Source organism: Ranitomeya imitator, chromosome 4 (genome assembly GCF_032444005.1).
Source record: "Ranitomeya imitator isolate aRanImi1 chromosome 4, aRanImi1.pri, whole genome shotgun sequence".
NCBI classification, from domain to species: Eukaryota; Metazoa; Chordata; class Amphibia; order Anura; family Dendrobatidae; genus Ranitomeya; species Ranitomeya imitator.
In genome coordinates this window covers 585,548,496-585,601,801 of record NC_091285.1, presented here as the reverse complement: position 1 = coordinate 585,601,801, position 53,306 = coordinate 585,548,496, and the positions used below count along the sequence as shown (strand labels likewise).

Genomic DNA, 53,306 nt, shown 5'->3' with positions numbered 1-53,306 from the left:
ATTGCTGGGTGTATACAGTTAGGGCCAGAAATATTTGGACAGTGACACAAGTTTTGTTATTTTAGCTGTTTACAAAAACATGTTCAGAAATACAATTATATATGTAATATGGGCTGAAAGTGCACACTCCCAGCTGCAATATGATAGTTTCCACATCCAAATCGGAGAAAGGGTTTAGGAATCATAGCTCTGTAATGCATAGCGTCCTCTTTCAAGGGACCAAAAGTAATTGGACAATGGACTCTAAGGGCTGCAATTAACTCTGAAGGCGTCTCCCTCGTTAACCTGTAATCAATGAAGTAGCTAAAAGGTCAGGGGTGGATTCCAGGTGTGTGGTTTTGCATTTGGAAGCTGTTGCTGTGAGCAGACAACATGCGGTCAAAGGAACTCTCAATTGAGGTGAAGCAGAACATCCTGAGGCTGAAAAAAAAGAAAAAATCCATCAGAGAGATAGCAGACATGCTTGGAGTAGCAAAATCAACAGTTGGGTACATTCTGAGAAAAAAGGAATTGACTGGTGAGCTTGGGAACTCAAAAAGGCCTGGGCGTCCACGGATGACAACAGTGGTGGATGATCGCCGCATACTTAATTTGGTGAAGAAGAACCCGTTCACAACATCAACTGAAGTCCAGAACACTCTCAGTGAAGTAGGTGTATCTGTCTCTAAGTCAACAGTAAAGAGAAGACTCCATGACAGTAAATACAAAGGGTTCACATCTAGATGCAAACTATTCATCAATACCAAAAATAGACAGGCCAGAGTTAAATTTGCAGAAAAACACCTCAAGAAGCCAGCTCAGTTCTGGAAAAGTATTCTATGGACAGATGAGACAAAGATCAACCTGTACCAGAATGATGGGAAGAAAAAAGTTTGGAGAAGAAAGGGAACGGCACATGATCCAAGGCACACCACATCCTCTGTAAAACATGGTGGAGGCAACGTGATGGCATGGGCATGCATGGCTTTGAATGGCACTGGGTCACTTGTGTTTATTGATGACATAAGAGCAGACAAGAGTAGCCGGATGAATTCTGAAGTGTACCGGGATATACTTTCAGCCCAGATTCAGCCAAATGCTGCAAAGTTGATTGGACGGCGCTTCATAGTACAGATGGACAATGACCCAAAGCATACAGCCAAAGCTACCCAGGAGTTCATGAGTGCCAAAAAGTGGAACATTCTGCAATGGCCAAGTCAATCTCCAGATCTAAACCCAATTGAGCATGCATTTCACTTGCTCAAATCCAGACTTAAGACGGAAAGACCCACAAACAAGCAAGACCTGAAGGCTGCGGCTGTAAAGGCCTGGCAAAGCATTAAGAAGGAGGAAACCCAGCGTTTGGTGATGTCCATGGGTTCCAGACTTAAGGCAGTGATTTCCTCCAAAGGATTTGCAACAAAATATTGAAAATAAAAATATTTAGTTTGGGTTATGTTTATTTGTCCAATTACTTTTGACCTCCTAAAATGTGGAGTGTTTGTAAAGAAATGTGTACAATTCCTACATTTTCTATCAGATATTTTTGTTCAACCCTTCAAATTAAACGTTACAATCTGCACTTGAATTCTGTTGTAGAGGTTTCATTTCAAATCCAATGTGGTGGCATGCAGAGCCCAACTCGCGAAAATTGTGTCACTGTCCAAATATTTCTGGCCCTAACTGTATATCTCAGTGGTTGCAGAAACTCTGTGCACTCCAGGCTAAAGGTACCATCACATTAAGCGACGCTGCAGCGATATAGACAACGAGCCGATCGCTGCAGCGTCGCTGTTTAGGTCGCTGTAGAGACGTCAAACACGGCAGCACCAGAACGATGGAGGAGCGATCCAGTGACGTAACGGTGACTCACTTATCGTTCTCGCTGGCATCGTTGCTTTTGCTGTCAAACATGACGAATCACGCTGACCTGACGACCAAATAAAGTTCCGGACTTCTAGCTCCGACCAGCTATGGCACAGCAGGATCCAGATCGCTGCTGCGTGTCAAACACAACAAGATCGCTATCCAGGACACTGCAATGTCACGGATCGTTATCGTTCTCGTTGGAAAGTTGCTCGGTGTGAAGGTACCTTTAGGCATAAGCAGAAAAGCCAACAAACATACATTTACATAATAAGATGTACTAAAAGTTAAAAACTGAAGGCTTATTTTTTTTTTTTTTCCCCCTTCTCAGTCTCCTATCCTGGGACTGCGGTGTGCGTGCGCTAACACGAGACACAAGCTTTTATATTTTATTTAAATCAAACGGACATGAACATAAAACCTTTGGTGAGAGGCCGGTATGTGGCTGGCGCTCTCACGTTTGATTATATCTACTATAAAAATGAAACAAAAAGATTTTAAATTTATAATGTTTAACGGCCAGAAGCAAACGGAAGGCCTTTGAAATAATCGCTCGGTCTGGCGGCACCAGCCCCTCTCCATCCACCACCAGTGCCGTCTCCTACAGACATACCATTCTCTGAAGCCCCCTCTGAAGGCTGGGTTTTGACCAAACACATGCAGGACCCACTGGGGAGAGGGTTAAAAAAAAAAACAAAAAAAAGTTTCCAACACTAAAATGGATACACGTTTTCTTCTAGAATTAAAGATTTTCTTTCTTAAATCACCCACTCAATCACACAATATGATGCAGAAGAAAAAAAAATGCTCCTCTGTTGGAAAAAACAAACAAAAAAAGGTCAGAGCTCAAGCACACGATTCAACGCGTCCAATAAAATGTCGATCCGTTTAGTTCTGGGAGAAATTCAACAGGATAAAGAGTCAGGAGTCTGATCATGGAGATGTAACGAGAAGCCACATCCACAGAGTACTTTGCACTCCATCACATCCTCGCTCTCATTAACAGTTGTGCACAGTAGGGAAAAACCTGGAAACAGTTTAGACAGTTTTTAAAGTTTTTTTTTTTTTTCTGTGTGTGTTTTTATCCTTGGTTCAATTGTAAGGATTCAGGAAAAAGCTGTAATAAGAAAACGGGGGGGGGGAAAAAAAAAGTAGTAATGGTGATACAGAAGGAACTGTATCCCTGGATGTAGAGTCAAGATGATATAGGTGGGTTGTCATATCCCACAACAGTCCACACCACAATGCTGGTGACATCCAGGACACAGGGTGAAGATCGCACTCAAATTTTCTGGATCTTCTCCCCGACCACAACAGGGTTTTCTTTCCTGATCTTTTCAGCTGCATCAGCTTTATAGTCATAGGAGCAACTGTGCACGTCGGAGTAACGATGTGTCCCACAGAATATATTTCCACATCGACAGTCAAAGCCTGAAAAACAAGAATCGCATATGACATTTAGATATACCTTTATTTCTTCCCAGAAAAATAATATGGCAACCATCATCTTGTGAAAAACAATGAAGGGTCTAGATACATCATGTGTATGGTGTACATGTTATATCTATATACTGTTCACTGAAGTGCTGGTTACCGAGTGTATGGGGGGGTGCTCGAGTGGCAAGTCCTGAGTCCCCGCAGCTGCTAGGGTATTGCCTGTATTTCACAAGTAATCCCCTCATGTTCTGTGAACATCTTACACGAGCACCCGTGATACTCTGTGCAGACCCCAGCGCCCTCGAGTAACCAGCACTTGCGGTTATCACTACTGCGGTGTCATCGACGATGTTCTCCTACACATAGAGCCTCGGATAACAGGCCTCCTTCAGAGTCAGGAATGTCCTAGTAAGGCGCGATCAATGTCCGTCCTATATGCAATCACGCGGCTGTTTTCACCATGAGTAAAATTGTAAAAACAAGCGACTTTGCAATGTATCTCTTTATATTCTTAAGAATGGAGAGGATTTAATAGCTTACTGCTCGTTGTGTAAGTTACCAGCCCCTTCTGCAGTCTATAACCAGTCTCCTAGGCAAGGGGCGCAGCACTTACAAACTCTGCTCTACAACCTCCGACACTGTCAGGATCCAACCACCGTCAGTCAACCTGTGCCCATCCGATGCTACAGAGGCAGTCTCCGCCTGGTGCATGGCAGGGTGTGCACTATGGACCAGCGCTAAGACCATAATAGTGGGCCAAACTGTCCATTTTCTGGAGCACACCGCCCCACTATTGTGGCAGTGAAAGGAAAAGGCAGAAAAGCTCTCTTCCACCATTAAACTGCTGCTTGCCGCTGAAGTTGTAGAATAAAACGCGACACCGATTGTAACATAACGCGACTGCAGGGACCCCAGTTACCACCCTTGCCATCACAGTATACCCTATGCCTCTCCCAAGCACTATTTTCCTTCAGGTTTATTGCAGGACATTAAGCTTCTTTATTAGCAATTTCTACTCAACCACAATAATGGGACTATTGGACTATGCTCACATGGAGGTTTTTGAAGCCAATCTGCTGCAAACACACTTGGAAAAGCCTTCCTATTCATTACTGTGGGAAATCCATTTTTCTGTTCACAAGAGGAGATTTTATGAAGGGGTTTTTTTTTTCTATCTTGTGGAAAAATGTGTGTCAATTAAGTGAATCCGCCACAACTTAAAAACAATGGCAAATTAAAAGGCTGCAAAAAAAAAAAAAAAAGCTTCCAAGACATCTGAAGAAAAGGCTTCAGGAAAAGAAAAACTGCCCAAAAAATGAGCATTCACTGAAGGGGTTTCCACTTGAAAAAGTTGACTTCTTTCTAGACATTCAAAAGCCACAGTGTGAACATAGGTTAGGAAACCAAGGAGTGGGGGTAACGATTAATAGGCCAGGTATGCGAATATTACAGGACTGGATATCTGTACCCCGTCCATTTAGATTGTTGATCTGACTGAATAACGATGTAATCTGCGTGAAGTCTTGAGGATTTCCGCAGCAATTGCTAATACAATGTGAACATTCACACCTCTGACAAAACATCAGCTATACCATTTCGGGCCATACAGAACATTATGGAAGTCACATACAGACCTGTAAGTCCAACTTTTTTGCGGCACATGTGGCAACGGTTTGTCTTCTTGACTTTGGCCTTTTGCGGAGATCGTTCTTGTTCTTCAGAAGAATTCTGTCCGCTATCTGAAGCCGCAGCTACAGAAAATACAAATTGTGATTACGCAAATTGTCTCCCAACATACCTATGCCCTGTACAAGGATAAAATCCCACCAAAGCAAATGATCACTTACCATCATCACTGTCTAACGTCTGTTCTGTTTCATTATGTTTTCTCTTCCCCTTTCTTGAGCCTTCTCGCCACACACTGCGCTGAACTCCCCCCTTTTCTATGCTGGAATAACTGAAACCCTTCTCTGAGAGTCTGCAATCTGGAATATCCAATAGCAACACCTTCCATAGCTAGTTTTAAGTAAGTCGCCCAGTTTTCTAGCAAATACTACACCCCAGTTTTCATAGAGTTCACACTTCTCAAAGCCATTTGTCCCCAACAAGGACTGACATCTCGTATCCACGAGGGATACTGTTCCCTATGCTCGAGGTCATTGATCCAAGTGTCATAAGACCTCTGCCCTCTCTCCTATGGTTGGAGGCGCCCACTGCTCCTGTGCTTGGGTTACACATCACCACTGAATACATTATACATCAGAATTAAAATACTGTATGTGCTTTATCAGACATTGCAGGTTTATCTGGAACAAGTCATGGCCAAAAGTGTTGCAACCTTGAAATTGTTCAAAAAAAAAAAAAAAAAAAAAAAAAAAAAGGATTTCTCCCAGAAAATTACAGCAGTTAAACATGTTTGGTTATACAAATACTCCAATACACAATGGAAATAAAAACACACAAAAAAGGAGAAAAAAGTCAAATTGGACATCACTTCACACTTAAACCCAAAATCGGCAGGACAAAATTGTTGGCACCTTTCCAAAATTGTGCATAAACAACTTTGTTTCAACTATGTGATGCTTGCTCAAACTCACTCGTGGCAAGTAACAGGTGTGGGCAATATGAAAATCACACCTGAAACCAGATAGAAAGGAAAGAAGTTGACTTACTCTTTGCATTGTGCGTCTGTGTGTGCCACACTAAACACGGAGAACAGAAAGGAGAAGAGAACTATCTGAGGACCGGAGAACCAAATTGTTGATATTTCTCAATAATTTTCAAGGTTACTACTCCATCTCCAGAGATCTTGATGTTCCTTGCCCACAATACGCAACATAATCAAGAAGTTTACAACCCATGGCACTGTACCTAATCTCCCTCAACGTGCAGGCTCAAGGTGCATCAGTGTCAGTGCAAACTATCCATTGACATTTGAATTAAACTAAATGCTATGGCAGGAGACCCAGCAGTACCCCACTGCTGACAGATATAAAAAAGCAAGACTGCAGTTTGCCAAAATATGTGATTAAGCCAAAATCCTTCTAGGAAAGCATGCTGTGGACAGATGGGACCGAGATAAAACTCATCATTCTACCGTTTACTGAAAATGGAATGAGGCCTACAAAGAAAAGAACTCAGTACCTACAGTCAAATATGGTGGAAGTACAAAGATGCTTTGGGAATGTTTTGGTGCCTTGACTGTGAGCAAAGCATCATGCAGGCTAAAGATTACCAGAAAATTTGGGGCCGCAATGTAGTGCCCAGTGTCAGAAAGCTGGGTTTGTGTTCTACGTCATGGGTATTCCAGCAGGACAATGACACCAAACATACTTCAAGAAGCACCCAAACATGGATGGAAACAAAGCACTGGAGAGTTATTAAGTGGCCAGCAATGAGTCCGCATCTAAATCCCACTGATCATCTGTGGAGAGATCTTAAAATTTCTGTTGGGAGAAGTCGCCCTTCAAATATGAGAGACCTGGAGCAATTTGCAAAAGAAGAGTGGTCCAAAATTCCAGATAAGAGGTGTAAGAAGCTGGTTGACGGTTATGGGAAGAGACTGGTTTCAGTTATTTATTCCAAATGATGTGCAACCAAATATTAAGTTGAGGGTGCCAACAATTTGTCCAGCCCATTTTTAGAGTTTTGTGTGAAGTTTTGCCCAGTTTGCATTAATTTTTTTTTCTGCTTTTTTTGTGTTGTTCCAACACACACATAAAGGAAATAAGCATGTGTATAACAAAAGTGTAATTGCAAACATTTTTCAGGGAGAAATACTTCCATTTTCTGGAACAATTTCAAGGGTGCCAACACTTCTGGCCATAACTTTGGCCAAGACAGCGGATTTGGGGCAATGTTAACTCATTTCTTGTCAAAGCACTTTCTTTAGACAATCTAATAGGCTGCCTGCCAGTATGAGGCCAGGTTCACATGAGCGCATAAAGAAATAGTCATAATTTCATCCACAAAACGCAGATTACCTTTTCCTTCCTCATCATCCGTCTACAATCTGTTTTTTCACAGCAAAAGATAATCATTTACAGTTTTCCATGTTAAAGAACTGCAATGAATCCGTAAAAATCGAATGCTGTATCCATTTTTTCATGCACACCCAAAAATGTGAATTGGCAGGTCTGACCTGATAAAGGGAAAACCATAATGCATGCTGCAATTTTTCCCACATGGAGATTGCTCCTAGTGCTGATCATTTTCTCAGAGCACAAAAACACTCAGGTGAACCTAGCCAAACACTGATAGGCTGAGATAATCCACACGACTAAAGGATCGCATGTTCAAGTCCCCTTCTGGGATCAATACTGCACGGTATAACAATTGGCATCACCTTTTTAAATATACATACAAAAAACATGATAGGATAAAATTATATACTAATATATATATGCATACATTGGTGTGCTGCCTTCATTTTTCTTGTTCTATTGGACAGGTTTGGTATATACCTGGAAGGTTTCCACCCCTTTGTGTTTTTTTTTTTGTGCTGCCTTTTGTTTTATATCTATATATCCAATCATTTAATAAAGATTAATGCCCAATAACAGGCATATCCTCCGTAAATAAAAAAAAATCTTACGGTATTTAATCATTTATCCTGCACAACGAATGTTGCAAAAAAAAAAAAAAAAAGTATGCCACCATATTTGTTCAATCAGAAAGTCTTAAATATCCCCAAACCGCATCTATATAAAAAAATATATATATATTTGCTAGACAAAAAACTGTAAACAAATTTTTTTTTTAAATAATGGCCTCAAAAAATGGTGTAAACAAATATGTAGTACACAATTCTATCATTTGTTTCCCTCTATTAACCCCTTAACGACTGCCGATACGCCTTTTAACAGCAGCAGTTAAGGGTACTTAAACCATAACGGCGCTGTGGAGAAAGTGAATAGCACCCCCCAGAGTTGGATTTTCTCTGGGGTCTAGGTTGCCGGGGGTAGCTGAGACCCCAGAAAACATGATTCGAGGGGGGTTTTACCGACCCCCGGGTTGCGATCGCCAGTAATTAACCGTTTACCGGCGGTCGCAAAAAAAAAAACAAAAAAAAAAAAACGCGATTTCCCACTTGATTTATCTGTCCTCCGATGTGAACGCACATCGGAGGATAGAGAAATGGGGACCCCGATACTCACCTGTCTCCCCCGGTGCTCCTCGTGGCTCCCGATGGGCGCCGGCATCTTGTTCCAGCCAAAAAAATGGCGGGCGCATGCGCAGTGCGCTCGCCACCCGGAAAATCTTTGGGGTCTCAGCTGCCAGGGGTAGCCGAGACCCCAAAGAACATGATCGGGGTCGGTTTTTACCGACCCTTGTTTTGCGATCGCCGGTAATTAACTGTTTACCGACAGCCGCAAAAAAAAAAGTCATCTGTCATTCTCTGTCCTCTGATGTGATCGCAGAGGACAGAGAAATAGGGGGATTCGGGGACCCTGCTATACTTACCAGTGTCCCTGGGTCCTCCTGGGTCCTCCTGCGTCCCCTCTTGCCCGCCGGCTTCTTCATCCAGTAATAAAATGGCGGGCGCATGCGAAGTGCGCCCGCCATGATCTGCCGGCCGGCAGCTGGAGGAGTTGGGGCTACATTTAGGGTTGGGGCTAAATTTAGGGTTGGGGCTAAATTTATGGTTAGGGTTGGGGCTAAATTTAGGGTTAGGGTTGGGGCTAAATTTAGGGTTAGGGTTGGGGCTAAATTTAGGGTTAGGGTTGGGGCTAGGGATAGGCTTCTTTCACACTTGCGTCGGTACGGGGCCGTCGCAATGCATCGGCCCGACGTACGTTGTGAAAATTGTGCACAACGTGGGCAGCAGATGCAGTTTTTCAACGCATCCGCTGCCCAGTCTATGTCCTGGGGAGGAGGGGGCGGAGTTACGGCCACGCATGCACGGTCGGAAATGGCGGACGCGACGTACGAAAAAACGTTACATTGAACTTTTTTTGTGACGACAGTCCACCAAAACACAACGGATCCAGTGCACGACGGCCGCGACGTGTGGCCATCCATCGGCAATACAAGTCTATGGGCAAAAAACACATCCTGTGGGCACATTTGCAGGATCCGTTTTTTGTCCAAAACGACGGATTGCGACGGATGCCACACAACGCAAGTGTGAAAGTAGCCTTAGGGCTAGGGTTAAAGTTAGGGCTAGGGTTAGGGCTAAATTTAGGGTTAGGGTTGGGGCTAGAGTTGGGCTAAAGTTAGGGTTAGCGCTAGGGTTGGGGCTAAAGTTAGGGTTAGAGTTGGGATTAGGGTTAGGGTTTGGATTAGGGTTGGCATTAGGGTTACGCTTGGGATTAGGGTTAGGGGTGTATTGGGATTAGGGTTAGGTTTGAGGTTAGTGTTGAGATTAGGATTAGGGGTGTGTTGGATTTAGGGTTTTGATTAGGGTTACGGGTAGGGTTAAGATTAGGGTTATTTTGGGGTTAGGGTTGTGCTTATCGTTAGGGTTGTGATTAGGTTTATGGATCAGGTTGGGACTAGGATTAGGGGTGTGTTGGGGTTAGGGTTGGAGTTAGAATTGGGGGGTTTCCACTGTTTAGGTACATCAGGGGGTCTCCAAACACGACAGCCAATTTTGCGCTCAAAAAGTCAAATAGCTCCCTTCTGAGCTCTGCCGTGCGCCCAAACAGTGGTTTACCCCCACATATGGGGCATCAGCGTACTCGGGATAAATTGGACAACAACTTTTGGGGTCCAATTTCTCCTGTTACCCTTGTGAAAATAAAAACTTGGGGGCTAAAAAAATCTTTTTTGTGTAAAAAAATATATTTTTTATTTTCACGACTCTGCATTATAAAGCACTTGGGCATTCAAAGTTCTCACCACACATCTAGATAAGTTCCTTGGGGGGGGGGGGGGGGGTCTAGTTTCCTAAATGGGGTCACTTGTAGGGGGTTTCTACTGTTTAGGTACATCAAGCGCAACATAACGCCCGCAGACCATTCTATCAAAGTCTGCATTCCAAAACGGCTCGCCTTCCCTTCCGAGCTCTGCCATGCACCCAAACAGTGGTCTCCCCCCCACATATGGGGTATCAGCCTACTCAGCAAAAATTGCACAATAAATTTTGGGGTTTAATTTCTCCTGTTACCCTTGTGAAAGTAAAAATTTGAAAAGATCATTTTTGTGGAAAAAATAAGATTTTTTTTATTTTCATGGCTCTACATTATAAACTTCTGTGAAGCAGTTGGGGGTTCATACTGCTCACCACACATCTAGATATGCTCTTTGGGGGGTCTAGTTCCCAAAATGGGGTCACTTGTGGGGGGTTTCTACTGTTTAGGTACATCAGGAGCTTTGCAAATGCAACATGACGCCCGCAGACCATCCCATCAATGTCTGCATTCCAAGCGGCGCTCCTTCCCTTCCGAGCCCCGATGGGTGCCCAAACAGTGCCCCCCCCACATATGGGGTAACAGCATACTCAGGACAAACTGGTCAACAGATTTTGGGGTCCAATGTCTCCTGTTAACCTTGAGAAAATAAAAAATTGCAGGCTAAAAAAATCATTTTTGAGAAAAAAAAAGGCTTTTATATTTTCACGGCTCTACTTTATAAATTTCTGTGAAGCACTTGGGGGTTTAAAGTGCTCACCACACATCTAGATAAGTTCCTTAACCCCCGAGGGTGGTTTGCATGTTAATGACCGAGCCAATTTTTACAATTCTGACCACTGTCCCTTTATGAGATTATAACTCTGGAACGCTTCAACGGATCTTGGCGATTCTGACATTGTTTTCTCGTGACGTATTGTACTTCATGTTAGTGGAAAAATTTATTCGATATAACTTGCGTTTATTTGAGAAAAAAAATCGGAAATTTGGCGAAAATTTTAAAAATTTCGCAATTTTCCAACTTTGAATTTTTATACCCTTAAATCACAGAGATATGTCATGCAAAATACTTAATAAGTAACATTTCCCACGTCTACTTTACATCAGCACAATTTTGGAACCAAATTTTTTTTTTTGTTAGGGAGTTATAAGGGTTAAAAGTTGACCAGCAATTTCTCATTTTTACACCACCATTTTTTTTTTTAGGGACCACATCTCATTTGAAGTCATTTTGAGGGGTCTATGATAGAAAATACCCAAGTGTGACACCATTCTAAAAACTGCACCCCTCAAGGTGCTCAAAACCACATTCAAGAAGTTTATTAACCCATCAGGTGTTTCACAGGAATTTTTGGAATGTTTAAATAAAAATGAACATTTAACTTTTTTTCACACAAAATTTATTTCAGCTCCAATTTGTTTTATTTTACCAAGGGTAACAGGAGAAAATGGACCCCGAAAGTTGTTGTACAATTTGTCCTGAGTACGTTGATACCCCATATGTGGGGATAAACCACTGTTTGGGCGCATGGCAGAGCTCGGAAGGAAAGGAGCGCCATTTGCCTTTTCAATGCAAAATTGACTGGAATTGAGATGGGACGCCATGTTGCGTTTGGAGAGCCCCTGAGGTGCCTAAACATTGAAACCCCCCACAAGTGACACCATTTTGGAAAGTAGACCCCTTAAGGAACTTATCTAGATGTGTGGTGAGCACTTTGACCCACCAAGTGCTTCATAGAAGTTTATAATGCAGAGCCGTAAAAATAAAAAATCATATTTTTTCACAAAAATTATATTTTTGCCCCCAATTTTTTATTTTCCCAAGGGTAAGAGAAGAAATTAGACCACAAAAGTTGTTGTGCAATTTGTCCTGAGTACGCTGATACCCCATATGTGGGTGTAAACCATTGTTTGGGCACGTGGGAGAGCTCGGAAGGGAAGGAGCGCCATTTGACTTTTCAACGCAAAATTGACTGGAATTGAGATGGGACGCCATGTTGCATTTGGAGAGCCCCTGATGTGCCTAAACATTGAAACCCCCCACAAGTGACACCATTCTGGAAAGTATACCCCCTAAGGAACTTATCTAGATGTGTTTTGAGAGCTTTGAGCTTTTTTTTTTTTTTTCCACAAAAATGATTTTTTAGTCCCCAGTTTTGTATTTTCACAAGGGTAACAGGATAAATTGGACCCCAAAAGTTGTCCAATTTGTCCTGAGTACGCTGATACCCCATATGTGGGGGGGAAGCACTGTTTGGGCGCATGGCAGAGCTCAGAAGGGAAGGAGCGCCATTTGGAATACAGACTTAGATGGATTGGCATCACGTTGCATTTGCAGAGCCCCTGATGTACCCAAACAGTAGAAACCCCCCACAAGTGACCCCATATTGGAAACTAGACCCCCCCAAGGAACTTATCTAGATGTGTTGTGAGAACTTTGAACCCCCAAGTGTTTCACTGCAGTTTACAACGCAGAGCCGCGAAAATAAAAAAAAAATCTTATTTTTCCCACAAAAATGATTTTTAGCCCCCCACATTTTTATTTTTTCAAGGATAACAAGAGAACTTGGACCCCAAAAGTTGTTGTCCAATTTGTCCTGAGTACACTGATACCCCATATGTTGGGGTAAACCCGTTTGGGTGCACCGGAGAGCTCGGAAGGGAAAGAGCACGGTTTTACTTTTTCAACGCAGAATTGGCTGGAATTGAGATCGGACGCCATGTCGCGTTTGGAGAGCCCCTGATGTGCCTGAACAGTGGAAACTCCCCAATTCTACCTGAAACCCTAATCCAACACCACCCCTAACCCTAATCCCAACGGTAACCCTAACCACACCCCTAACTCTGACACACCCCTAACTAATCCCAACCCGTAAATATAATCCAAACCCTAACTTTAGCCCCAACCCTAACCCTAACTTTAGCCCCAACCCTAACCCCAACCCTAGCCCTAACCCTGATGAGAAAATGGAAATACATTTTTTTTAATTTTATTATTTTTCCCTAACTAAGGGGGTGATTTTATATCGGATTTTTATGATTGGCAGCTGTCACACACTAAAAGACGCTTTTTTTATAGCAAAAAAGTTTTTGCGTCTCCACATTCTGAGACCTATAATTTTTCCATATTTTGGTCCACAGAGTCATCTGAGGTCTTGTTTTTTGCGGGACGAGTTGACGTTTTTATTTGTAACATTTTTGGACACGTGACAGTTTTTGATCGCTTTTTATTCCGATTTTTGTGAGGCAGAATGACCAAAAACCAGCTATTCATGAATTTCTTTTGGGGAGGCGTTTATACCGTTCCGCGTTTGGTAAAATTGATAAAGCAGTTTTATTCGTCGGGTCAGTACGATTACAGCGATATCTCATTTATATCATTTTTTTATGTTTTGGCGCTTTTATACGATAAAAACTATTTTATAGAAAAAATTATTATTTTGGCATCGCTTTATTCTCAGGACTATAACTTTTTTATTTTTTTGCTTATTATGCTTTGTGGCGGCTCGTTTTTTGCGGGACAAGATGACGTTTTCAGCGATACCATGGTTATTTACATCCGTCTTTTTGATCGCGTGTTATTCCACTTTTTGTTCGGCGGTATGATAATAAAGCGTTGTTTTTTGGCTCCTTTTTTTTTTTTCTTACGGTGTTCACTGAAGGGGTTAACTAGTGGGAAAGTTTTATAGGATGGGTCGTTACGGACGCGGCGATACTAAATGTGTACTTGTATTGTTTTTTTTTTTTTTAGATAAAGAAATGTATTTATGGGAATAATATTTTTTATTTATTTATTTAGTAATTTTTTTTTTTTTTTTTTTTTTTTACACATGTGGAAATTTTTTTTTTTACTTTTTTACTTTGTCCCGGGGGGACATCACAGATCGCCGATCTCACAGTTTGCACAGCACTCTGTGAGATCGGCGATCTCACTCATCGCTGCAGGCTTACAGAGCTGCAGCTGCAGCCTGCTCCTGACCCGGAAGTACTCCCTGCAGGACCCGGATGCAGCCCTGCGGCCATTTTGGATCCGGGGACTGCAGGGAGAAGATGCTCGGTACAAGGTGAGCACATCACCTTGTACCGATCGTCTCAGGGAAGCACGCAAGGAGCCCCCTCCCTGCGCGATGCTTTCCTGTACCGCCGGCACACCGCGATCATGTTTGATCGCGGTGTGCCGGGGGTTAATGTGCCGGGAGCGGTCCGTGACCGCTCCTGGCACATGGTGCCGCATGTCAGCTGACACCCGGCCGCGCTCCCCCCGTGAGCGCGGCCGATCGCCTATGACGTACTATCCCGTCGGTGGGAATTAAGGCCCACCCCACCTCGACGGGATAGTACGTCATATGGGATTAAGGGGTTAAGGGGTCTAGTTTCCAAAATGGGGTCACTTGTGGGGGGTTTCCACTGTTTATGCACATCAGGGGCTCTCCAAACGCGAGATGGCGTCCGATCTCAATTCAAGCCAATTTTACATTGAAAAAGTAAAACGGCGCTTTTTCTCTTCCAAGCTCTGCAGTGCGCTTAAACAGTGGTTTACCCCCACATGTGGGGTATCAACGTACTCAGGAGAAATTGCACAACAACTTTTGTGGCCTAATTTCTCCTGTTACCCTTTTGAAAATAAGAATTTGTGGGCGAAAAGATCATTTTTGTGTAAACAAATACGATTTGTTATTTGGCTGATATAAGGGTGGTTTCACACTTGCGTTTTTGTCTGCAACGTTTTTTGCACAAAAAAACGCATGCGTTTTTTTCCCTATATTTAACATTGAAAACGCATGCGTTTTTTGTGTACGCGTTTGGTCGCTTTTTCAATCGCATGCGTTTTTTTACTGCATGCGTTCATTTTCAAAAATGCAACTTGTAGTATTTTTGAGAGGCGTTTTTTGGACACAAAAAAACGCATGCGTTTTCATGCGTTTATTTTGGGTCAAAAAACATTTTGGAGTCAATGGGAACGCATGCGTTTTTAAAAAAAAAAAAAAAAACATAAAAACACACTGATAAACCACCCCACACCATAAAATTGATAAAGGGATCCTACCCCTAACCCTAATCCCTTTAAGGGTAGGGGTAGGGTTAGGGTTAGGATCCCTTTAGGGTTAGGATCCCTACCCATAACCCTACCCCTAGCTATTTCTGTTTATAGTGGGTTTTTTACTTTATTTTGATGATTGGCAGCTGTCACACATTTATCTGCATGCGTTTAAAAAACGCAAACGCATGACAAAACGCATGTAAACGCTGTGTTTTTCTCACCACATGCAAAAACGCATGCGTCAAAAAAACACAGCGTTTGCACGTGTTTACATGCGTTTTTTCACCATGCGGTTTTTTTTTAAACGCATGCGTTTTGAAACGCAAGTGTGAAACCAGCCTAAGATGCGGCCACTGCCTCAGATTCGACCTGCAAAATAAGAGAACTATGTTTTATTATACTCACCGGGGGGTCAGGGTCCGGTGCCTCCCATCTTCTTGCGATGCTGCCCTCCTGTTTCTTCATCGCTCCCCGGCATCGTGCTCCTGCGCAGGCGCACCTATCTGCCCTGTTGAGAGCACAGTAAAGTACTGCAGTGCGCAGGCGCTGGGCCTCTCTGACCTTTCCCGACACCTGTGCACTGCAGTACTTTACTCTGCCCTCTACAGGGCAGATAAGTGCACCTGTGCCGGAGCACGATGCCAGGGAGCGATGAAGCAGGAGGGCGGCATCGCAAGAAGATGGGAGGCACCGGACCCAGACCTGCGACACCCTTCGGACCAGACCGCCCCCCGGGTGAATATAATATAACTTATTTTCCTTATCTTGTAGGTCAGATCGGGGGCTGATATACAGCATTATAGAATACCGTAGATAAGCCCTGAAAGGCGGTGGCTACATCATATATCGGCCAAACCTGGTGACAAGTTCCCTTTAAAGATAGATTTATGTAAATCTGTGTGTACTCTAAAAATGGGACCAATGAAAACTAATCTTGTCGCACAAAGAACAAGCCCTCATACGGCGCTGCTGACAGAAAAATAATGTGTTTTGTATCACATAAGTCAAAAATTAAATAATTTTTCTTTAAACAAAGTATTTCCAAGGAATCTGTCACCATTTTGAGGGTTTGGAGTTAATAATATGGGCATGCAGGTTAAATTAGTCATACCTGTAGGCCTCCTGGATGTGGCCTAAAAATCTTCCTTTAGGCTTTGTGCACACGTCTGGAATAGCCGCGGAAATTTCTGGGACAATTCCGCAACTGTGCCGCGGGTAAAATGCATGCGGAATTGGCATGCATATTCCCGCTAAACACTAGCGTTTTACAAGCATAAATAGCTTGCAGAATGCTAGCGTTTTACATGCGATCTGTAGCATCGCTTGGAAAACTGATTGACAGGTTGGTCACACTTGTCAAACATAGTGTTTGACAAGTGTGACCAACTTTTTACTTTTGATGCAGCATCAATAGTAAAAAGATCTAATGTTAAAAATAATAATAATAAAAAAAAAAAAAAAAAAAATCTGTGATATTCTCACCCTCCGGCGTCATCACAGGTCATTGCCGTAAAGCATCACTGGGAACGAAAGCATCGCGAGGAGACTGCCGGGGACGCCGGAGGGTGAGAATATCACGATTTTAATTTTTATTTATTTTTTTAAATAAGTATATGGTCCCCAGGGGCCTGGAGGAGTCTCCTCTCCTCCACCCTGGGTACCAACAGCACATGATCCGCTTACTTGCCCCATGTGGGCATAGCCCCATGTGGGAAGTAAGCGGATCAATGCATTCCTATGTGTGCGGAATCCCCGCGATTCCGCACAATGAATGAACATGCTGCGTTTTTTTCCGGAATGCGATTCCGCAGCGGAAAAAACACAGCATGTGCACAAAAAATGTGGATTGCATTCTAATAGGATGCTTAATGTATGCGTTTTTTTTCGCGCTTTTTTTTCGCTATAAAAAAAAAAAACCTAAACGTGTGCACGTAGTCCTAGACCTTCAATCTTCCAGGCTATGGGGTGTGCTCTGCCAGGAAGATAAGCCTGCCTCCGGTCTTCATTATACAGGTTTTCTCCTCCCCTTCATGTCACGTGCATGGCTGGAAAACCGGCCCCTGCACATTCTGCCTGCTGTCACTCCCCCGCTCTGTTGAGCCCTTCTATAGGCAATATCTTCGATTTTGATGTTCGCAGACGCCGGACAGTCTTAAGTTCCGGTCCCAGTGATCTCAGGCGACCAGTAGGTGAATTTCCCAGTGTAGAGGCGCGATGGCAGGCAGAAAGCGCAGGCGCGGGATTTCTGGCCACACATGACATGAAAGGGCAGAGCACACCCCGTAGCGTGAAGAGCGAAGGTATAAAACATGATTTTTACTTAACAAGGCCACATCCAGGAGGCATACAGGTATGACTAATTTCACCTATATACAATCTGTACACCCATATTAACTCCAAAACCTCAGATGGGTGACATATTTCCTTTAATAAAAATTCTAAACTTATGGCTGATGGAATGCAACAATGAAAAAAACAAAGGAAAAAATATTCCGTAAGTGTGTGGACATTAAAGAAAGCCTATTTTAGGGGCAGAGGCCCCATGGTCAGCGATGTGTCGCTGACTGGGAAGATTGCTGTTATTTTGATAAAAATCACTTTGATTTGCTGATGATCTAACAGTTCTCTGAATGCAGAGCTCTGTATAACCCCACCCACACCACTAATTGTTAGTGTGTGTCCACTGCATAGGCAGAAAGCTGCCAATCAGTGGTAGGGGCGGAGTTATACAGAACTCATGAAAATGGAGGACGAAACGGCAGCAAGTTTACTAGTCCTATAGTGATAATCTTCTGCTGATAAAACAGTGATTTTATAAAAATGATAGAAATCAGCCTAGTAAGTGACACATCACTGGAATTAGATTATTGGTCCTAACATTATGCTGCCCTCAGACTAGATGGCAAAAACCTGGTGACAGATTCCCTTTCAGGCAAAATTAGGTCTGGGGATTAAGAGTTTAAACAAGTAGTTGTTGAACATCATGTACTGACATACACAAGAACCCCAGCACACACGTGTAAATGAATGCTGGACTGACCTTGGGCCTCTGTCAGTTCTGCAGTTCGGTCATCTGAGTTTTCATCTTGCAAAGAAGAGGCCGTCTCTGGTTGTGGAAGAGAACTGGCAGACAAAGAAAAGCACATTAAGAATAAAGGACTGAAAAAAAAACACCTGCCCAACTGGCCATCTACAGAAATCAGAGATACCATATATCAAATGATCTGTACTATAAAGCCATCAATGGAGGCATCAAATTCAGCCTGACCAGCGTGCACGGATCTGTCTGGTCTCCAGTTCTGCCCTATCACTACAGTAGAGGACAGAGGCAAATCTGTGGCTATATCATATTACAGGTAACTAATAAATCACAGGACATTTCCCAGAGCTCCACATCTACCCATCTACCCTACACAGCAATCACATAGCGTAGCAGTGGAGACCTCACAAAGTATCGGCACAAGCTCCGTAAAGGGGTTGTCTGGTCTCAAGAATGGAGACATTGTGACCTCCAGATTTACTGCTTGTTGCCGTGATTACTACAACACAGTCTATCAGAGGCAGCCGGTCTCCTAGGCAAAGGAGTGCGGGGTCAGGCCAGCTTCAGTGTCATTTTCCTCCTCCTGATGTCTGAACTGTCAACCTAAAAGAGAACCCCTCCCCCCTCTTAGTAACAAGGGGAGCCACGAAGGATGAGAGTGATGAAAAGGAGACATTCACTTTAAAAGATGCATCAAGGACTTTAGACTTTTTTTACACTATTGACCTAAAAACTAACAGGCAGCCTGTTGTACCCTGCACCGAAAAAGAAGTCAATGACCGCTCCTGCTGGCGATTCACCTTCACAATGCCAATAGAGCAGCAATTCCTCTTCCAGTCTGATCTCTCAACATCATGCAGATTACCAGCCAGCTCCCCACAGTTTGGTAGTTGGCAGCCAGCTGTCAATGTGTGTGTGTGTGTGTGTGTGTGTGTGTGTGTGTGTGTGTGTGTGTGTGTGTGTGTGTGTGTGTGTGTGTGTGTGTGTACATATATACATACATATAATAATCATTATTTTTATACATATATATACACACATACATATACTAGCTGAAGAGCCCGGCGTTGCCTGGGCATAGTAAATATCTGTGGTTAGTTATAGCACCTCACGTCTCTTTTTCCCCCTCACACTTCTCTCATTTTCCCCCTCACACTTCTCTCATTTTCCCCCTAACACTTCTCTCATTTTCCCCCTAACACTTCTCTCATTTTCCCCCTAAGGGTATGTTCACACGTTCAGGATTTCCATCCTTTTTTTTTCAGGACAGTTTTTTTAAAAAACTGCAGCTCTTGGCAGAAAACGCAGGTCCTTTTTTTGTCCTTTTTTGATGCGTTTTTTTATCCTTTTTTTACTGTGTGTTTCCTAGGAAGCTTTTTAGGGCTAAAATGGCTGAAAATACCCTAACCCTACCCCTAACCCTACCCCTAACCCTACCCCTACCCCTAACCCTATTCTAACCTTAGTGAAAAAAAAAAAAAAAAAATTCTTAATTTTTTTATTGTCCCTACCAATGGGGGTGACAAAGTGGGGGGGTGTCATTTACTATTTTTTTATTTTGATCACTGAGATAGGTTATATCTCAGTGATCAAAATGCACTTTGGAGCGAATCTGCCGGCCGGCAGATTCGGCGGGCGCACTGCGCATGCGCCCGCCATTTTGCAAGATGGCGGCGCCCAGGGAGAAGACGGCCGGACGGACACCGGGACGCCGGGTAAGTATAAGGGGGGGAGATTAGGGCACGGGGGGGGGGCATCGGAGCACTGGGGGGGGGCATCGGAGCACGGGGGGGGGGCATCGGAGCACGGGGGGGCGGGATCGGAGCACGGGGGGGCAGCCACACTCCGCCCACGCACTTCCGCCCGCTTCCCCGCACTTCCTGCTGCAGCGGTTCTGCACATCAAATCGCAGTAAAACCCGCAGATATATTTTTGATCTGCGGGTTTTACTGCGATTTTGACCTCACAATGGAGGTCTATGGGTGCAGAACCGCTGCGGTTCAGGAAGAAGAATTGACATGCTCCTTTTTTCCGGGAGCTATTCAGCGCGGCTTTTTTTTTTACAATTTCCGGACCATGTGCACAGTGTGTCCTGTTTTCCATAGGGTACAGTGTACTGTACCCTGCATGGAAAACAGCTGCGGAACCGCAGCGGCAAAACCGCCGCGGTTCCGCGGTAAAAAACGCACTGTGTGAACATGGCCTAACACTTCTCTCATTTTCCCCCTAACACTTCTCTCATTTTCCCCCTAACACTTCTCTCATTTTCCCCCTAACACTTCTCTCATTTTCCCCCTAACACTTGTCATTTCGACCTCACATCTGTCAGTCATTTTCCGATCACTCCACTATTTTCCCTCACTCCTCTCATTTTGCACTCACACCTTTTCATTTTCACCTCACTTTCCCCTCAGTATATACATGTTTATCATCTCCCTTATATGTAGTATACACCTGTATGTCATCTCCCCTGTATATAGTATATACCTGTATGTCCTCTCCCCTGTATATAGTATATACCTGTATGTCCTCTCCCCTGTAAATAGTATATACCTGAAGTATGTCATGTCCTCCTGTATATACCTGTGTGTCATCTCCCCTGTATATAGTATATACCTGTGTCATCTCTCCTGTATATAGTATATACGTGTGTGTCATCTCCTCGTGTGTGTGTGTGTGTGTGTGTGTGTGTGTGTATGTGTGTATATATATATATATATATATATATATATATATATATATATATATATATATATATATATATATATATATATATATATATATATATATATACACACACCTGTGTGTCATCTCCCCTGTATATAGTATATACCTGTGTCATGTCCTCCTGTATATAGTATATACCTGTGTGTCATCTCCTCCTCCCCCTGGCAGTATATATTAGCTCACACATACACATAATAGACAGGTCATGTGACTGACAGCTGCCGTATTTTTTATATGGTACATTTGTTGCTTTTGTAGTTTGTCTGCTTATTAATCAGATTTTTATTTTTGAAGGATAATACCAGACTTGTGTGTGTTTTAGGCTATGTGCACACGTAAGAAAAGTGGTGCAGAATTTTCTGCACAAAATCCGCATCTCCTGGCAGAATCCGCAGCTGCGGATTTGCCACGGTTTTTATGCGGATTTAGTGCGGTTTTTGTGTGAATTTTCTGCAGTTTTTACCACTGCGGATTTCTATTAATGGAGGGGTGCAGAAACGCTGCAGATCCGCACAAAAGAAGTGACATGCACTTCTTTGAAATCTGCAGCGTTTCTGTGTGGATTTTTCTGCACCATGTGCACAGCTTTTTTTTACATTGTACTGTAAATCACAGCGCGGATCTGCAGCGTTTCTGCGAGAAAAAAATGCTGCAAATCCGCATCGTGTGCACACAGCCTTAGGGCGAGTTTCATGTGTCAAGTTGTGTGTGTTGAGTTGCGTGTGCTGACATGCATGTAGCGACTTTTGTGAGATGAGTTTTGTATGGCGACATGCGTGTAGCAACTTTTTGTGTGTCGAGTTGCATGTGACAGGTTAGTGTAGCAAGTAGTGTGCAGCACGTTTTGCACGTGGCGAGTTTTCTGTGTGGTGCGTTTTGAGTATGTGCAAGTTTTGTGTGAGGCAACTTTTGCATGTGTTGCAACTTTTGTTCATGTGGCAATTTTTCCGAGTGTGCAAGTTTTTGCGTGTGGCGAGTTTTCCATGAGGTGAGTTTTGCACGTGTGGCTAATTTTGCGTGAGTCTAGTTTGGCATGTGGCGAATTTTGCGCGGTGACTTTTGTGTTTCGACTTATGTGGCGAGGTTGGTGTATGTGTGGTGAAATGTGTGCTGAGTGTGGTATAGGTGTTCAAGCACCTGGTAGTATGTGGCGCATTTTGTGTGTGTGTTCATTTCCCCTTGTGTGGCGAGTATCCCATGTCGGGGCCCCACCTTAGCTACTCTTTGGCGCCATCGCTCTCTTTAAGTCCCCCTTGTTCGCATCTGGCAGCTGTCAATTTGCCTCCAACACTTTTCCTTTCACTTTTTCCCCATTATGTAGATAGGGGCAAAATTGTTTGGTGAATTTGCCAATCCTGATGTTCTGTGGCAAATGCCAAGCGTCCTGCACGGTGTTGGGCTGTGAGCACAACCCCCATCTGTGGACGTCGGGCACTCAGACCATCCTCATGGAGTCTGTTTCTAACTGTTTGTGCTGACACATGCACATTTGTGGCCTGCTGGAGGTCATTTTGCAGGGCTCTGGCAGTGCTCCTCCTGTTTTTCTTTGCACAAAGGTGGAGGTAGCGGTCCTGCTGCTGGGTTGTTGCCCTCCTATGCCACCCCCCCCCCCCCCCCCCCCAAGTCTCCTGGTAGCACCTCCAGCCTCTGGACACTACGCTGACACACAGCAAACCTCCTTGCCACAGCTCGCATTGATGGGCCATCCTGGATGAGCTGCACTACATGAGCCTCTTGTGTGGGTTGTAGAGCCCGTCTCATGCTACCACGAGTGTGAAAGCACAACCAACATTCAAAAGTGATCAAAACATCAGCCAGAAAGCATTGGTACTGAGATGTGGTCTGTGGTCCCCACCTGCAGAACCACTCCTTTATTGAGTGTCTTGATAATTGCCAATAATTTCCATCTGTTGACTATTCCAATTGCACAACAGCATGTGAAATTGATTGTCAAACAGTGTTGCTACCTAAGTGGACAGCTTGATTTCACAGAAGTTTGATTTACTTGGAGTTATATTCTGTTAAGTGTTCCCTTTATTTTTTGAGCAGTGTTTACACACATTATATATATATATATATATATATATATATATATATATATATATAAATATATATATATATATATATACCGTATTTTTCTGACCATAAGACCATAAATTTGGGAGGAAAGTGTGTGCGTCTTATGGTAGAAATGTTTCAAAAGACTCACCGTCACATCCAAACATAGACTAAGTGTGAACAGGTGATGAACCTAGAGTCACCAACTCATATATAGTCAAATAAATAAGGCAGCACACTGCAGCGCTAAAACATGCAAACATGAAACACAAAAATTGAACTACATCACAGGTCCTTCAGAATCCCCACTAGAATCTGCTGGCTTCCTCTTATAACCTGTGCTGTCACATCTGTGCTGGAAAGGCAACAAGAGGGAAGACTCTGTGTGTGCGGTCATGGGATTCTCCAGCTTTTTACCTCACCACGGCGTGCCTGGCTGGCTGCCACAATTAAGAGGTTAGTCTTTACAAAACACAATAAAAGCACTCTGCCACTCCTTTGGTGAACTATAACTCCCAGCATGTCATAGGATCTGCAGGACATGCTGGAGTTATAGTTCTTCCAGGGGATTTTAAAGCAGCACTCCAGTTTTATTTTGCAGTGCTGGAGTGGTGCTTTCAAGCCCTGTGCTCCCATTCTTATACTCACCCTCCAGCATCTTCATATAGTACATCACAGACACCATACTGGTCCCGCAGCTTCCAACATAATAACATACTATCATATATAATAACACCACATATAATAGTATGTTATTAGATATTTTACCACATTTTTTTGCTTCAAATACTTTTCCCTATTTTCCACCTCTAAAACCTGGGTGCGCCTTATAGTCTGAAAAACACGGTATATATACACACACACATATACACACACATAGATTATATATATATATATATATTTTACATACATACATACACAAACAGGCTTGAGAAAGGCTCATTTGTAGCCGAAACTTCGCCCAGGCATGTGGGTTGATTAAAATCCTGCACATTTTTCCACTGAAAATGGAGTGCTGCCTCTTTCTTGGAAGAAATATAATATTATATATATATATATATATATATATATATATATATATATATATATATATATATTTTTTTTTTTTTTTTTTTTTTTCTGAAGACACTATATGACCGCAAAGTTTTCCCTTTTAACAATATTCAGCCGAAATGAAAATACAGCTCATTAACTTTACAGGCTCTTCTGCTTTTTTTGCATTTCTATTGATGGAGTTACTTCATGTAGTGTTCTCTATCCACATACAAAGTTGGCTTCTTTTTAGTTCTGAAGCAATCTCACTATATTGTTCCGTTGTCAGACTTAAAGCGCACCCATCGCTTTATTTTGTTGTATAAATAAATTATTTGGGGAAAAAAAACCTTATATGAGGAAAGTGGCATCTTTCTCACCTTCCAGCAGTCTGCACTTTGTCTTTCCCTGCCTTCAGGCTCTCTGCAAATGTTCAGAAACCTCCTCAGTCACCAAAAAAATCCATCTAAAGTAATAGAGTAAATAGAAGACTGGGAGAAGGGGACGCAGCTGCAGAACCTCTTCCACTGTGTGTGGGGGAACTGCAAGCTTTGGCTCAGAGAAAACACCATGGCTGGAACACTGCGCTGAGAAGGGCTCGCAGAGGTGCAATGCAGACAGACAATATGCATTTACAAGAACCAGCAGACAGAAGGAAATATGCAGATTATATAAAACATTTCTGACTGCACTAATCAAACACACATCTACCGCTGCCTAAGGAAGAAGTGCGGATTAGAATATAACGATAGGTGCGCTTTAATTCATGGGTGTAGATGCCATCCTTTCCATTGTTCTCTTGCGATGCCACCACCTGCCCCAGTCAATCGCTACCTTTACATGCAGCCTCTTGTGAGCAGGAGGAAACCCAGGGGAGTGCAGTCCCCTCACCAACGAAGTATGTGGGGGATAGGACCATGTGCTTAACTTTGACCTGGCTACAAGGTAGAATCATACATTTCTTGTAAATTCTCATACCTGTCTTGTGTCTGTGGATCCACAGATTCTGTAGGTTCTTCCGCCTTTGAATTGACTACATGCTGTGAAGTAGAAGCCTCCACCCCACTTCCGACTGATACCACTGAATGTGAAACAAACAAAAACAGATCTATATCATGGATAGTCTCATACTATACAGGCAGACATACAAGGAGGGCACACATTGCTACCTGGAGGACTAGTTCTCCCACTGCTGCTGCCGCTGTTCTGTCTCTGTAGATATTCTTTGTAGCAGACGGAGCAAAGTCCATTGGTTCGTGGATTACCGTAGAAGCCACAACCATTAGAACAAAGTAGAGGAGCCTGGTTATGGTTGGTCTCTTGCGCCATGTTCATCCACCATACAGCTGAAAGCAAAGAACAGAACCACAATTAGTCCAGTAGACTTATGTCCGTGACTGCATACAGGTCCTTCTCAAAAAATTAGCATATAGTGTTAAATTTCATTATTTACCATAATGTAATGATTACAATTAAACTTTCATATATTATAGATTCATTATCCACCAACTGAAATTTGTCAGGTCTTTTATTGTTTTAATACTGATGATTTTGGCATACAACTCCTGATAACCCAAAAAACCTGTCTCAATAAATTAGCATATTTCACCCATCCAATCAAATAAAAGTGTTTTTTAATAACAAACAAAAAAACCAACAAATAATAATGTTCAGTTATGCACTCAATACTTGGTCGGGAATCCTTTGGCAGAAATGACTGCTTCAATGCGGCGTGGCATGGAGGCAATCAGCCTGTGACACTGCTGAGATGTTATGGAGGCCCAGGATGCTTCAATAGCGGCCTTAAGCTCATCCAGAGTGTTGGGTCTTGCGTCTCTCAACTTTCTCTTCACAATATCCCACAGATTCTCTATGGGGTTCAGGTCAGGAGAGTTGGCAGGCCAATTGAGCACAGTAATACCATGGTCAGTAAACCATTTACCAGTGGTTTTGGCACTGTGAGCAGGTGCCAGGTCGTGCTGAAAAATGAAATCTTCATCTCCATAAAGCATTTTAGCCGATGGAAGCATGAAGTGCTCCAAAATCTCCTGATAGCTAGCTGCATTGACCCTGCCCTTGATGAAACACAGTGGACCAACACCAGCAGCTGACATGGCACCCCACACCATCACTGACTGTGGGTACTTGACACTGGACTTCAGGCATTTTGGCATTTCCTTCTCCCCAGTCTTCCTCCAGACTCTGGCACCTTGATTTCCGAATGACATGCAAAATTTGCTTTCATCAGAAAAAAGTACTTGGGACCACTTAGCAACAGTCCAGTGCTGCTTCTCTGTAGCCCAGGTCAGGCGCCTCTGCCGCTGTTTATGGTTCAAAAGTGGCTTTACCTGGGGAATGCGGCACCTGTAGCCCATTTCCTGCACACGCCTGTGCACGGTGGCTCTGGATGTTTCCACACCAGACTCAGTCCACTGCTTCCTCAGGTTCCCCAAGGTCTGGAATCGGTCCTTCTCCACAATCTTCCTCAGGGTCCGGTCTCCTCTTCTCGTTGTACAGCGTTTTCTGCCACATTGTTTCCTTCCAACAGACTTACCATTGAGGTGCCTTGATACAGCACTCTGGGAACAGCCTATTTGTTGAGAAATTTCTTTCTGGGTCTTACCCTCTTGCTTGAGGGTGTCAATGATGGCCTTCTTGACATCTGTCAGGTCGCTAGTCTTACCCATGATGGGGGTTTTGAGTAATGAACCAGGCAGGGAGTTTATAAAAGCCTCAGGTATCTTTTGCATGTGTTTAGAGTTAATTAGTTGATTCAGAAGATTAGGGTAATAGGTCGTTTAGAGAACCTTTTCTTGATATGCTAATTTATTGAGACAGGTTTTTTGGGTTATCAGGAGTTGTATGCCAAAATCATCAGTATTAAAACAATAAAAGACCTGACAAATTTCAGTTGGTGGATAATGAATCTATAATATATGAAAGTTTAATTGTAATCATTACATTATGGTAAATAATGAAATTTAACACTATATGCTAATTTTTTGAGAAGGACCTGTATAATCGAATATACCACTGGAGCAGGATAGGAGTGGCATGCGGGGGGCTCGTGCATATGCTGAAACTCCCTTTAGTTTATATTCATTTCATTTAAAATGGGTGTTTAGTGGGATAAAATTATCACTATATTTGCAGGTAAATTGTGAAAATCAGAAGGTAAAAAGACTTTAAATCATATCTGGCTCGCTGAGTGGCCACAGGGAGAAAATGAGCTTATGTTCTCCCTGCAGCCGCTCACTCCCAGTCATTGGGGCAGTGCAGGGAGCTGTAGCTGTCAACAATCGTCACAGTGAGCACTGTAATCACTCCCCAGAAAATGACTGACAGCTTACTGTGAGGTGTGTGTGCAGAGCGGGCTGTAAATGGATGTGACAGGGAGTTATCACGGAGCATTCAGTGTGTACGGACTGCTACGGCTGCCTGAATAGGAGTCCATTTCTCCCTCTTACCGCCGCCGCTTCATTAAGTCTGAAAACCATTATGAATGTTCGGTTCTGCCGCGTCCACAGATTCCAGTGGTATATGCTTCTCCACTGATCGAGCTGCAGGATTTGCGGCTGATAGCCTGAATACATGTGGGGGTTGCCTGTTTGTTAGGGAATCCCCGCATGTATTCAGCTTGTCTAACGCCCGCAAATCATGAGGCTGGGGCGATGAAAACGAAATCTCCGAGCGCTCACAAATGCTCGGAGACCACCCCAGCATGTTCGGGGAAACCAGAGTAACGAGTATACTCGCTCATCAATAGTCACAAGGTCACAAAAAAAACCAAAACAAACAGGAATATATACGGTATATTTATACACACAGAAAGCAGGTACTGTGCAAACGTTTTAGTCAGGGGCGGAAAAAGAATGCTGCAGTGTAAGAATGGATTTCCAAAACAGAAAAGTTAATAGTTTATTCTTATCAATTAACCAAAGAGAAATCTCAAGAAAAATCAATATTTGGACTGACCAACATTTGTCTTCAAGGAAACATTCTTATTTTTGCAGCATTTTTCCCACAGTCCTGTGTACATATTACATCTATAGAACAATGCACATTTGTCACAAGGTCAGCACTTGGGAGGCCGCTCAGAGTATTCTATCGCCATGTTACACCGACGTTAGCGGATTCATGCTGGTCTAACCACGGGCAGCGTGGAGCACAGAACGGCTCTTACTGCACACATGCAAGTTTTACCCGGAAATGCTGCAGACTGATAGAAAAAGCACTGTAAAATGCTATCCAGGAATGAGGGGACACTGGGATGATAAGTCAGAGGGTCTACACCCCATCCCCCACCCAGACTGACAGAGAGCAGCCATCTGAGGCACATGCGTATGTTTAGGGTTTAATAATTTAAGATAAAAAAAAATACCTTAAATATGGAAGAAAAAAAAGTGAATAGGGCAAATACTTTTCCATGGCACTGCATCTATGTACACTTACCTACGCCACCAGCATCCCCACAATATTTCTACTGGCCCAGTACTAAAACCCTGCGCCTCATCTGTTACATTATTATGTGTGTGCCTGCCCCTGTATATACAAACACACAGGGGGGCAATACCAGTGTTTGATACACTGACAACATTGCAGGTTTTCCCACCTACAAAGAATGGAGAGGTCTGTAATTTAAATCGTAGGTACACTTTACCTGTTAGAAACAGAATCTAAAACAGAAAATCACATTGTATGATTTTTACATAATTAATGTGCATTTTATTGAATGGAATAAGTATTTGATCACAAATACAGCAGGACAAAAAAAAAAGGGCAGCACTGCTTACCTGCCCAGGTCTCTGAACAAATGCACTACAGGGTGCAGCCAGCCCACATAGAAAAGATGTTGCAAAACACAGGTACTAAATAGACAGCCACTCACCCCCTAGCCATTCATGGAGGGGGTGTACATTTGCACAATAAAGGCCCGTACAGGGCTCTGTTCACATGCAGGTAATGCATAGTGTTGGGTTCTCAGCCTATTATTCATGCCCATACTATTTACGGTAATTAGGCGGGCCGGCCAGCGCTCTCTATATGCATCCCACATGAACACCCCTGTACACAAGACCCAATGTGCTGAGCTGGGCTGCACCCTGAAAAATAAAGGGCACAAAATACATATAAATGTGTGAGGTATTGGTCGATATTTTGGCCTAGATACACGAGCTCACAACCCAAAGGCAAGGGTCCCCACGCTTGCAAGTCCTAACACTCAACTAATAGCAAAGCCACAAAAGAGAACTGAAAATCCTCCAAAAATTCAGCAGAAAGGCAGCATCGTATAGGGCGCTGTTCACATGCGGGAACTGTATAGTGTCTGGGGACCCATGTCGTGGGGTTGTGAGCTCGTGTATCTAGGCCAAAATATCGACCAATACCTCACATATTATATGTGTTTTGTGCACTTTATTTTTCAGGGTGCAGCCCAGCCCAGCACATTGGGTCTTGTGTACAGGGGTGTTCATGTGGGATGCATAGAGAGAGCGCTGGCCGGCCCGCCTAATTAAATAGTATGGGCGTGACTAATAGGCTGAGAACCCGACACTATGCATTACCTGCATGTGAACGGAGCCCTATATAGGCCTTTATTGTGCAAATGTACACTAAGCAGTCACCCCCTCCATGAATGGCTAGGTGGTGAGTGGCTGTCTATTTAGTATTTTGCACCAGTGTTTTGCAATATCTTTGCTATATGGGCTGGCTGCACCCTGTAGTGCATTTGTTCAGAAACCTGGGCAGGTAAGCAGTGCTGCCCTTTTTTTCTGCTGTATTTTTTGAGTTTTTGGAGGAATTTTTAGTTCTCTTTTGTGGCTTTGCTATTAGTTAAGTATTTGATCACCTATCAACTAAGAATTCTGGCTCTCACAGACCTTTTGAAGGCCTCATACTCTGCACTCATTACTAGTGATGAGGGAGTGTACTCCTTGCTCAGGTGGTCTCTGAGTATATATGACTGCTCGGAGATTTAGTTTTCCTGGCTGCAGCTGTAGACAGCTTGATTACATGTGGGGATTCCCTAGCAACCAAGCAACCCCCACATGTATTCAGGCTGGCTAACAGCTGTAAATCATGCAGTTGCGTCAACAAAAACTACCGTTTATTTCTCGAACACTAATACTCGGAGACCCCCGAGCAATGAGTACACTTGCTCATCACTACTCATTAACGGTATTAATTACACCTGTTTGAACTTATTACCTGTATAAAAAAGACACCTGTCCACACACAATCACACTCCAACCTCTCCACCATGCCCAAGACCAAAGAGCTGTCTAAGGACACCAGGGACAAAATTGCAGACCTGCTCAAGTCTAGGATGGGCTACAGGACAATAGGCAAGCAGCTTGGTGAGAAAGTAACAACTATTGGCGCAATTATTAGAAACCTTGCTGGGCAAGGATGACTCTGAGAAAGGTCAGAAATCAGCCCAGAACTACACGAGGACTTGGTCAATGACCTGAAGAGAACTGAGGCCACAGTCTCAAACATTACCGTTAGTAACACACTATGCAGTCATGGATGAAAACCCTGCAGGGCACGCAAGGTCCCCCTGCTCACGCCAGCACATGTCCAGGCCTGTTTGAAGTTCATCAATGACTATCCGAATGATAAAGAGGAGGCATGGGAGAAGATCGTATTGTCAGAAAAGACCAAAATAGAACTTTTTGGTATCAAAAAGAACACCCTCACAACCATGACGCATCGTGAGGGAAACATACTTTGGGGTGCTTTTCTGCAAACGGGACAGGACAACTGCACTATACTGAAGGGAGGATGGATGAGGTCATGGCAAACAACCTCCTTCCCTCAGTAAGCGCCCGAAGATGGGTCCGGGCTGGGTCTTCCAGCATGACAATGACCCGAAACATGCAACCAGGGCAACTAAGAAGTGGCTCTGTAAGAAGCATTTCAAGGTCCTAGAGTGGCCTAGCCTGTCTCCAGACCTGAACCCAATAGATAATCTTTGGAGGGCTCTGAAACTCAATGCTGCCCAGCGACAGCCCTGAAACCTGAAAGATCTGGAGAAGATCTGTATGGAGGAATGGTCCAAAACCCTGGTGCGTGCAAACCTGGTCAAGAACTACAGGAAACATCTGTAACAAATATTAAAGGGAACCTGTCACCAGAAATAACGCTATTAACCTGCAAATATGTGGTTCATCTGCAGGCTAACAGCCTTGTGATGCTGTTCGGCGACTGCACGCAGCCAAATGGAATGGGGAGAAAATGATCTTTATTCTCCCCTCCAGCATTCGGTATTCAGTCTTAGGGGCATGGCCAGTTCAGTCACTGCTCTAGCAGTTGCTGTAGCCATGCCTCCGACTCTGACTGACGGCCGGTCGCGATATAGACTGAGTGTCAGTCAGGGTCGAGGGCAGTTACAGCGGCTGCTCCGTATACTCTGAGTGGTGACTGAACAGGCGCTTCCCCGCCCCTGTGACTGAATACCGAATGCTGGCGGGGAGAATAAAGATCATTTATTCACTCCTGCGTTCGGCTGCGTGCAGGCACCAGACAGCATCATAGCGCTATTAACCTGCAGGTTAACACCGTCATTTCTGGCAACAGGTTCCCTTTAAGTTCTTTTTCTCTATTGTATCAAATACTTATTTCATGCAATAAGATGCTAAATAATCATGTAAAAATAATGTGATTTTCTGTGGGGTTTTTTTTTTTTTTTAAGATTCTGTCTCTCACAGTTGAAGTGTACCTACGATAAAAATTACAGACCTCTCCATTCTTTGTAGGTGGGAAAACTTGCAAACTCAGCAGTGTATCAAACACTTATTTTCCCCACTGTACATAAACACATATGCAGACACACAAACACAGAATTTGCTAATAACACAAATTGTTAAGGACGAGGTGGACATAAATTTATTAAGCATTTTGGGCACCATTGTAGTATTGACCTTCCAGGGTGACATAGCAGTGTGTGTTCCTCAGCAGGGCAGATCTCTGTGGGAAGGCTAGTACAGGTACATGCCTTCACCAGAGCTGGGCAATCCACCAGTGTGGGGAGAAGCCCCGACAACTGGGAACAATTGCCAGCTCTGTGTGCGCTTCCGAACAGCTGTCTACTGTATAAGCCAGCACATTGTGTGCCGCGAGCCAGCTTTACGTGTAAGGCCGCGGTATCGCAGGCAGCTGCTGCGCGGTCACAGAGCCGACTATATGTGCCGCAGCTTTCTCCTGAGATGCTCATGTCCCAGGAGCCAAGGGGCAGCCTAAACTTCTAGGGTTCATTTTTATCATGGTGACTACTATACAATCTTGTCAAATCCGAAACTTCCAGATCATCCTCCTTTACAAAGTATGCGGTGGAGGAAATACCAGGAGATATAAAAAGAGTGACTATTAGTCATTACCTTTATTTAGATTAACACACTCCCAAAATGTTTAAGTCATGGAGTGTTATAGTAATTACACATGACACCTACATTATTAAAATGTTTTCATTGATTGCTATGGCCAGTCATTGTCCTCACCCCAGGGTCAGCCACATGACGGCTTGTAGTAATTCTGCATCATTTAATTCTCATAGGAGAAAACATCACCTAATGGCCAAGACTGGGGGCAACCTTGGCACGTCAGAGAAAACACATATGCGTCTGAGCCATATTATGAGAATGGCATTTCTCAAACCTCTATTTAATATATCCTCAAGACTGGCGGCAATGTATGCTGGCTCAGACCCCACTGATCACAATGTATCCCATCTCCTTTGTTTGGAGGGTCACACCACACACTAGATCTTCCATCACTGGCCACATGACTGACCGACAGCTGAGCACTGCATACAAGGCATTGTGTGCATGTGACACCACCGCTCTGTTCCTGTAAATGAAGGGATCCCCACTACCAGACAAGTCACTAACCCTGAGGATGGGCAATATGGTCCATAGGCCAACCAGAAGAAAGCAACGTACAGCAGCCATAGAAGCTTCTGGACCTACACTGTACTTTCGTGTGACTTTACCTTCTCGCAGAGGCACAAAGTTCTATCTATAGAATATAGTCAAGCACTGATTGTAGGGGAGAATACAGCGCTATATGGCAAACAATACCCTAAAGAAGGACTACCGCAAAATAAATAGAAAAAAAAAACACCTTCTAAAAACTGTTGCAACATCTAAGCTGTCACTTTTCCCTTAGGTCTTAATGCACACAAAGCAAATGTAAGAGGACGCAGGCGACAAATCAGCTGTGAGCCACACATCCTGCAATAATGACAGTTTCCATGGACACCGCAGCATCATAGGGATTACAATGATAAACAATGGGATCTAAAGAAGACACATGGGAAGCAACTTTGTGCAAAGGGGTCTCAGACAAAACGTATGTATACAGGAAAGACAGGTCCTGAAACACTATGTACATCTTATCTATATGTGCACTTAACAGAACCAGACAAATCCATCATAATTACATGTACGGCCAGCACTGGACAACACAGAAACCCCCCTGTTCCGATAGTCACCACCGCACGGTGAGCAAATCATCAGATGTCCCAGAAACGAGCTGATCCAGCATTACCTTCAGATGTTTCCAAGTCTCCACACTTCCCACTAATACCTGGTTTACTGGAAATATGTAACCCCTTCTATCCCAGCCACTTTTCATCCATATCTGCCAAAAGCCAGAACTTTCAGCCATACGACAGCTTGTTTCTTTTGTATTTTGTTATGCCATCAATTCAAGAGGGGCAATGGATTTTTTGAGTTTCATTTTTACACAATTATGGTGAAGCCAAAATGAGTTAATTTACAGATCTAAGAAAAAAAAAACAGTGTTTCTACCATTTCTTGTTTCAGGATTAACAATGCCAGACGAATAATGTAATAATAAATACTTCACGTTGCAGGGGCCTAAGGAGGTGACAAGGGGAGTCTCTAATCATCCTTACACGAAGATGCCAGGGTTGCTGTTATGGTGGGGTTAAGGGCGCTCCCAGGCCAGGCAGTGACTGTATCATGATGGAACAAGACAAGATGTCGGCATTTGGCTGAAAATTGCACTAGTGAAGTCAAGTGACGTCGGCTCCAAGTGGCAAGCAGCGCCGAATCCGAACACTGTACGATACAGGCTAACAAAATAGACTGGAAAAGCCTGAAAATGGCCAGGACTGGCCTCGAAGCATGTCTGCACCCTGAGGGAGTTTGTATTTTATTAGCAAAACCTGAACATAAGCTACAAAAACTGCAAGTAAAAAAAGAGTGTGCACATACCCCAATACTGGGATCAAAATAAAAACAAAAGGGTATTGCTGATTCGTATAGTCAAAGGAAACAAATGTAGGAGCACTATTGCATGGTTGCACAGCACGATAAATCACAACAAATGGGGAGCGCGCGCGGGGGCCAGGGGGCGACGGCGCGGGGGCCAGGGGGCGACGGCGCGGGGGCCAGGGGGCGACGGCGCGGGGGCCAGGGGGCGACGGCGCGGGGGCCAGGGGGCGACGGCGCGGGGGCCAGGGGGCGACGGCGCGGGGGCCAGGGGGCGACGGCGCGGGGGCCAGGGGGCGACGGCGCGGGGGCCAGGGGGCGACGGCGCGGGGGCCAGGGGGCGACGGCGCGGGGGCCAGGGGGCGACGGCGCGGGGGCCAGGGGGCGACGGCGCGGGGGCCAGGGGGCGACGGCGCGGGGGCCAGGGGGCGACACCATCTGATAAAGCTGGTTTTCCTCCCTCTTTACACCACACATCCATAAATGATAAGTCTGCGATAACGTTCCGCTCCCTGCTGCCCAGAGCACCTTTGTAAGATGATTTTCCTATAATAAGAGCGCCGTCCCTCCCGGTTCCACGTGCCATTAATATACTAGTGACGTCACGCCTTGGCCGCTGATCACAGGACACAGTGTCCCGGCACATATTGCACCACCCACCCCGGGCACAAGGAGTGACTGGTACTAGGTCAGGTGAGAAGAGCCTCCCTGGCACCCAGCGCTGCTCCCCGTGGCTGGAGACGGTGGAGCCTCTGGGGAGCAGAACACCGGAGGCCGCCGGGCTCTTGTGTGACTTGTAGTCCCCGTCACAATGATGCGGCCGGGGGGCATGCACTCACCTCACACGCAGGCCGGGGTCCGAGTATGGGAGGGGGGACCCCTGGGCAGACAGTCCCGGTGAGCGCTCGATCAACGTGACCGGAGGAGAAGCCGCTGGAGGCCTACAGCGATGGGTCGCGTCCCTGGACTCCCGCCCGTGTGTCTCCAGCCGCCGGCGCCGGGTGTTTGTCGCCTGTTGGACTCCCGTTACGTAAGGCGGACAGGACTGGGTTACGGGGAGAAGCGCTACCGGTGTCAGTCACTTCCTTCTTTCACATTTCCGGTTTTCCTTCCACTTCCGGCGCTGGTCGCTCCTCTCCGCCTCCACCTGGGTGTTTCCCACTGGTGATTGGCCTACAGTGTGTGACGTTCTGTGACTGCATGACGTCATGGAGATAGAACGTCGTGTGTTGTGCGGCAGTGGGGGTTCTATCAGCTGCTCCTGATGCTGCCGCTCCCAGCATGCCTTGCCAGACGATGGCATGCCGGGAAGTGTAGTTTCCACGGCAGCTGGAGGCTACAGACTCTGTTTCGTAGCGCGTCAGCCCTGACCACCTACTAGGGTCACTGCCCTCTAAGCCGTGGGAGGAGCCGGGTAAACAGGACTGAAACGTAGTGTTTTTCTCTTTTATCCTCATTCATGCCAAGATGGCGTCGATACAAGCCGCTAAGCGGGCGCTCAGGGCTCAGTTGAAGCAAAAGCTAGCAGCCCTAAGCGAGCTAGAGAAGCTTGAGCAGTCCCAGGCGGTGACTCGGAAGGTGTGTGGCCACAGCACAACACTGTGCAGTGTGGGGGTAACACGTCTCTTGTGCAGCCAATAAGAGGGGGGACGTGTTAATAAAGTTTTTTGAAGGAAAAAAAAAGTTGTTCGTAACAACCAATCAGATTACAGCTCATATTTATCATGCTGTTTTAGAGAATGTGAACAGTAACCTGATTGGTTGCTATGGGCAACTTCTCTGCTATTACTATTAGCAGGCTCGGATAAGGCTTAGGCCCCGTGTGAAGGTGCACATAGCCAGTACAGGTGTGGGGGCTGGCAGGTGACATTTTGTGAGGGGACTACATAGCCAGTACAGGTGTGGGGGCTGGCAGGTGACATTTTGTGAGGGTACTACATAGCCAGTACAGGTGTGGGGGCTGGCAGGTGACATTTTGTGAGGGGACTACATAGCCAGTACAGGTGTGGGGGCTGGCAGGCGACATTTTGTGAGGGTGCTACATAGCCAGTACAGGTGTGGGGGCTGGCAGGTTACATTTTGTGAGGGTACTACATAGTCAGTACAGGTGTGGGGGCTGGCAGGCGACATTTTGTGAGGGTACTACATAGCCAGTACAGGTGTGGGGGCTGGCAGGCGACATTTTGTGAGGGTACTACATAGCCAGTACAGGTGTGGGGGCTGGCAGGTTACATTTTGTGAGGGTACTACATAGCCAGTACAGGTGTGGGGGCTGGCAGGTGACATTTTGTGAGGGTACTACATAGCCAGTACAGGTGTGGGGGCTGGCAGGCGACATTTTGTGAGGGTACTACATAGCCAGTACAGGTGTGGGGGCTGGCAGGTGACATTTTGTGAGGGTACTACATAGCCAGTACAGGTGTGGGGGCTGGCAGGTGACATTTTGTGAGGGTACTACATAGCCAGTACAGGTGTGGGGGCTGGCAGGCGACATTTTGTGAGGGTACTACATAGCCAGTACAGGTGTGGGGGCTGGCAGGCGACATTTTGTGAGGGTACTACATAGCCAGTACAGGTGTGGGGGCTGGCAGGCGACATTTTGTGAGGGTACTACATAGCCAGTACAGGTGTGGGGGCTGGCAGGCGACATTTTGTGAGGGTACTACATAGCCAGTACAGGTGTGGGGGCTGGCAGGCGACATTTTGTGAGGGTGCTACATAGCCAGTACAGGTGTGGGGGCTGGCAGGCGACATTTTGTGAGGGTGCTACATAGCCAGTACAGGTGTGGGGGCTGGCAGGCGACATTTTGTGAGGGTACTACATAGCCAGTACAGGTGTGGGGGCTGGCAGGCGACATTTTGTGAGGGTACTACATAGCCAGTACAGGTGTGGGGGCTGGCAAGTGACATTTTGTGAGGGTGCTACATAGTCAGTACAGGTGTGGGGGCTGGCAGGTGACATTTTGTGAGGGTGCTACATAGCCAGTACAGGTGTGGGGGCTGGCAGGCGACATTTTGTGAGGGTACTACATAGCCAGTACAGGTGTGGGGGCTGGCAGGCGACATTTTGTGAGGGTACTACATAGCCAGTACAGGTGTGGGGGCTGGCAAGTGACATTTTGTGAGGGTGCTACATAGTCAGTACAGGTGTGGGGGCTGGCAGGTGACATTTTGTGAGGGTGCTACATAGTCAGTACAGGTGTGGGGGCTGGCAGGCGACATTTTGTGAGGGTACTACATAGCCAGTACAGGTGTGGGGGCTGGCAGGCGACATTTTGTGAGGGTACTACATAGCCAGTGCAGGTGTGGGGGCTGGCAAGTGACATTTTGTGAGGGTGCTACATAGTCAGTACAGGTGTGGGGGCTGGCAGGCGACATTTTGTGAGGGTACTACATAGCCAGTAAAGGTGTGGGGGCTGGCAGGCGACATTTTGTGAGGGTACTACATAGCCAGTACAGGTGTGGGGGCTGGCAGGCGACATTTTGTGAGGGTGCTACATAGCCAGTACAGGTGTGGGGGCTGGCAGGCGACATTTTGTGAGGGTACTACATAGCCAGTACAGGTGTGGGGGCTGGCAGGTGACATTTTGTGAGGGGACTACATAGCCAGTACAGGTGTGGGGGCTGGCAGGTGACATTTTGTGAGGGGACTACATAGCCAGTACAGGTGTGGGGGCTGGCAGGCGACATTTTGTGAGGGTGCTACATAGCCAGTACAGGTGTGGGGGCTGGCAGGTTACATTTTGTGAGGGTACTACATAGTCAGTACAGGTGTGGGGGCTGGCAGGCGACATTTTGTGAGGGTACTACATAGTCAGTACAGGTGTGGGGGCTGGCAGGCGACATTTTGTGAGGGTACTACATAGCCAGTACAGGTGTGGGGGCTGGCAGGCGACATTTTGTGAGGGTACTACATAGCCAGTACAGGTGTGGGGGCTGGCAGGTTACATTTTGTGAGGGTACTACATAGCCAGTACAGGTGTGGGGGCTGGCAGGTGACATTTTGTGAGGGTACTACATAGCCAGTACAGGTGTGGGGGCTGGCAGGCGACATTTTGTGAGGGTACTACATAGCCAGTACAGGTGTGGGGGCTGGCAGGCGACATTTTGTGAGGGTACTACATAGCCAGTACAGGTGTGGGGGCTGGCAGGTTACATTTTGTGAGGGTACTACATAGCCAGTACAGGTGTGGGGGCTGGCAGGCGACATTTTGTGAGGGTACTACATAGCCAGTGCAGGTGTGGGGGCTGGCAAGTGACATTTTGTGAGGGTGCTACATAGTCAGTACAGGTGTGGGGGCTGGCAGGCGACATTTTGTGAGGGTACTACATAGCCAGTAAAGGTGTGGGGGCTGGCAGGCGACATTTTGTGAGGGTACTACATAGCCAGTACAGGTGTGGGGGCTGGCAGGCGACATTTTGTGAGGGTGCTACATAGCCAGTACAGGTGTGGGGGCTGGCAGGCGACATTTTGTGAGGGTACTACATAGCCAGTACAGGTGTGGGGGCTGGCAGGTGACATTTTGTGAGGGGACTACATAGCCAGTACAGGTGTGAGGGCTGGCAGGTGACATTTTGTGAGGGGACTACATAGCCAGTACAGGTGTGGGGGCTGGCAGGCGACATTTTGTGAGGGTGCTACATAGCCAGTACAGGTGTGGGGGCTGGCAGGTTACATTTTGTGAGGGTACTACATAGTCAGTACAGGTGTGGGGGCTGGCAGGCGACATTTTGTGAGGGTACTACATAGCCAGTACAGGTGTGGGGGCTGGCAGGCGACATTTTGTGAGGGTACTACATAGCCAGTACAGGTGTGGGGGCTGGCAGGTTACATTTTGTGAGGGTACTACATAGCCAGTACAGGTGTGGGGGCTGGCAGGTGACATTTTGTGAGGGTACTACATAGCCAGTACAGGTGTGGGGGCTGGCAGGCGACATTTTGTGAGGGTACTACATAGCCAGTACAGGTGTGGGGGCTGGCAGGTGACATTTTGTGAGGGTACTACATAGCCAGTACAGGTGTGGGGGCTGGCAGGTGACATTTTGTGAGGGTACTACATAGCCAGTACAGGTGTGGGGGCTGGCAGGCGACATTTTGTGAGGGTACTACATAGCCAGTACAGGTGTGGGGGCTGGCAGGCGACATTTTGTGAGGGTACTACATAGCCAGTACAGGTGTGGGGGCTGGCAGGCGACATTTTGTGAGGGTACTACATAGCCAGTACAGGTGTGGGGGCTGGCAGGCGACATTTTGTGAGGGTACTACATAGCCAGTACAGGTGTGGGGGCTGGCAGGCGACATTTTGTGAGGGTACTACATAGCCAGTACAGGTGTGGGGGCTGGCAGGCGACATTTTGTGAGGGTGCTACATAGCCAGTACAGGTGTGGGGGCTGGCAGGCGACATTTTGTGAGGGTGCTACATAGCCAGTACAGGTGTGGGGGCTGGCAGGCGACATTTTGTGAGGGTACTACATAGCCAGTACAGGTGTGGGGGCTGGCAGGCGACATTTTGTGAGGGTACTACATAGCCAGTACAGGTGTGGGGGCTGGCAAGTGACATTTTGTGAGGGTGCTACATAGTCAGTACAGGTGTGGGGGCTGGCAGGTGACATTTTGTGAGGGTGCTACATAGCCAGTACAGGTGTGGGGGCTGGCAGGCGACATTTTGTGAGGGTACTACATAGCCAGTACAGGTGTGGGGGCTGGCAGGCGACATTTTGTGAGGGTACTACATAGCCAGTACAGGTGTGGGGGCTGGCAAGTGACATTTTGTGAGGGTGCTACATAGTCAGTACAGGTGTGGGGGCTGGCAGGTGACATTTTGTGAGGGTGCTACATAGTCAGTACAGGTGTGGGGGCTGGCAGGCGACATTTTGTGAGGGTACTACATAGCCAGTACAGGTGTGGGGGCTGGCAGGCGACATTTTGTGAGGGTACTACATAGCCAGTGCAGGTGTGGGGGCTGGCAAGTGACATTTTGTGAGGGTGCTACATAGTCAGTACAGGTGTGGGGGCTGGCAGGCGACATTTTGTGAGGGTACTACATAGCCAGTAAAGGTGTGGGGGCTGGCAGGCGACATTTTGTGAGGGTACTACATAGCCAGTACAGGTGTGGGGGCTGGCAGGCGACATTTTGTGAGGGTGCTACATAGCCAGTACAGGTGTGGGGGCTGGCAGGCGACATTTTGTGAGGGTGCTACATAGCCAGTACAGGTGTGGGGGCTGGCAGGCGACATTTTGTGAGGGTACTACATAGCCAGTACAGGTGTGGGGGCTGGCAGGCGACATTTTGTGAGGGTACTACATAGCCAGTACAGGTGTGGGGGCTGGCAGGTGACATTTTGTGAGGGGACTACATAGCCAGTACAGGTGTGGGGGCTGGCAGGTGACATTTTGTGAGGGTACTACATAGCCAGTACAGGTGTGGGGGCTGGCAGGCGACATTTTGTGAGGGTGCTACATAGCCAGTACAGGTGTGGGGGCTGGCAGGTGACATTTTGTGAGGGTGCTACATAGCCAGTACAGGTGTGAGGGCTGGCAGGTGACATTTTGTGAGGGTGCTACATAGCCAGTACAGGTGTGGGGGCTGGCAGGCGACATTTTGTGAGGGTGCTACATAGCCAGTACAGGTGTGGGGGCTGGCAGGCGACATTTTGTGAGGGTACTGAAGCACAATGCATTAGGGTGCTTCAGTACCTGTTAGGTGGTCCCGTCGGGGGTTACGGTTTGGCTGCAAAACAGGATTTGGTCGTATGTGCCGATGGGGCCATAGACTATAATAATGCCAGCAGAGCGGACATCGTGCTCTGTGGTGCCCACTGAAGGCGGACACTCAGTCTACTACATCTGGGTGCAAAAGGGCCCAAAAAAATAATTTTTGCAATTGACTTTCATTAAAACTTTTGCCTGTTTGGCTTTTGTCTCCCTGCGTCTTTGATGAGTTCTGAGGTCCTAAATCGGCTGGAAGGAGGATCTCAGAAGAAGACAGGTAAAGGCGTTACAAGCCCTACCATCAGAACTAAGCCACTGATGGATTTTCTGTTAAACTTAGAGTTTCAAGTTTGCGATAACTTCCGCTGCAGGTCCAACCAGTCCCAAGAGCCTCTGCAGACCCCTATGTGAGTGGAGCGGTGGTCGATCATGCATGCTACCTCCCCATCTACTCTTATAAGAGTGCAGGATGGGGACAGAGGCTGCCCCCGGCGATGACCGCAGCCGCTGCCCCCGGCGATGACCGCAGCCTCTACCACCGGCGATGACCGCAGCCTCTACCCCCAGCGATGACCGCAGCCTCTACCCCCAGCGATGACCGCAGCCTCTACCACCGGCGATGACCGCAGCCTCTACCCCCAGCGATGACCGCAGCCGCTGCCCCCGGCGATGACCGCAGCCTCTACCACCGGCGATGACCGCAGCCTCTACCCCCTGTTGACAACTTGTTCGAGTATCCCAGCATGCACTGGAGGTTCTCAAATGAATCCGCATCAAAGAGGAAGATGGTAAAAAACAAACAAACGTAGTGAAGGGATGCTAGGTGCTCTTTAATTAAAGGGGTTTTCCCATCAGCAAGGTCCTATCCCAATATGTAGTAGGTCTAATAATATTAGTAAATACCTCCAATTAGAAATGTATAGTTTTTGTGATTCGCTATGTCATTCCTCATGTGCAGGCATTGCAGGACCTCAGGTGTCCATGGTTATGACCACTGATATAGTGGCAGCTAGTTGCTAGTTTTTGGAACAATGGACACCTAAGGTCCTGCAATGCCCGCACATGAGGAAATAGACATAGCGAATCAGAAAAACTAGACTACATTTCTATTCGGAGGTATTTGTTGATATTATTATTATTACACCTACTACATATTGGGATAGGGTCTTGGACATGGGAATACCCCTTTAAAGTATATTAGAAAAGAGATTAGATTATGACATTAAATAGACATTTAGGATTAAAATACATTTTAGTTTCGGACCACCCCTCTAATGTCAGGTCAATCTGATTATAAAATGAGTTCCACTTGCTGCAGCCAGAAAGTCGATCTTCATCAGGGCGTGACTGTCCAACATTTTAAAGGGGGTGTCCATCTTCGCAGCCATTTATTTTCTTGTGAAACAAAGCAACTTTTTGTTTTGTACCTGTGTCTGATAACCAGGTTTATGTTTCCATTGTAAAGGCCTGCAACCGTAACTTGGGTAGTCCGATCCTGCAGTTTTATTGCCGCCCATGCTTTACATTTTATTAATGTACTTCTGCTAGGTAAGTATGAAGTGAGGGACAGACAGATGGCATTGAGACTGTTCTGTATTAAAAAAAAAAGCTGAAACATTATTGTATGATGAATAATATTATCATTGAGCTTACTAATATACTCTATTGTAAAAATACGCCATGATGTCCATGTTTCTGCTCCCCCTCCTGGGTCCCACGTTTCCTAGTTATATACAGTCACTGAGATGAGGATATGATTTGGAGATTGAAATACAGTCATAGTTCTTATACTCTACATTTTGTAAGGTGCAAGATTTCTCATAATGAAATATTCTTGCAGCTGCTCTCTCACCACCGTTACCAGACAGCTCAGCGCATTGCTGTATTTCTGAATATGGCCGATGAGGTTCAGACTGGAGACATCATACGAGATATATTTCATCAAGGCAAACTGTGTTTCATTCCACGCTACCAGCCTCGCAGCGCACACATGGATATGGTGAGGCTCAGCTCAATGGAGGAAATCAACCTGTTGCCAGTAACCACATGGAATATACGGCAGCCCGGACAGGAAGACTACAGAGAGGAGGCATTGGCCACTGGTGAGAAAACCTCTGAAAAGTTTTCTTTTGTCATTCTGCCAAAATCATATTTAAGTTAAAGGAATCCACTATTTCATAACTTAATCAAAACAAGATTGAGACCCCAATGGAGAAATGTTTTTTTTTAATTTCTATTCTAATAGCTGATATGTGCGACCTTTATGAAGAAAATGGGGAAATGGATGCATTTAAATGGGAGTTCCCATCTCATCCACCGAGATGATGGTGAAAGCTCCCAATCATAGGCATGAGAAGCCTGGCCGCAGCAACAGATGCCTACTAGTGATGATTGAATATACTCGTTACTCGAGATTTCTCGAGCACGCTCGGGGGTCCTCCGAGTATTTTTTAGTGCTCGGAGATTTAGTTTTTCTAGCTGCAGCTGAATGATTTCCATCTGCTAGCCAGCATAAGTACATGTGGGGGTTGCCTGGCTGCTAGGGAATCCCCACATGTAATCAAGCTGGCTAAGAGATGTAAATCATTCAGCTGCAGCAAGAAAAACTAAATCTCCAAGCATTAAAAAATACTCAGGACCCCCGAGCGTGCTCGGGAAATCTCGGGTCACGAGTATATTCGCTCATCACTAATGCCTACACATTCTTCGCCTGTTTACAGGATACAGGATAAATGTTTGATCAATGGGGGGTTTCCTCATAATCACTCAAAGAGGGGTATCCCGTCCTCCTGTTCTTCTCACCTGCACAAGCAGGAAGTTTTGGGGGCCTGCCTTGATCGGTGGGATTCCTAGTAATCCTGAGGTTCTGTACCCATTTGAATGGAACATGCGCAGCTTTACTCCATTCATTAAGTACTGTACTTGTATGTGGTGCAAAAATCACATGCCATTAGTTTAAAGCAATGGTCTTCAATCCATAGCACTCCGCCTGTGACAAAACTGCAGTTCCCTGCTCTGAGTTGTAGTTTTACAACAGCGGGAATGTCACTAGTGTGAAAGATTACACTATTACAATGCATCTAAAAGACTGGACATTTTTTACATGGGAAAATTTAATTTTTACATAGGTTTGTCCATTGCATCCTTCATTATTTCATTAATTTTTAGACCCCCTAATCTGCAGTTTGCAGCCCGATCCAAATTTTAAATGTTTCCCTTGTGTGAGTGTCTCTACCGGTAATACAGGCTGGATGCGAGATCCGTGTGTATCCAGGCTGTAGCTCATATCACAGCTTCTATCCTGTAGTTTCCATTTCATGTGCTTTCCTACTTTTCTATAACCTTCTTCCTTCCCCCCTGTCCATGCAGCATAGATCTGTGTATAAACCAGTCCCCTCCCTGCCTGCTATTCACCCTTCATAGTTCACCCTTAGCAAGCTGTCTCATTCCACTCAGCTTATAGGGAGAGACTAATGGCGAGAAACACTTGATAACAACCAAAGTTACAGTGTTAAATAATGTAAAATGTGCAGCGACTGTTTACATGCAATCAAATTATTACAGGCGGATTGGATCTTGTGCTTGTGCCAGGACTCGGATTTGACTCGGAAGGTCACCGCCTGGGGAGGGGTAAAGGATATTATGACACTTTCTTAGCGCGCTACAGCCGGCACCTTTCGGACAAACCACACACGATCGCTCTGGCATTTCAAGAACAGATTTGCGACTCCATCCCGGTAACAGAATCTGATTTTGCAATAGATGAAGTTCTCTCTGCTGGAGACCTGGAGATGCTCAAGAAATGACTGCCCAATGTTCTCTGCCGCAAGTGGAGAATGTTCCCATCATGACAGCGTCTTATACTTAAATATTCCTTCGTCTTTATGTGAAGATCGTTCAATGTCATTTACTAAGAGAATAAAGCGATGTTTCATATTCTCAAAATCCTCATTGTCTCCTCATTTCTAGTATGGGGATAAGGTTGTGAATACTTTATTCCTGCATGAGTGGCTCAAAATGTGATGTTATTTGCATAGGTGGTTGTCCAGGACTGAAGCATTGATGACATCTCCAAGGAATATGCAAATTGCCTCTTCAGGGAAAAAGAGGACTTGACTCTATAGCGCCACCTGTTGGAAGTAGCGATCCTACAAGTCACAATCAACTCTTTAACGAGTCGTGCAATATGACTTAGGATAAAAGCCAAATCAGTATCTCAATTCGCAGACACGGTGTTTCGGGCTGTTGGCCCTCGTCAGTGCGAAGCATGAGAACTGATTTGGCTAGGTGAGAGGCTCTGGACTGGGGTCTAAGGGGTATCGTTTCTCCTTATGGAGAGTGACATACCAGCTCTGGCTTGTCAAGGTAAGGAGGCTTATTCGCCATGCAATGCTCCTCTGGGAAATATAATATGCAAATTGCCTCTTCAGAGGAAAAGAGGACTTAAACTCTATAGCGCCAAGGAATACATCATCAATAGGTTGATGGGGGTCCAAAACCTCGCACCCCAGCGATAAGATGTTATCTGCTTTCGCAGTAAATTATGTACATAGCCGAAGCAGCACAGTCCTATACAAGATTCAGTGGATTCTGCAGGTGAGCTCCTATCCAAGTGGGAGCTGATCTGTAGTACCTAGCAGCAGCCAGGAGATGTGCTGGTCCTATAGAACTGAATGGGGGCTGATCTGCAGTACCCAGGAATGACCACTACATCGTGTATGGCGCTGTGCTGTACAGCTCTGCCCTGTATGCATCCCCTCGCTGCTGGAGCCGGCATAGCTAATTGATGGCAGTGACAGATATTGGACCCCCTTTGATCTAAAATTGATGGATAGGTCATCAGTAATATAGTTTTGGATAACCTCTGTAGCTGGTGATGAAAATTGCACATGTGGTTTTGTTGTCGTTTGCGGTTTTTAACCCCTTTATGACCTTGCGATTTTGCGCTTTCCTTTTTTCTTCCCCTTATACCAAGAGCCATAACTTTTTTATTTTTCCATCCACATAGCTATATGAGGGCTTCTTTTTCTGCAGGATGACTTGTACTTTTGAATGACACCATTCATTTTATACTCTGATGCACTGGAAAGCGGGGATAAAAAAAAATACAAGTATGTTGAAAAAGTGCAACTCCACAATTGTTTTTTTAGATTTTTCACTGTATGGTAAAACTGACCAGGCAATATAATTCTCCAGGTCAGTATGAGTACAAAGATACCAAACGTATATTGTTTTTTTTTTTTTTATTTAAGTGGTTAAATAAAAAAAAATTGTAAGAAGAAAAAAAATGTAGCTTTTGTCGCTATTTTCTGAGACTTATAACATTTTCATTTTTCAGGACATGCAGCTGGGTGACAGCTTATTTTTTATGACCTGAGCTGATGTTTTTATTGATACCATTTTGGGGTAGACATGATGTTTTGATCGCCTCTTATTGCAAAGTTGTGGTGATAAAAAAAACAAAACGTAATTCTGTTTGTTTTATTTTTTTTTCATTACGATGTTTACCGATCAAATTATTTTATATTTTGTTAGATCAGAGTTTTATGAAGTCATTTATTCCAAATATGTATTATTTTTTGTTTTATTTTTAATAGAGCAAAAGGGGGTGATTTTAACATGTCAGTTTTTTTACTTTTTTTTCCCTCACTTTTTACTGTATTTAATAGTCACCTTAGGAGACTTGAAGCTGTGGTTGTCCGATTGCTTGTGCTACACATAGGGCTTCAGCTTTATTATGTATAGCAAAAATCACAATCTTCTATGAATGCCGGCCACAAGCTGTCGTTCCACAGGAGTCTCGTAATGACGGGCAGGGGGTCATCAGCAGAGCATTGGCGGTCATGACAACTCAGCGGCGCCCAGCGATCATGTGACGGGCTCTGATGGGCAGAATGAATTACGTATTTCTGGCCGGCGCATTGTAAATGCCGCTGTCAGTGGTTGAAAGTGGGATTTAACTGGTTAATAGCCAGAAAAAATAATTGTTTTTGCATAGTTATATTCTGCGAGCTATACATTTTTTATTTCTCCCGTGACAAAGCTGTATTGCTGCTTGTTTTGCTGGACAAGATGACTTTTTCAGGAAAATCGTTTATATTTGCGATACTTTAGACTTTTTGATCGCATTTTATTCCATTTCTTGTTCAGCAGAATGATGAAAAAGCATTGTTTTTTGCCATGTTTTTTGTTTATTTTTTTACAGCATTCTCTGAAGGCGAAGGGTATAAAAAGTGTGAAAGGTGAGATTCCAATTGTGTGTATTTTTTTTTTTTTACAGAACTATACCTATTTTAATGGTTAACATTTTTTAAATATTTTTCCAATTTTTACGATTTTGTTTCGTTTTTTACTTTTTTTTTTTACTTATTCCTTTTATGGGACTTTAAATTTTATTAGTTTTATCTCTGGTATAATGTATTGCAATGCACCAGTATTGCAGTGCATTATATCTGTGAGTGCTGCACTGACAGAATCCTCTTAGACCATGCTCTGAGTCTAAGCAATAGTAAAAAGTATAGCTAAATTGATGTTACTGTTTAATCTACAGTATAAACAAATAGAATCAAAGAAGACAGAAGTACAAAGAACCCAATAAAATGGTACATTTTTACTGATATAAATATGAAGGTAAAATAGCAAAAATATTACATAAAATTCAAAAAAGGGTTCACATGGCAGAGTGACAGATGAGCAAATAAGTTTTATATATACACCATAGTGGTGGCAGGTAGAGCAAATTTATACGATCAATATGGTAAAAAATTAGAATAATACTATGTCCATATTAAAGAGTGGGATAAGCTGGATTACTTACCGGTAATGCTCTTTTAATGAGTCCACGACAGCACCCACATGAGAGAGAGGGATCCGCCCATAGGAACAGGAAACCTACAGAATAAAAGGAGGCGGTCCCCCTCTCCTCCTCAGTTTAGGTTTCAGAGTGCAAGAGGAAACGCAAGGTTTTAGTTCAATTCATATCAGCAAATATAAATGTCTTAAAACACTCTATACAGCCATTATTTGTGAGCTTAAAAGGAAGAACCTGTGTACGATTAGGGAAGGTAGTGAATGGGTGCTGTCGTGGACTCATTAAAAGAGCATTACCAGTAAGAAATCCGGCTTATTACCCTTCGCCACAACAGCACCCACATGAGAGACTTTCAGAGAACCATCACCTGGGTAGGATTACTGTGCTAAGGACAGCTCTACCAAAAGCCAAGTCAGAAGATGTAGATAGATCGAGTCTATAATGGTTGTAAAAGGTGGAAGGTGTTGACCAAGTTGCAGCCTTACATATTAAATCAATTGGCATGTCTGCTTTCTCCACCCAGGAGGATGCCATTGCTCGCGCAGTATGTGCTTTTACGCCCTCCGGAGGATTTTCGCCTTTTGACGAATAACCCAAGCCGATAGCCTCTCTAATCCACCGGGATAAGGTAGCTTTTGTGACACCACGTCCCTTCCTGTGGCCCTGAAAGGACACAAACAGAGCCCTACTCTGCCTCCAGGCTTGAGATCTTTCTATACACTGTGTGCAGAATTATTAGGCAAGTTGTATTTTGATCACATGATACTTTTTATACATGTTGTCCTACTCCAAGCTGTTCAGGCTTGAGAGCCAACTACCAATTAAGTAAATCAGGTGATGTGCATCTCTGTAATGACGGGGGGGGGTGTTGTCTAATGACCTCAAAACCCTATATAATGTGTGCTTAATTATTAGGCAGCTTCCTTTCCTTTGGCAAAATGGGTGAGAAGAGAGATTTGACGGGCTCTGAAAAGTCCAAAATTGTGAGATGACTTGCAGAGGGATGCAGCAGTCTTGAAATTGCCAAACTTTTGAAGCGCGATCACCGAACAATCAAGCGTTTCATGGCAAATAGCCAACAGGGTCGCAAGAAGCGTGTTGGGCAAAAAAGGCGCAAAATAACTGACCATGAATTGAGGAAAATCAAGCGTGAAGCTGCCAAGATGCCATTTGCCACCAGTTTTGCCATATTTCAGAGCTGCAATGTTATTGGAGTAACAAAAAGCACAAGGTGTGCAATACTCAGGGACATGGCCAAGGTAAGGAAGCCTGAAAAACGACCACCTTTGTACAAGAAACGTAAGATAAAACGTCAAGACTGGGCCAAGAAATATCTTGACTGACTTTTCAAAGGTTTTATGGACTGATGAAATGAGTGACTCTTGATGGGCCAGATGCTGGATCAGTAAAGAGCAGAAAGCTCCACTCTGACTCAGACGCCAGCAAGGTGGAGGTGGGGTGCTGTATGGGCTGGGATCATCAAAGATGAACTTGAGGGACCTTTTCGGGTTGAGGATGAAGTGAAGCTCAACACCCAGACCTACTGCCAGTTTCTGGAAGACGACTTCTTCAAGCAGGGAGGGAAAACAGTCCACCTCTCGGAACAGTGTCTGGGAGGCTGTGGTGGCTGCTGCACCCAATGTTGTTCGTAAACAGATCAAGCAACTGACAGAATCTATGGATGGAGGCTGCGGAGTGTCATCATAAAGAAAGGTGGCTATATTGGTCACTATTTTTTGGGGGGTTTGTTTTTGCATGTTAGAAATGTTTATTTCTAAATTTTGTGCAGTTATATTGGTTTACCTGGTGAAAATAAACAAGTGAGATGGGAATATATTTGGTTTTTATTAAGTTGCCTAATAATTCTGCACAGTAATAGTTACCTGCACAAACAGATATCCTCCTAAGATTGCCAAATCTAAAAAAAAACACTCCAACTTCCTAAAATATTAAGCTTTGATATTATGAGTCTTTTGGATTGATTGAGAACATAGTTGTTGATCAATAATAAAAATAATCTTCTAAAATACAACTTGCCTAATAATTCTGCACACTGTGTATTGGTCAAGATGGCTCTTTTAACATCGAAGGTATGGAACTTTTTGTTCCTCTGGAGTTATTGGAGTATCAAAGAAGGAAGGAAGATGTATTTCTTGTGACCTATGTTAGCTAGACACTACGTTAGGAAGGTATGAGGGGTCTGGTTTACGAATTACCCGATCTTGCAATAATAGAAGGAAGGGTGGGTCTATGGAGAGAGCCTGAATGTCACTGACCCTTCTGGCCGATGTTAAAGCTACTAACAGAGCTACCTTATATGTCAAGATATTTAAGGGAATAGAATCTAGTTCCAATGGAGAATTAGTTAAAGCATCAAGGACTAGGTTTAAATCCCAAGGTGGTAAACGTGGAATGTGGACCGTATTACTACGCTCACATGCCCTGATGAATCTTGCGACCCATCTATCTCCCGCTATATTGCACCCATACAGGGCCCCCAAGGCTGAAACCTGTACTTTTAAGGTGTTTACTGATAACCCCAGTTGTCGACCTTTCTGTAAAAATTCTAGGATGGCCAAGATGGGAGCTTGTCTAGTGAAAGGTTCTGTATGAAGATTTATGAATTTTTTCCACACTCTGCTGCATATTACCGTAGATTTTTTTCTACTTAATAATAGAGTGTTAACAAGGTTGTCAGAGAAGCCCCTCGAAGTCAATAGCTGCCTCTCAAATTCCACGCCGTCAAGTGTAGCCCTTTCCCGAGGCCCATGAGATATCAGCTTCGGGTCTGATGGTAGAATCCAAGGGTCGCATAGTGACATGGCTCGGAGACAAGAGAACCACGGTCTCTTCGGCCAGAATGGTGCGATAGGGATCACTCTTGCTTTTTTCCTCCTGATCTTCTTGAGCACTAGTGGAATTAGAGTCATCGGAGGAAAAGCATACGCTAGATCGAACTTCCAGGGATACTGGAGTGAGTCCAACATGTCCGGATGGTTTATTTTGTTCAGGGAGGCGAACATTTGAACTTGTCTGTTCTCTCTGGTGGCGAACAAGTCTATTTGTGGAGTACCCCATTATTTTACTATTTTTTTTGAATATATGATTGTTGAGAGTCCACTCTCCCTGGCGTAGCATGTTTTGACCGAGAAAGTCTGCCTTTGTGTTTTCTATTCCTTTGATATGAAGGGATGTTAGGGATAAAAGATGGGTTTCTGCTAATTGAAAAATATCTGTTGCTACTGACATTAGATCTTCCAACCGTGTACCCCCTTGACGGTTCACGTATGCCACTGTGGTGGAATTGTCCAACAAGATTCTTACATGTGTTCCCTGAATCTGTGGAAGAAACCAATTTTAAAGCATGATCAACCGCTTTTAACTCTTTCCAATTGGAAGAACAGAGTGACTCTGCAGGATTCCAGAGATCTTGCGATAAATAATCCCCCATATGGGCACCCCATCCTGGGGGACTAGCGTCAGTGGTGATTGTTCTGGAAGGCTGTATTATCCAAGGTACTCCTCAGGATAGGTGGCCTATATCTAGCCACCAGGCTAGGGATTCTATTACATTTTGGGAAAGAGTTAATTTTCTTTCTAGATGACCCCCCGAGATCTCTTGAACATATAAGATTTCATGTTGTAGGGGTCTAATATGAAACTGGGCCCATGGAACTGCTGGAATACACGAGGTTAGGGATCCAAGTAAAGACATAGCCTCTCTTAGTGACATCTTAGGATTTTTTTCTTGCTAGTGTCGCCTTCGATAATATAGTAACATTTTTTGACTCTGGAAGGAAACACCTCTGACTTACGGAGTCTAGATTCAGTCCTTGGAAGGATTGGAAGGTTTCTGGAAGCAATCTGGATTTTGTGAAATTGACGATCCATCCTAACTCCTGCAGGGATGAAATTGTATTAGATAGATGGTTTTCACACTAAGAGACAAATCTTTCTTCTACTAGAAAATCATCTAGATAGGGTATAATTAGAGTATCCTGTTGGTGCAGGTAAGCCCTCACCTCTAGCATTACTTTTGTGAATACACGAGGAGCCATCGAAAGACCAAAGGGCAATGCTGCATATTGGAAGTGACGAATCTGTCCTGCCAGGTTGACTGCCACTCTCAAGTATTGTTGATGCTTGGTGTGAATGGGGAGATGGTAATAGGCGTCTTTTAAGTCTATTCCCGCCATCACACATCTAGGAAAAAAAAGTTTGATAGTAGAACCAATGGATTCCATTTTAAAGGTACGGTTATATAAAAAAGAATTTAATTTTTTGAGATTAATAATGGTTCGGAATGAACCATCCGGTTTGGTGATCAGAAATAAAGGGGAATAAAACCCCCTTCCTTCCTGATCTTTGGAAACCTCTATTAGAACTTTTTTAGATAGTAAGGACAGGATTTCTAATTCAAGAGCCTTTTGTCGTTCCGGCCTCCTAAGAGATGCTACTATAAATGAATCTGGAGGAATTCGTTTAAATTCTAATTTTAATCTGGATACAATGATGTCAAGAATCCACTGGCTTGATGTTATAAGTTTCCATCTTTGCAAAAAAACTTTTTAGCCTACCACCAACTTGAGGACTAGCAGTACTTGTTACATCTTGCCCCAAAGGATCCACTAAACAATGCACCTTTTTGTTTTGTGTACTTTGACTCCCAACGATCTCTTTGGGTTTCGAATGTTTTATTCCTGACAAAGGGTCGTCTTCTAAAGGTTCTCCTGTAGGAAGGAAGAGATTGATTAGGGAATCCCTTCTTTCTTTCTCCCGCTTTGTTTAGAAGGTCATCCAACATCTTCCCAAAAAGGAACTCACCCTGGCACGGGATTGCACAAAGTTTTGCTTTTGCCTGTGTGTCCCCCTTCCAGCTTTTTAACCAGAGTGCTCGCCGGGCTGTGTTCACCAAACCGGCTGATCTGGCTGCTAAACGTAGGGAGTCTGCTGATGCGTCCGCTAGAAATGCAACAGCTTCCTTAATTAGAGGGATTGCCGGCAGAGTTTTTTCTCTGGGGATTTTACCTCTAATTTGCTCCTCCAACTGATCCACCCAAACTAGTAATGATCTGGTGGTACATGTTTTAGAAATGGCGGGTTTGAAGGCCCCTGTGTTGGCCTCCCATGATCTTTTTAACATGCTTTCTGCCTTACGATCTAGAGGGTCCGGTAAAACCCCTGAATCTTCCACTGGCAGTACAGACTGTTTTGATGTAGATGCTACTGCGGCATCCACCTTAGGGATTTTAGACCATGAATTTAGTTCGTCATCACTAAAAGGATAGCGTCTCTTTGAGGATGATGGCAAAAAGCCTTGTAAGTTCTGCTTATCCCATTCCTTTTTAATCAACTCTTTTATAGTTGGGATTACCGGAAAGGTTCTACGTTTTTTCTGGGCCAAAATGGCAACCATTATATTTTGTGCAGACTTAGATCCTTTTGTATCAGGGCATTCCATCGTCTTCCTGACAGATTTTATTAAATTATCTATGCTACCATCAGGGAGGCAAAGA

General features: G+C 44.8%; 2 protein-coding genes across 4 annotated transcripts; one reads left to right on the top strand and one right to left on the bottom strand.

Moving 5' to 3' along the window:
* Nucleotides 1–2,220: 2,220 nt before the first annotated feature.
* ZFAND6 (zinc finger AN1-type containing 6) lies at nt 2,221–35,243 on the bottom strand. Of its 2 annotated transcripts, XM_069766480.1 has the most exons (7): nt 35,106–35,243; nt 25,201–25,377; nt 25,010–25,112; nt 18,215–18,297; nt 5,130–5,267; nt 4,917–5,033; nt 2,221–3,276 (listed from the first exon to the last, which is right to left on the bottom strand). In XM_069766480.1, exons 2-7 carry the CDS (start codon nt 25,364–25,366, stop codon nt 3,128–3,130), a joined length of 756 nt encoding a protein of 251 aa, XP_069622581.1. In that variant the 5' UTR covers nt 25,367–25,377; nt 35,106–35,243; the 3' UTR covers nt 2,221–3,127. The 2 variants fall into 2 exon arrangements, with proteins under 2 accessions (XP_069622581.1, XP_069622582.1); XM_069766481.1 differs by lacking the exon at nt 5,130–5,267.
* On the top strand, nt 35,108–44,924 carry MTHFS (methenyltetrahydrofolate synthetase). 2 transcript variants are annotated; one of them, XM_069766483.1, is made up of 3 exons: nt 35,108–35,296; nt 42,820–43,081; nt 44,544–44,924. In XM_069766483.1, the coding sequence occupies exons 1-3, from the start codon at nt 35,216–35,218 to the stop codon at nt 44,783–44,785; spliced, it is 585 nt and encodes a 194-aa protein (XP_069622584.1). In that variant the 5' UTR covers nt 35,108–35,215; the 3' UTR covers nt 44,786–44,924. The 2 variants fall into 2 exon arrangements, with proteins under 2 accessions (XP_069622584.1, XP_069622583.1); XM_069766482.1 differs by lacking the exon at nt 35,108–35,296 and adding an exon at nt 35,714–35,844.
* Nucleotides 44,925–53,306: the final 8,382 nt, after the last annotated feature.

Bases quoted from the DNA above. Each gene is read 5' to 3' on its own strand.
- ZFAND6 (XM_069766480.1), bottom strand. From the start codon at position 25,366: ATGAACATGGCGCAAGAGACCAACCATAACCAGGCTCCTCTACTTTGT. The intron at 5,034-5,129 runs GTAAGTGATCAT...TATTTTCTGTAG, and splicing joins GACGTTAGACAGTGATGATG to CTGCGGCTTCAGATAGCGGA. The intron at 3,277-4,916 runs GTCTGTATGTGA...CTTGTTTTTCAG, and splicing joins CAAAAAAGTTGGACTTACAG to GCTTTGACTGTCGATGTGGA.
- MTHFS (XM_069766482.1), top strand. From the start codon at position 35,734: ATGGCGTCGATACAAGCCGCTAAGCGGGCGCTCAGGGCTCAGTTGAAG. The intron at 35,845-42,819 runs GTGTGTGGCCAC...ATATTCTTGCAG, and splicing joins CCCAGGCGGTGACTCGGAAG to CTGCTCTCTCACCACCGTTA. The intron at 43,082-44,543 runs GTGAGAAAACCT...AAATTATTACAG, and splicing joins AGAGGAGGCATTGGCCACTG to GCGGATTGGATCTTGTGCTT.